This window comes from Stegostoma tigrinum, chromosome 30, assembly GCF_030684315.1.
Source record: "Stegostoma tigrinum isolate sSteTig4 chromosome 30, sSteTig4.hap1, whole genome shotgun sequence".
Classification (NCBI taxonomy): domain Eukaryota; kingdom Metazoa; phylum Chordata; class Chondrichthyes; order Orectolobiformes; family Stegostomatidae; genus Stegostoma; species Stegostoma tigrinum.
The window spans coordinates 39,006,740-39,076,496 of NC_081383.1; the positions used below are offsets into that span (position 1 = coordinate 39,006,740).

The 69,757-nt window shown below is 43.4% G+C and overlaps 1 protein-coding gene across 1 annotated transcript; it reads left to right on the plus strand.

The window, feature by feature from the left end:
- The first annotated feature begins 31,319 nt into the window (after positions 1–31,319).
- Positions 31,320–55,814, plus strand: LOC125450328 (procathepsin L-like). The gene is made up of 9 exons (XM_059638561.1): positions 31,320–31,388; positions 31,654–31,745; positions 35,666–35,807; positions 37,325–37,447; positions 40,083–40,274; positions 40,991–41,209; positions 47,002–47,164; positions 53,267–53,369; positions 55,433–55,814. The coding sequence occupies exons 1-9, from the start codon at positions 31,335–31,337 to the stop codon at positions 55,530–55,532; spliced, it is 1,188 nt and encodes a 395-aa protein (XP_059494544.1). The 5' UTR covers positions 31,320–31,334; the 3' UTR covers positions 55,533–55,814.
- The last annotated feature ends 13,943 nt before the right edge of the window (positions 55,815–69,757 follow it).

Genomic DNA, 69,757 nt, shown 5'->3' on the forward strand with positions numbered 1-69,757 from the left:
GTATGTCTACTTCAAGGCAAGAAGTGTCAGGATTAAAGGTGGCCAAACTTAGAGCATGGGTCAGTACTTTGAACTACAATGTCATGGCCATTATGGCGACTTTGATAACATGGGGGCAGGAATGGATGTTGAATATTCCGGGGTATAGGTGTTTCAAAAGAAATAAGGAGGGAGTTGAAAGAGGTGGAGGAGTGGCATTGCTAATCAGGGATGGTATCGCAGTTGCAGAAAGAGAGGTCATTGAGGAGGGTTTGCTCTCTGAGTCGGTTTGGGTGGAAGTTAGAAACAGGCAAGGAGCAGTCACTTTATTGGGAGCTTTCTATAGACCCCCTAATAGCAAGACAGACTCTGAGGAACAGAGTGGGAGACAGATTTTGGAAAGGTGTAGAAGCAATAGGGTTGTTGCCATTCGTGACTTCAACTTCCCTAATATAGACTGGAACCTTCGAAGTACAAATAGTTTGGATGAAGCAGATTTTGTCAGGTACGCCCAGGAAGGACGTCTGACTCAACATGTAGATAGGCCGACAAGAGGGGGGACCCTACTGGATTTGATGCTTGGCAACGAACCACGTTAAGTGTTAGATCTCTCGGTGGGAGAGCATTTTGGTGATAGTGATCACAACTCCATGACCTCTACGATAGGCTTGGAGAGGGATAGAAGCAGACAGTATGGGAAAGGATTTAACTGGGGGAGGGGGAATTACAAGCCATTGGGCAAGAACTACAGAGCACCAACTGGGATCAGATGTTCTCTGTGAAATGCACGCTAGAGATGTGGAGATCGTTGAGAGTGCAGTTGCTTCTGGTACTGGATAGGTTTGTCCCACTGAGGCAAGGAAAGGATGGGAAGGTGAAGGAACCTTGGATGACAAGACATGTTGAACACCTAGTCAAGAGGAAGAAGGAAGCTTACTTAAGGTTGCGGAAGCAAGGATCGGAGACGGCTCTAGAGATCTACAAGGTAGTCAGGAAGGAGCTGAAGAATGGATTTAGGAGACCTATAAGTGGGTATGAGAAAACCTTGGCAGGTCGGATCAAGGGAGACCTCAAGGCTTTCTATAGTTACGTGAAGAACCAGAGGATGGCCAGAGTGAAGGTAGAACCAATCATGGATAGTGGAGGGAACTTGTGTGCGGAGTCAGAAGAGGTAGGGGAGGTCCTTAATGAATACTTTGCTTCATCTATGAGAGGGACCTTTACATTTGTGTGGACAGGATGAAACAGGCAGATATGCTCGAACAGGTTGATGTTAGGAAGGAGGATGTGCCAGAAATTTTGAAAAACATGAGGATAGATAAGTCCCATGGGCCAGACGGGATATGCCCAATGTTCCTATGGGAAGCGAGGGAAGAGATTGCTGCCCCATTGGTAATGATTTTTGCATCCTCACAGTCCACTGGAGTAGCGTCAAAAGATTGGAGGGTGGCAAATGTCATTCCCGTGTTCAAGAAAGGGAGAAGAGATAATCCTAGAAATTACAGACCAGTCAGTCTCACTTCTATGGTGGGCAAATTATTGGAGAGGATTTTGAGAGATAGTATTTATGATTATTTGGAAAAGTTTGATTATAAAAGGTCAGCATAACTTTGTGAGGGCCAGCTCATGCCTAACAAGCCTTGTTGAATTCTTTGAGGATGTGACAACGCACATTGACGAAGGTAGAACAGTGGATGTGGTCTCTATGGATTTTAGCAAGGCATTCGATAAGGTTCCACATGGTAGCCTCATTCAGAAAGTAAGTATTTCAGGAAATTTGGCTGTCTGGATACAGAACTGGCTGTCCAATAGAAGACATGGGGTGGGAGTAGATGGATAGTATTCTGCTAATGTCTGCTGGATTTTGCGACATAATATGTGATGGATTTTGTTGGCAGATCTCTGTAAAAAATGTAGGCACCTGGAATTTTTAGTTCTTTTTAATCAGTGGAAAACTTTGAAGTTTAACTTTCCATTTGAAAAAATCCAGTGTTCAAGGGGTTAGGAAACCTTGGGTGAGATAGATTTTCACTGGTTACTAATTCAGCTCAACCAAAAAAAAGAAGAAACGAATTTGGGCAAGTACATTGCTCAAGCTCTGTTACGAACAATTGACTTCCAGTTAAGTTATGAAAATCTAACCTTGTGCCTAACCATGTGATTTTGGCACCAACGGATTTCCACACATCAAGTGTTGAGCTCTTGTTATAATTCATCACTTAACATGGGCTTCTTAAAATCCTGTTAAATCCCAATGTCATCCTGCCTTCATAATCTGATTGGAGAGCCCAGATAGTTCTCTGGACAGACAGACACCAAGTTAAATGAGTGCCACCTGGACCATATTGGTGTAAATATTCCAAGTCCAATTTTGCTCAATGTCAATAGCCTCTGAGGAAAGGTCACTGGGCCTGAAACATGAACTCTGATTTCACTCCACAGATGCTGCCAGACCTGCTGAGCTTTTCCAGCAATTTCTGTTTGGGTTCACGAGCTCCAGTGCTTGTCTTCACTGATTTCTGACTTATCGATGCGAGCCTGCTGATAGTTGCAGAGAGAGAATGACATCAAGTGAATTGGTTCATGAACTGCTCATTGCAGAATGCTGTAGTTTGATCCAGCGTGCAATGATTTTTATTCCTTAGTGGGTGGATTCTCGAGCTTCTCTAAACTGTGCAATAATAAAGGTTATAATAAGGGTTGAAACTCCTGAGGGGGATATGAATCTTAAGGCACAAGCTTGGCTTTCAGAGAGTTATGGGGATTTGTTTTGAATAACATGGCCTTCTGATGTGGATACCAGTAGCATGGCCATCATTTATTGCTCCTCCATAAATTTAAAAGGTGGTAATGGGCCTATTTCTTGAACCAATAATGGCAGCAGTCTGATACAGTGGGGTGACTTTCTACACTAAGCAGAAGGCACTTAGGAGACAATGACATTGGTGTCAGACTGGTTCACCAATGAGAACAGCCTTCCTTGCCCCAAATTCAGAAACAAACTAACTTAACTTTGACAACAATTCGATGGTTACCTGACCAATTTTAACAAGCCCAGTATTTCTTTTCTTGACTATTCATGACGGGTGAGAAAGTGGGCTCGGTGGCGTCAGTTTTAGAAGCTAGTTGTGTTATCAAACCTCCAAAATGGCTTCTGCTCAATGAGCTTAGGTTTCTGATACAGAGCGGGCCAGGAGACATTTTCATACTATCTCAGTGTGTGGCTCAGTGTGCGCAACACTGCTGTGAGTGCCTCGAGTAATTTTACTCACTCAAGGACACTGTACAGGAACATGGAAATATAGGAGCAGGAGTACGCATTCAATTGGGCAAGTCTACACCACCATTTAATACTTCAGTGCCTTCACGTGTTAAATTAATTCACTGTAGCTTGCAACCACAATTTCCAAATGTGCTCCAACTCTACTGCCAGTTCTCTATTCTCTATTCTTCTGACCTACTTGTAATTGTTATAATTTAGTTTGTTCCCTTTAGGAGATAAAAATCCTTTGGGTTTTTTTGCTGTGAAATCACCAATGTTAAGATGGAGCAGAGGGAGAGGCTCTGAAAAATATCCTATTTGTGTTTAAGGATGAAACATTTTAGTTCTGAGGAAATAACTAGATCCTACATGAGAGCTAACTGGGTTAAGCAAATTGTGATGAGCTGTTGATATGGTAAAGGAATTTGTGAGGACGGAAGAGCCAAACAGTGAGAAAAATCTGCATGTTCTACAATTGACAGATTGTGAAAAGTGGTTCCTCCAAATGGACTTTGGCTTTTCAATACTTTCTTGAAAGATTTAAATTATTTTGTGTGTCAATACCTAAGTGAGGAAGCGGGCTAAGTGATGTACCTGGGAGTGCATTGCTTCTGGGGTATTGATGGATGAAGCAAATTGTGTTAAATGATTTCTCCTGGCTGGGAGCTGGAAGGTGTAAATTCTCAGTGGTTACCAAAAGAATGATGGGAGATTTCTTTTATTGACTCCAAGGAACATGTGATTGAAGCTGTTTGCAAAATTACTGATAGCTTTTAAAAAGAAAAGGGACAAATACTTTGAAAATCTGAAGCTTTGCTCCCGTTAGATGTCCAGATGAGGAAAGAAATTTGGTGCCTCCCAGTGAATGCAGCAATGTGATTCTGCCGTGCCGACATTGTTGGTAAAGTAATTGCAGTGCATTTGTCTCCTTTCTAATCAGGAGATCTTTCCCAGTTTCATTCATTCCTTTTCCAAGAATCTAGGAACTAGAGGACAGCATTTAACACTTTGGATCCAATGAGACCCAATGTGATCTCATCCAAAATCCTGGCTCATGCATGTTAATGAATGAACAAATAACCATCAATCTCACTTCAAACATTGGCAACTTTTAAAAATATCTTTCCTATTTTACCTCCTGAAGTAATATAATTCCAAATTTAAATAATGTTCTGCAACCCAAACTCCTCAGCCAGCAGGAATAGGTTTCCTCAATCTGTTGGTGCAGAACAATGCTCTCGGTGTGGACTGTGCAGGGAACTTCATAACTGATGTGCAACTTTGACAGCCTTGTAATCTCGGTCAGAAGTGGGGATGTTTGCTGATGATTGCACAATGTTCAGCACCATTTGCAACTGCTCAGATACTGTTCAAATGCTGAAGGAGGATTCCTGAAGAAGGGTATTACCAGAAACATTGACTGCTCCTTTCCTCCAGATGCTGCTGGGCTTGCTGTGTTTTTCTAGCTTCCTGTTTGTTTACCCTGGATTCCAGCATCTGCAGTCTTTTTGTCTCTGACCAAGATCTGGACAATATCCAGGCTTGGGCTGGCAAATAGCAAGTAACATTCACGCCACAGAGATGCAAGGCCATGACCATCTCCAATAAGAGAGAATCTAACCATCACCTCTTGACATTCAAGGGTGTTACCATCACTGCACCTCGTACTATCAACATTCTTAGGGTTACCATTGACCAGAAACTGAAATGGACCTGCCACATAAACATAGTGGCTACAAGAGCAGGTCAGAGGCTAGGAATACAGTAGCAAGTAACTCACTTCCTGAGTCCCCAGAGCCTGTCCACCATGAACAAAGCACAGGAAGAACTGTGATGGAATACTCGCTACTTGCCTAGCTGAGTGCAGCCCCAACAACATTCAAGCACCTTGACACAACCCAAGACAAAGCAGCCCACTTGATTGACACCAGATCCAAAAACATCCAATCCCTCCACCACTGATGTGAAGCAGCAGCAGTATGTACTATCTACAAGATACACTGCAGAAATCCACCTTAGTTCCTGAGACGGCACCTTCAAAATCCATAACCACTTGCACCTCGAAGGACAATGACAGCAGGTACATGGGAACATCACCACCTGCAATTTCCCATCTGAGCGACTCACCGTCCTGACGCGGAAATATTTCGCCATTCCTTCAGTGTTGCTGGGTCAAACTTCTGGAAATCCCTCCCTACTGGCATGGTGGATCAACCCACAGCATATGGACTGCAGCAGCTCAAGAAGGCAGCCCAGCACCACCACCCCTTCTCAAGGGTAACTAGGGACAGGCAATAAACGCTGGCCCGGCCAGCGATGCCCACACCCCATGAATGAATAAAAATAAGTCAAAACCCCTCGATGGAAAGGTCACTGTTCGAGAAGGCTTTTAGATTATCTCCATCGCTTGTTTGTTACAGTTTAATGATCTATCGACCTGGATCACCAAACCTCCTTAGTTCTAGTTTTCCATCATTGAAACACACTTAGTTCAACCCTTTACAGGTGCAAAGTTGGTGATGTCGCTATTTGCTTACATTGTGTTCAATTGCCACAATTTTATATATCCTCTAGAAATGTCACAAACTACTTCTAATTACTTCCACCATTAAAGTAAGATGATTTGAAGTGATTTGCGGTTAGAATCCAGTGTTTTTTTTTGTAGTGTGGTTTGATGCCAACGTCCACACATTTGGGTTCATGACAGATTGGTTGAAGAGAAGCCTGGTCAAGGACAGTCTTCAGGCTTCAGTTTCTTCACAAAGCTGCACGTTACAGACTAAAGATTTGACAAACTTCTAGTAAGGGTTCAGAGCAATATGAGCTCAATGCTCATATCCTCTTGTCCCTCTTGTACAGATCACTTCTGCCTCAGAAGAGATCCTGATGATCCAAAAAATCTGGATCCCTGCTTCCTGCACCAGCTCCTCAGCCAGGCATTAATCTGTGCTTTCCTCCTTTTCCGACTCTCACCAGCACTTGGCAGCGGCAGAAATCCAGAGGTTATTACCCTTGAGTTCCTGCTTGTTAACCTCCTGCCAAATACCCTATTTTCAATCTGCAGGACCTCATGCCTTTTTTCTACTTATCTTGTTGGCACCAACAATGACCTCTGGACACTCTAGCTTTCCTTTGAGAATTTCCTGCAATTGCTGTGAGATGTCCTTGACCCTGGCACCAGGGAGGCAACACGCCATCCTAGAATCTTACTCACGGCTGCAGAAATGTCTGTCTACGTCCCTGACTACAGAGTCCCTTATCACAATTGCTTGCTTGGAATTTAGTGCAGAGCCTGATGTAGTGCCAAATTCCTGGCTTCTGCTGCTATTTTCACCTGAGAGGCTGGCCGTCCCCAGTGGTATCCAAAATGGTAGACTTATTTGTGAGGGGGATGGCCAAAGGAGACTCCTGCACTGCCTGCCTATCTCTCCTAGCTGTTGCCTATCTACCTGACTGCATCTGCAAGGTGATCACTGAAGCTGCAATCTATCACACTCTCTGTCTCCTGTATACTCCTCAGTATGTCCACTTGCTGATCCAACTAATCTATGTCATCTGTGAGGAGCTGCAACTGGAAACACTTCCTGCCGACATAGCTCCCAGGGATAGTCGACTACTCGCTGATCTCTCACACCTGACAGGAGGAGCCTGCCACTCCATTGACTGCCATATCTGCTCCTTTAACAACTAGCAGACTTAGAGGAAAGAAAGTACTAAGCTCACCCTTAACTTGTTACTGTTCGCCCTCCTCAACAAAACCTGGTACTCAATCAGGCCTGCTGTAGATCCAACCAGCAGCAATAATTTATTCCTATGTTCTTATTCATCATCATCTTTGAGTTATTCTCCCACAGTCTATATTTTTGCTCTAAGGTCGTCCTACTATTTGAAGCATATAACATTTGGAGAGATCTTGACAGGGTGGACTTGCAAAGGACATTTCCTCTGAGAGAGAATCTCGAACTAGGAGACATTGTTTAAAAATAAGAGGTCACCTATTTGAGACCAAGATGAGGATTTTTCTTTCTCCCCAGAAGATTGTGAGTCTTTGGATTTCCCTTCCTCAAAAGACAGTGGGATAATCTTTAAATATTTTTAATGCAGAGGTAGATGGGCTATTTAAAGATTTTTGGGGGTAGCAGGAACGTAGAGCTGAGGTTAAAGTCAATGTTGCTATTCCCGAAATGCGCTGTCCCAGAGGGCCTTTGCCAAGGTGCTTCACAGGAGGCTGGTAAATAATACAAGAGCCCATCATGTTCGAAGTAAGGTACTGATATGGATAGAGGATTGGTTTACTGGCAGAAGGTGGAGAATAGGGATAAAGTGTTGTTTCTCAGGGTGGCAGCTGTGAAAAGTAGAGTTCCACAGGGGTCAGTATTGGGATCACGACTATCCATATTATACATGAATGATCTGGACAAAGGAGCAGAGGGCATTGTTGCTAAGTTTGCAGATGACTGGAAGTCTGGTGGAGGGACAGGTATTTTTGAGGAGGCAGGGAGCCTGCAGGAGGACTTGGACAGGCTGGGAGAGTGGGCAAAGGAGTTGCAGATGGAATACAATGCTGGGAAGTGTGATAGGAAGAATAAGGGCATAGACTATTTTCTAAATGTGGAAAATCTTCAGAAATCTTAAGCAAAGAAGGTGTTGTGAGTCAGATTTCAGGATTCTCTTAAAGTTTAACATGCAAGTTCATTTGGTGTTTGGGAAGGCAAATACAATGTCAGCATTCATTTCGAGAGGGTTAGAACACGAGAGCAGGAAAGTACTGCTGACACTGTATATTGCTGTAGTCCAACGGTGTTTGGAATATTGCGTACAGTTTTGGACCCTGTACCTAAGGAAGGAAGTTCTGGCATTGGAGAGGGCCAAAAGAGGTTTTCAAGAATGATCCCGGGAATGAAGGACTTGTTGTTTAAGGAGCAGTTGAGAACTCTCGGCTTCTACTCGATGGAGTTCAGAAAATTGAGGGGGGATCTGATTGAAACTCACAGGATAGTAAGAGCCCTGGATACATTCAATGTGGTTAAAGCATTGTTCCATGAGTAGGATAGACTAGGACCCACGGGCATGGCCTCACACTGGAGGGGTAACTCTTTAGAAATGAGCTGAGGAGAAACTTCTTCAGCCTGAGGGTCGTGTATCTGTGGAGCTCATTGTTGGTAGAAGACTGTGGAGGCAAAGTCACTCAGTGTCTTTAAGACAGAGATAAGATAGGGTCTTCATTAGTCAGGGGGTCAAAGGTTATGGGGAGAAGGCAGGAGAATGGGGCTGAGAAATATGTCAGCCACAACTGAATGATGAAGCAGGCTCAATGGGCCAGCTGGCTGAATTCTGCTGCTGTATCTCATGGTCTAATGGAGCATCTTTCTTGGTCATTTCAGTGGTAGTTACGAGTCATCCCCATTGGTGTGACCCTGGAGTCACATGTTGACATAATCTGGTAGGGATGGCAGTTATCTTTCCCTAAAGGACATTAAGGAACCAGGTGGGTTTTACAACAATCGATGACAGCTTCATCGTCACTGTAATGGAAACTTGTTTTCAATTCCCCATTTCATTCAAATCAACCAAATTTAAATTTCAGAAAATGAGATTTGAGTCTTTGTTTCCTGAGCATTTGCCTCGGTCTCTGGATCACTCCTTCAGGGACATCACCATATGCACCATTATCCCCTTATGGTGCTGGCAGAAAACTTGGAAATATGACTCTCCATTCCTTCATCTAAGTAATCTTTGGCAAAAATTAAGAACTGGTGCCAAGAAACGGATAGCTGAGAGGGTGATAACAAAGTGTGAAGCTGGATGAACACAGCAGGCCAAGTAGCATCTCAGGAGCACAAAAGCTGACGTTTCGGGCTAGACCCTTTATCAGTTGAAGGGCCTAGGCCCGAAATGTCAGCTTTTGTGCTCCTGAGATGCTGCTTGGCCTGCTGTGTTCATCCAGCTTCACACTTTGTTATCTTGGATTCTCCAGCATCTGCAGTTCCCAATATAACTGAGACGGAGTATGAGTCACATTCAGTGTATATATTGATTATTCCCCTCGTCTGGTTCCTGCTCTCACAGATTTCTGGTGCAGGTCAATGGGCTGAGTCTAAATCTCTTAACCCTGTTGGTTGTAACGACTGGTCTAAAGCTTTTCTCACAACTCAAGCCTCTCATTCTTTAATACAAGTGGTCTTAATTTCCATCAAATCTCTCCCACTGCCTCACCATAATGTTGTTGGTTCTACTGTGAAAAACCCCAAAGGGTTTTACACTCAATAGAGAACTGACAGGAAGTTTAACAATCCCATCAGAGGACTGGCAATAGAAATGGGGCATGTTTGTAAATTGTGGTTGGTGGTTCTAACAAACTAACCTAACAAACGTTTAGAATATTGGGAAGTTGCCTGAATTGTAACACTTCATTTAGCAGCAATTCTATTGCACAATCAGAAATCCCTCAGACTCTGCCACCTGGATGCTCTGATCTCGGGAGGTAGGGAGCAAATAAGTCATTACATCTCCATCGCAATGTTCACCTGGAAATAGTGCCCTCCGTTATAGTCAATTGAATAGCTGTGACTAAATCAGCAAATAACTCTTAACATGACATTTAAATATTTATAACAAGCCTGTAAATGGCTACCACTGCATCCAAAATATGACCTCAAATTTGGAAGATTTTCAAACAAGTGAGTTATTATTTGGGCCTTGAAGTTAAAATATAATTAGGTCTGATCTGGAAAAGTTGCTCTGTTTGGTATTTATTGTGAAAGCCACAAAGACCCACACTACAATAATCAACAAGGTCATCACAACAAGTTGCCCTGTCCTTAAGTGTGTTTCTCACATATTTTTCCCTCCTTGTTCACTCTCTTTTTCCCTATCACTGAATTTCTCAATGAGAACTGCAAGGTTATATTAATACCTTGTCTCAGTCATTCCAAACACAGGCAAATGAATCTTGCCGTGTCCCTTCCCATGACCAGCATAGATGGACAGATACCACTCCGTCCAGTTGCTCTCCAGTGCCTGGAAAACTATCCTGCACAAAATGTAACTCTAACCCTGACCGTAACCCTGCTCACTCAAAAAAAAACAAGTAAATTTGGAAAAGCCGACTGTGAGTAAATTTAGCGCCAGCTCAAAGTGGAGATTTTACATTTCTGGTTAACTTGCTGAATCAATGTTTTGATTGCTGGAAATTGAGCCAATGTGTAATAATGAATGGGGCAAGAAGGATAGCCTTCCTTATGAGGAGTGATTCGGCAGTGTAGGAAGATTATCACTAGAGATTTGAAGAATGAGAGGAGATCTAATTGAGTTGTACAAGATGCCAAAGGGATTGACAAAATAGATGTAGAGAGGATGTTTCCTCTCATGGAGCAATCCAGAAAGAGGGGTAACAGATTTAGGCTGAGGGGTATGCAAATGAGAAGAAATTATTTCTTTCAAAGGTTTGTGAATCTATGGAATTAACTATCCCAGAGTGGATTGGATGTCGGGGCACTGAGTAAATTTAAGGAGAAGTTCGATAGATTTTGAGGCTTGAGGGGTTGAATTGCTTACTTCTGCTCATAGGTCTTACATTGTTCCATTTGGTCAGGATTCAGCAGAGGAATGCTTCAGGATTAAGCAACAAGAAGTAAGAGAGTAGCTGATCACATAGGAGTTAATTATCTTCAGTCACTATTTTGATTCTAATTTCACCAATTATTTCTCTTTGCTTATGGTAAATAATTGGGACAGAAACTGCTGATTGGACATTAGATCTTATTCCTGAAATGAAAACCAGTTTTCGCTGGGCATTTAAGAGAACAATGTTAATGCTGTAGCTGGTTTCATTTGAGTATCTCAGCCAAGGTCTGGAGAATTCCCGTAACTTCATAAAACAGTGAGTGGATTGCAATGGCGTAGGGTTGTCATAAACTTGAAAGGAAGAACCTGCACATGTCTGACAATCCTAAACATTGGACAGCCAATGGTTATTTGTGAAGTGAAGTTGATGCTGTTTTGTGAGAGAATGAAGCAATGAGCTTATTTAATTTCTGTGCTGTTGGTTGAAAGATAAATGTTGACCAGACACCTGGAGAAATCCACAGCTCTCCATCAGATCATACTGTGGAATCTTTCTCATCCGTATGAGAGAACAGAGAGAAACGGAAATGCAAAGATTCATTCTATAGACTGTTCCCTGACAATGCAGCATTTTCTCAACACACTGAAATGTCAGCCTTTACAATGTATTTAAAGCCTGGAGTATGGTTTGAATTCACAAGTGTCCTGACAATGATAGAAGAATATTAAGAAAAAACCAAAACTAGACACACCAAATTAGAGATAATGGGAACTGCAGATGCTGGAGATTCCAAGATGATGAAATGTGAGGCTGGATGAACACAGCAGGCCAAGCAGCATCTCAGGAGCACAAAAGCTGACGTTTCGGGCCTAGACCCTTCATCAGAGAGGGGGATGGGGGGAGGGAACTGGAATAAATAGGGAGAGAGGGGGAGGCGGACCGAAGATGGAGAGTAAAGAAGATAGGTGGAGAGGGTGTAGGTGGGGAGGTAGGGAGGGGATAGGTCAGTCCAGGGAAGACGGAGAGGTCAAGGAGGTGGGATGAGGTTAGTAGGTAGCTGGGGGTGCGGCTTGGGGTGGGAGGAAGGGATGGGTGAGAGGAAGAACCGGTTAGGGAGGCAGAGACAGGTTGGACTGGTTTTGGGATGCAGTGGGTGGGGGGGAAGAGCTGGGCTGGTTGTGTGGTGCAGTGGGGGGAGGGGATGAACTGGGCTGGTTTAGGGATGCAGCGGGGGAAGGGGAGATTTTGAAACTGGTGAAAGGTTGCAGGAACAGCAACTCATATTCCGCCTGGGAACCCTGCAGCCATATGGTATCAATATGGACTTCACCAGTTTCAAAATCTCCCCTTCCCCCACTGCATCCCTAAACCAGCCCAGTTCATCCCCTCCCCCCACTGCACCACACAACCAGCCCAGCTCTTCCCCCCCACCCGCATCCCAAAACCAGTCCAACCTGTCTCTGCCTCCCTAACCGGTTCTTCCTCTCACCCATCCCTTCCTCCCACCCCAAGCCGCACCCCCAGCTACCTACTAACCTCATCCCACCTCCTTGACCTGTCCGTCTTCCCTGGACTGACCTACCCCCTCCCTACCTCCCCACCTACACCCTCTCCACCTATCTTCTTTACTCTCCATCTTCGGTCCGCCTCCCCCTCTCTCCCTATTTATTCCAGTTCCCTCCCCCCATCCCCCTCTCTGATGAAGGGTCTAGGCCCGAAACGTCAGCTTTTGTGCTCCTGAGATGCTGCTTGGCCTGCTGTGTTCATCCAGCCTCACATTTTATTAAACATTCCTCATGTTGCCTGAGTTTACTGGTATTTAACTGAACCATCCCAATTAGGAGGTTCTCAGATTCCATTAGCAGCCTGACCTGATTCACTGGTGTAGAGCTGGATGAACAAAGCAGGCCAAGCAGCATCAGAGGAGCAGGAAGGCTGACATTTCTGAAGAAGGGTCTAGGCCCAAAACATCAACTTTCCTGCTCCTCTGATGCTGCTTGGCCTGCTGTGTTCATCTATCTCTACATGTCATTATCTCAGATTCTTCAGCATTGGCAGTTCCTACTATCTCTGATTCACCGGTTTCAGCTGAGGTTGCAAATGGGCCTAGAATTGGAACTTCCTAACAAATTGTTGCCTCTTTTTAGGAGAGGGAAAGGAGGCTGTAATTTTGAACTGGAATCCCACATCTCACAATTAGCCTTTATGTCACTTTCCTGATCCAATTGATCTTTCATCATTTTTCCAATGATTTTAATCAAGATAAGACATTGGAGTCAGGAATGCCATTGATCTGAATGATGGGTTTTAATCAGCCCCCACAGGGGGCTAAGGACCATTTCTTTTCCCCAGGACCCCACAACACACCTGCCCTGTTAACAGATTTAACACCTGGAAATTGTCAAGAAATACAAAAATCAATAAGAAGGTGCTTCCACAGGTAAACAGAAGTAATGCGAGCTAAAGTGAGCATACGATCCTTGGAGAATTGTTAATGGGGTACACAGAAACATCAGATCTTTTGAACAAATATATTGCATCAGCATTCATGAAGGGGGACAGTAATCATTCTAAAGATACCATATCAGTTAGGTGCTGGTGGGAGGAATGGTCTTCTAACATTCTCTATTTTGAGTGCGAGCAGCAGCGGAGGTAAGATGGACCCGGAAGAGTGCAGCTAAGGTAATGCAGTTTATTTTTAAAATTACTTACCGGTAGCGGGCAGCGGTGTTTTTCTCTTTCACAGAAGGAGCGGGAGCAGCAGAGGAAGTGACGAGGACCAGAGGGGCAGCCGGGAAGGAAAGCAGTGACCATATATATCAGCAAGGCGGTGTAGGAGGGAGGGCTTCAGATATGTAGATAATTGGGATGCCTTCTGGGGAAGGTGGGACCTGTACAAGAAGGACGGGTTGCATCTGAACTGGAAGGGGACCAATGTCCTGGGTGGAAGGTTTGCTCGAGTAGTTCGAGAGGGTTTAAACTAGTATGGCAGGGGGGTGGGAACCTGAGCTGTGTACCGGAGGTGAGAGTTGATGCAGGTGAGGCAGTAGCAAGAGGTAGACCAGCTAGTGGGAAGGATTTTCCTGGGAAGGAACCAAGGGATCAGTTAAAGTGTGTTAGCTTTAACGCAAGGAGTATCAGGAATAGAAGTGATGAACTTAGAGCATGGATCAGTACCTGGTGCTATGATGTTGTGGCCATAACAGAGACATGGGTTTCTCGTGGGCAGGATTGGTTGCTGGGTATTCCAGGGTTTAGAACATTTAAAAAGAATAGGGAGGGGGGGAAAAGAGGAGGGGGTGTAGCACTACTAATCAGAGAGGGTTACAGTTACGGGGAGGAAAGGGGACAGGCAGACAGTGCAGAGATCCCCTTACCATCCCCTTACCCTTACCATCACAGCTACAGAAACTTCCATTGTTGAGGAAGATCTGCCTACTGAGTCAGTGTGGGTGGAAATTAGGAACAGCAAGGGAGTAGTCACCTCGTTAGGGGTTTACTACAGGCCCCCCAATAGCAGCAGGGAGATTGAAGAAAGCATAGGTCGACAGATTTTGGAAAAGTGTGGACGTAGTCAGGTTGTTGTAATGGGTGACTTTAACTTTCCTAATATTGATTGGAACCTCCTTCGAGCAGAAGATTTGAATGGAGCTTTTTTTGTAAGGTGTGTTCAGGAGGGTTTCCTAACGCAGTACGTTGACAGGCCGACGAGGGGAGAGGCCATTCCAGACTTGGTGCTCGGAAACGAGCCGGGGCAGGTATCAGATCTTGTGGTGGGAGAGCATTTTGGTGATAGTGACCATAACTGCCTCACATTCTACATAGCTATGGAGAAGGAGAGGATTAGGCAAAATGGGAGGTTATTTAATTGGGGAAGAGGAAACTAAGACGTGATTAGACATGAGTTAGGAAGCTTGGACTGGGAGCAATTGTTCCATGGTAAGGGCACTATAGACATGTGGAGACTGTTTAAGGAACAGTTGTTGCGAGTGATGAGTAAATACGTCCCTCTGAGACAGGCAAGAAGGCGTAAGATAAAGGAACCTTGGATGACGAGAGCGGTGGAGCTTCTTGTGAAAAGGAAGAAGGTAGCTTACATAAGGTGGAGGAAGCTAGGGTCAAGTTCAGCTAGAGAGGATTACACGCAGGCAAGGAAGGAGCTCAAAAATGGTCTGAGGAGAGCCAGGAGGGGGCACGAGAAAGGCTTGGCAGAACGAATTAGGGAAAACACAAAGGCATTTTACACTTATGTGAGGAATAAGAGAATGATCAAAGAAAGAGTAGGGCCGATCAGGGACAGCATAGGGAACTTGTGTGTGGAGTCTGAGGAGGTAGGGGAATCCCTTAATGAGTTTTTTGCTTCTGTCTTTACGAAAGAAACAAACTTTGTAGTGAATGAAACCTTTGAAGAGCAGGTGTGCATGCTGGAATGGATAGAGATAGAGGAAGCTGATGTGCTGAAAATTTTGTCAAACATTAAAATTGACAAGTCGCCAGGCCCGGACCAGATTTGTCCTCGGCTGCTTTGGGAAGCGAGAAATGAAATTGCTTCGCCTCTTGCGAAGATCTTTGCATCATCGCTCTCCACTGGAGTCGTACCTGAGGACTGGAGAGAGGCAAATGTAATTCCTCTCTTCAAGAAAGGAAATAGGGAAATCCCCGGCAATTACAGACCAGTAAGTCTCACGTCTGTCGTCTGCAAGGTGTTAGAAAGGATTCTGAGGGATAGGATTTATGGCCATATGGAAGAGCATGGCTTGATCGAATACAGTCAACACGGCTTTGTGAGGGGTAGGTCATGCCTCACAAACCTTATCGAGTTTTTTGAGGTTGTGGCTAGAAAAGTTGATGAGGGTCGAGCTGTGGATGTGGTGTATATGGACTTTAGTAAGGCATTTGACAAGGTTCCCCATGGTAGGCTCATTCAGAAGGTCAGGAGGAATGGGATACAGGGGAACTTAGCTGCATGGATACAGAATTGGCTGGCCAACAGAAGACAGCGAGTGGTAGTAGAAGGAAAATATTCTGCCTGGAAGTCAGTGGTGAGTGGGGTTCCACAGGGCTCTGTCCTTGGGCCTCTATTGTTTGTAATTTTTATTAATGACTTGGATGAGGGGATTGAAGGATGGGTCAGCAAGTTTGCAGACGACACAAAGGTCGGAGGTGTTGTTGACAGTATAGAGGGCTGTTGTAGGCTGCAGCGGGACATTGACAGGATGCAGAGATGGGCTGAGAGGTGGCAGATGGAGTTCAACCTGGATAAATGCGAGGTGATGCATTTTGGAAAGTCGAATTTGAAAGTTGAGTACAGGATTAAGGATAGGATTCTTGGCAGTGTGGAGGAACAGAGGGATCTTGGTGTGCAGATACATAGATCCCTTAAAATGGCTACCCAAGTGGACAGGGTTGTTAAGAGAGCATATGGTGTTTTGGCTTTCATTAACAGGGGGATTGAGTTTAAGAGTCGTGAGATCTTGTTGCAGCTCTATAAAACTTTGGTTAGACCGCACTTGGAATACTACGTCCAGTTCTGGTCGCCGTATTATAGGAAAGATGTGGGTGCTTTGGAGAGGGTTCAGAAGAGGTTTACCAGGATGCTGCCTGGACTGGAGGGCTTATCTTATGAAGAGAGGTTGACTGAGCTCGGTCTCTTTTCATTGGAGTAAAGGAGGAGGAGAGGGGACCTAATTGAGGTATACAAGATAATGAGAGGCATAGATAGAGTTGATAGCCAGAGACTATTTCCCAGGGCAGAAATGGCTAGCACGAGGGGTCATAGTTTTAAGCTGTTTGGTGGAAAGTATAGAGGGGATGTCAGAGGCCGGTTCTTTACACAGAGAGTTGTGAGAGCATGGAATGCGTTGCCAGCAGCAGTTGTGGAAGCAAGGTCATTGGGGTCATTTAAGAGGCTGCTGGACATGCATATGGTCACAGAAATTTGAGGGTGCATACATGAGGATCAATGGTCGGCACAACATTGTGGCCTGAAGGGCCTGTTCTGTGCTGTACTGTTCTATGTTCTATGTTCTATTAGCTTGGGCTTGACAGGCTGAATGCTTACATCCACCAGTTTATAGTGTTTCCCATTGACCACAAGTTGGACTGGAGCTGCCAGACTAACACTATTGTGAGAGACACAGGGCAGAAGCTGCATATTCTGAGACAAGTGCCTCATCTCCTGACCCTTCACAGCCTCCCTAAAACTGACAAGCTCCAGGTCAGGAGTGCAATGGAATAATCACTGCTCACCTGGAAGGAGCAGCTACAACACTGTCCAGCACAGAGCAATTCACTCGATTGAGGTTCCTGCTACTAGACTCCATTTCTCCTGCAGCACCTACTGCCCTGCAGCTGCAGAATGTACTGTCTACAGAATGAACTGTAACAAATCACTAAGGTTACTCCTTCCCTTACAACCTCTACCACTGAGGGGACCAGGGCAGCCGTGTCTTATGTAAAAACCATACCTTCACACTCCCCTCCCAGTCCCACAGCATCCTGGCCTGGGCACATATTGCTGCGGTCTTGTCAGTGTCATTGCCTTGGGACCCCTAAGACCATTGTGGGAGCACCTCCACTACCAGTAATGCAACAATTTCAATAGAAGGTCCTGCACCACCTTCTCAAGGCAGTTCGGGATGGGAGATAAGTGCTGACATTATCAGCATCGTCCATATCCTGAGAGCAAATATTAAATCAGAACTGGAAATAGGAGAAGCTCATTGAGAAGATGATTTGAAACAAGTTAAACCACTTTCCCAAATCGCTCTGACCCATTTGGACATGCACATGAGCACATGAGAATGAGCACTGAACCCATTGCACTCCACCGAAACAATCATGCATAAGTGAGTAGTCTTGTATTAACAAGCTCATCGTGAAGTGAACCTGTGCTCTGACAGCCGCTATGCGAAATAGCAGGTTTTTCCACATTATATGGATACATCGCATTGCAAGACCACTCCTCTGATCTTTTGCAATATCTTTCATTGTGAAGTTTGATGATTAACAAATTAAGTGTGATGTCTTCCAGAATGCAGAATCAAATTCCACTTTTATAAGTTTACACAAAGATATCCATTACCACCTTTGTCAAATGTTTGATTAACTTTCCAATTTATATAGATCATTGAACAAAATTAATGTGATAAAATGTATGTGACTGACACTGTGCTCCATTCCAGCCAGCTCACTACAACCACAGAAATATGCAGTGCCCAGTTCAACAGCAGCACAGGTCTAAAGTGTCATTGTTACATTAGATCCTGTCTTTTTTAACTTTAAGTTTCACTGAGCATAATAATTTTATAAACTTCAGGTAAGTGTCAACTACCTTTCCTGGAATGAGCTGTCACATGCAGGCCAGTGCAGTTGAGGACAGCTAATTTCCTTCCCACATACCTGGCTGCAACAGAGGTGCACTCAAAACAACCTGATATCTGTACTGAAGTTTCCATTCCAGATGAAGCTTCTTATCTAAATTCAATTTCATGAACTGCCATTGTGCGATTTGAACTGGTGTCTCTGGATTATGCATTCGGCTCAGTAAGGGTGCACAGACATATGAAATGAGGCAGGAGGTTAGCACAAAATAATAGAGCTGATGCAGGTACAATGGGCGGAATGGCCATATTCAACACCTTAGTAATTCTGTGATCCTGGTTCTGTGATCCACTAATATAACCACATTAGCAATGTTCCCATATAAACAGTAAACGTTACAGTGACCATGGAAATCTCTAATTTGGTGTGTCTAGTTTTGGTTTTTTCTTAATATTCTTCTATCATTGTCAGGACACTTGTGAATTCAAACCATACTCCAGGCTTTAAATACATTGTAAAGGCTGACATTTCAGTGTGTTGAGAAAATGCTGCATTGTCAGGGAACAGTCTATAGAATTAATCTTTGCATTTCCGTTTCTCTCTGTTCTCTCATACGGATGAGAAAGATTCCACAGTATGATCTGATGGAGAGCTGTGGATTTCTCCAGATGTCTGGTCAACATTTATCTTTCAACCAACAGCACAGAAATTAAATAAGCTCATTGCTTCATTCTCTACAAAACAGCATCAACTTCACTTCACAAATAACCATTGGCTGTCCAATGTTTAGGATTGTCAGACATGTGCAGGTTCTTCCTTTCAAATTTATGACAACCCTACACCATTGCAATCCACTCACTGTTTTATGAAATTATGGGAATTCTCCAGACCTTGGCTGAGGTACTCAAATGAAGCCAGCTGCAGCATCAACATTGTTCTCTTAAATGCCCAGCGAAAACTGTTTTTCATTTCAGGAATAAGATCTAATGTCCAATCAGCAGTTTCTGTCCCAATTATTTACCATAAGCAAAGAGAAATAATTGGTGAAAATAGAATAAAAATAGTGACTGAAGATAATTAACCCCTATATGGTCAGCTACTCTCTTACTTCTTGTTGCTTAATCGTGAAGCATTCCTCTGCTGAATCCTGACCAAATAGAACTATGTAAGACCTATGAGCAGAAGTAAGCAATTCAACCCCACAAGCCTCGAAATCTATCGATCTCCTCCTTAAATTAATTCAGTGCCCCGACATCCAATCCACTCTGGGATAGTTAATTCCATAGATTCACAAACCTTTGAAAGAAATAATTTCTTCTCATTTGCATACCCCTCAGCCGAAATCTGTTACCCCTCTTTCTGGATTGCTCCATGAGAGGAAACATCCTCTCTACATCTATTTTATCAATCCCTTTGGCATCTTGTACAACTCAAAGAGGTCTCCTCTCATTCTTCATAACTTTAGTGATTATAGGCCTACACTGCCGAATCACTCCTCGTAAGGAATGCTATCCTTCTTGCCCCATTCATTATTACACATTGGCTCAATTTCCAGCAATCAAAACATTGATTCAGCAAGTCAACCAGAACTGTAAAATCTGCACTTTGAGCTGGCGCTAAATTTACTCACAGTCGGCTTTTCCAAATTTACTTGTTTTTTTTGTCAGTGAGCAGGGTTACGGTCAGGGTTAGAGTTACATTTTGTGCAGGATAGTTTTCCAGGCACTGGAGAGCAACTGGACGGAGTGGTATCTGTCCATCCATGGTGGTCATGGGAAGGGACACGGCAAGATTAATTTGCCTGTGTTTGGAATGACTGAGACAAGGTATTAATATAACCTTGCAGTTCTCATTGAGAAATTCAGTGATAGGGAAAAAGAGAGTGAACAAGGAGGGAAAAATATGTGAGAAACACACTTAAGGACAGGGCAACTTGTTGTGATGACCTTGTTGATTATTGTAGTGTTGATCTTTGTGGCTTTCAAAATAAATACCAAACAGAGCAACATTTCCAGATCAGACCTAATTATATTTTAACTTCAAGGTCCAAATAATAACTCACTCGTTTGAAAATCTTCCAAATTTGAGATCATATTTTGGATGCAGTGGTAGCCATTTACAGGCTTGTTATAAATATTTAAATGTCATGTTACATTTTCAAGCAAAAATGTGTAGAAAAGAGTTATTTGCTGATTTAGTCACAACTATTCAATTGACTGTAACGGAGGTCACTATTTCCAGGTGAACATTGCGACGGAGATGTAATGACTTATTTGCTCCCTACCTCCCGAGATCAGAGCATCCAGGTGGCAGAGTCTGAGGGATTTCTGATTGTGCAATAGAATTGCTGCTAAATGAAGTGGTGAAATGAAGTGTTACAATTCAGGCAACTTCCCAATATTCTAAACGTTTGTTAGGTTAGTTTGTTAGAACCTCCAACCACAATTTACAAACATGCCCCATTTCTATTGCCAGTCCTCTGATGGGATTGTTAAACCTTCTGTCAGTTCTCTATTGAGCTTAAAACCCTTTGGGGTTTTTCACAGTAGAACCAACAACATTATGGTGAGGCAGTGGGAGAGATTTGATGGAAATTAAGACCACTTGTATTAAAGAATGAGAGGCTTGAGTTGTGAGAAAAGCTTTAGGCCTGTCGTTACAACCAGCAGGGTTAAGAGATTTAGAGTCAGCCCACTGACCTGCACCAGAAATCTGTGAGAGCAGGAACCAGACGAGGGGAATAATCAATATACACACTGATTGTTAGAATGTGACTCATACTCCCTCTCAATTATCTGTTTTGTGGCACCACTTCTTAATTATAGTCAGTGATTACTTAGATGAAGGAATGAAGAGTCATATTTCCAAGTTTTCTGCCAGCACCGTAAGGGGGTAATGGTGCATATGGTGATGTCCCTGAAGGAGTGATCCAGAGACCGAGGCAAATGCTCAGGAAACATAGACTCAAATCTCATTTTCTGAAATTTAAATTTGGTTGATTTGAATGAAATGGGGAATTGAAAACAAGTTTCCATTACAGTGACAATGAAGCTGTCATAGATTGCTGTTAAACCCACCTGGTTCCCTAATGTCCTTTAGGGAAAGATAACTGCCATCCCTACCAGATTATGTCAACATGTGACTCCAGGGTCACACCAATGGGGATGACTCGTAACTACCACTGAAATGACCAAGAAAGATGCTCCATTAGACCATGAGATACAGCAGCAGAATTCAGCCAGCAGGCCCATTGAACCTGCTTCATCATTCAGTTGTGGCTGACATATTTCTCAGTCCCATTCTCCTGCCTTCTCCCCATAACCTTTGACCCCCTTCCTAATGAAGACCCTATCTTATCTCTGTCTTAAAGACACCGAGTGACTTTGCCTCCACAGTTTTCTACCAAAAATGAGCTCCACAGATACACCACCCTCAGGCTGAAGAAGTTTCTCCTCAGCTCATTTCTAAAGAGTTACCCCTCCAGTGTGAGGCCGTGCCCGTGGGTCCGAGTCTATCCTACTCATGGAATAATGTTTTAACCACATTGAATGTATCCAGGGCTCTTACTATCCTGTAAGTTTCAATCAGATCCCCCCCTCAATTTTCTGAACTCCATCGAGTACAAACTGAGAGTTCTCAACTGCTCCTTAAACAACAATTCCCGGGATCGTTCTTGAAAACCTCTTTTGGACCTCTCCAATGCCAGCATTTCCTTCCTTAGACACGGGGTCCAAAACTGTACGCAATATTCCAAACACCGTTGGACTACAGCAATATACCGTGTCAGCAGAACTTTCCTGCTCTCGTGTTCTAACCCTCTCGAAATGAATGCTGACATTGTATTTGCCTTCCCAAACACCAAATGAACTTGCATGTTAAACTTTAAGAGAATCCTGAAATCTGACTCACAACACCTTTTTTGCTTAAGATTTCTGAAGATTTTCCACATTTAGAAAATAGTCTATGCCCTTATTCTTCCTATCACACTTTCCGGCATTGTATTCCATCTGCAACTCCTTTGCCCACTCTCCCAGCCTGTCCAAGTCCTCCTGCAGGCTCCCTGCCTCCTCAAAAATACCTGTCCCTCCACCAGACTTCCAGTCATCTGCAAACTTAGCAACAATGTCCTCTGCTCCTTTGTCCAGATCATTCATGTATAATATGGATAGTCATAATCCCAATACTGACCCCTGTGGAACTCTACTTTTCACAGCTGCCACCCTGAGAAACAATACTTTATCCCTATTCTCCACCTTCTGCCAGTAAACCAATCCTCTATCCATATCAGTACCTTACTTCGAACATGATGGGCTCTTGTATTATTTACCAGCCTCCTGTGAAGCACCTTGGCAAAGGCCCTCTGGGACAGCGCATTTCGGGAATAGCAACATTGACTTTAACCTCAGCTCTACGTTCCTGCTACCCCCAAAAATCTTTAAATAGTCCATCTACCTCTGCATTAAAAATATTTAAAGATTATCCCACTGTCTTTTGAGGAAGGGAAATCCAAAGACTCACAATCTTCTGGGGAGAAAGAAAAATCCTCATCTTGGTCTCAAATAGGTGACCTCTTATTTTTAAACAATGTCTCCTAGTTCGAGATTCTCTCTCAGAGGAAATGTCCTTTGCAAGTCCACCCTGTCAAGATCTCTCCAAATGTTATATGCTTCAAATAGTAGGACGACCTTAGAGCAAAAATATAGACTGTGGGAGAATAACTCAAAGATGATGATGAATAAGAACATAGGAATAAATTATTGCTGCTGGTTAGATCTACAGCAGGCCTGATTGAGTACCAGGTTTTGTTGAGGAGGGCGAACAGTAACAAGTTAAGGGTGAGCTTAGTACTTTCTTTCCTCTAAGTCTGCTAGTTGTTAAAGGAGCAGATATGGCAGTCAATGGAGTGGCAGGCTCCTCCTGTCAGGTGTGAGAGATCAGCGAGTAGTCGACTATACCTGGGAGCTATGTCGGCAGGAAGTGTTTCCAGTTGCAGCTCCTCACAGATGACATAGATTAGTTGGATCAGCAGGTGGACATACTGAGGAGTATACAGGAGACAGAGGGTGTGATCGATTGCAGCTTCAGTGATCACCTTGCAAATGCAGTCAGGTAGATAGGCAACAGCTAGGAGAGATAGGTAGGCAGTGCAGGAGTCTCCTTTGGCCATCCCCCTCACAAATAAGTCTACCATTTTGGATACCACTGGGGACGGCCAGCCTCTCAGGTGAAAATAGCAGCAGAAGCCAGGAATTTGGCACTACATCAGGCTCTGCACTAAATTCCAAGCAAGCAATTGTGATAAGGGACTCTGTAGTCAGGGACGTAGACAGACATTTCTGCAGCCGTGAGTAAGATTCTAGGAAGGCGTGTTGCTTCCCTGGTGCCAGGGTCAAGGACATCTCACAGCAATTGCAGGAAATTCTCAAAGGAAAGCTAGAGTGTCCAGAGGTCATTGTTGGTGCCAACAAGATAAGTAGAAAAAAGGCATGAGGTCCTGCAGATTGAAAATAGGGTATTTGGCAGGAGGTTAACAAGCAGGAACTCAAGGGTAATAACCTCTGGATTTCTGCCGCTGCCAAGTGCTGGTGAGAGTCGGAAAAGGAGGAAAGCACAGATTAATGCCTGGCTGAGGAGCTGGTGCAGGAAGCAGGGATCCAGATTTTTTGGATCATCAGGATCTCTTCTGAGGCAGAAGTGATCTGTACAAGAGGGACAAGAGGATATGAGCATTGAGCTCATATTGCTCTGAACCCTTACTAGAAGTTTGTCAAATCTTTAGTCTGTAACGTGCAGCTTTGTGAAGAAACTGAAGCCTGAAGACTGTCCTTGACCCGGCTTCTCTTCAACCAATCTGTCATGAACCCAAATGTGTGAACGTTGGCATCAAACCACACTACAAAAAAAAAACACTGGATTCTAACCGCAAATCACTTCAAATCATCTTACTTTAATGGTGGAAGTAATTAGAAGTAGTTTGTGACATTTCTAGAGGATATATAAAATTGTGGCAATTGAACACAATGTAAGCAAATAGCGACATCACCAACTTTGCACCTGTAAAGGGTTGAACTAAGTGTGTTTCAATGATGGAAAACTAGAACTAAGGAGGTTTGGTGATCCAGGTCGATAGATCATTAAACTGTAACAAACAAGCGATGGAGATAATGTAAAAGCCTTCTCGAACAGTGACCTTTCCATCGAGGGGTTTTGACTTATTTTTATTCATTCATGGGGTGTGGGCATCGCTGGCCGGGCCAGCGTTTATTGCCTGTCCCTAGTTACCCTTGAGAAGGGGTGGTGGTGTTGGGCTGCCTTCTTGAGCTGCTGCAGTCCATCTGCTGTGGGTTGACCCACAATGCCAGTAGGGAGGGATTTCCAGAAGTTTGACCCAGCAACACTGAAGGAATGGCGAAATATTTCCGCGTCAGGACGGTGAGTCGCTCAGATGGGAAATTGCAGGTGGTGATGTTCCCATGTATCTGCTGTCATTGTCCTTCAAGGTGCAAGTGGTTATGGATTTTGAAGGTGCCGTCTCAGGACCACAGGTGAATTTCTGCAGTGTATCTTGTAGATAGTACATACTGCTGCTGCTTCACATCAGTTGTGGAGGGATTGGATGTTTTTGGATCTGGTGTCAATCAAGTGGGCTGCTTTATCTTGGGTTGTGTCAAGGTGCTTGAGTGTTGTTGGGGCAGCACTCAGCTAGGCAATTAGGGTAGGGAGTATTCCATGATAATAAAATGTGAGGCTGGATGAACACAGCAGGCCAAGCATCATCTCAGGAGCACAATAGCTGACGTTTTGGGCCCATCACAGTTCTTCCTGTGCTTTGTTCATGGTGGACAAGCTTAGGGGAGTCAGGAAGTGAGTTACTTGCTACAGTATTCCCAGCCTCTGACCTGCTCTTGTAGCCACTATGTTTATGTGGCAGGTCCATTTCAGTTTCTGGTCAATGGTAACCCTAAGAATGTTGATAGTACGAGGTGCAGTGATGGTAACACCCTTGAATGTCAAGAGGTGATGGTTAGATTCTCTCTTATTGGAGATGGTCATGGCCTTGCATCTCTGTGGCGTGAATGTTACTTGCTATTTGCCAGCCCAAGCCTGGATATTGTCCAGATCTTGGTCAGAGACAAAAAGACTGCAGATGCTGGAATCCAGGGTAAACAAACAGGAAGCTAGAAAAACACAGCAAGCCCAGCAGCATCTGGAGGAAAGGAGCAGTCAATGTTTCTGGTAACACCCTTCTTCAGGAATCCTCCTTCAGCATTTGAACAGTATCTGAGAAGTTGCAAATGGTGCTGAACATTGTGCAATCATCAGCAAACATCCCCACTTCTGACCGAGATTACAAGGCTGTCAAAGTTGCACATCAGTTATGAAGTTCCCTGCACAGTCCACACCGAGAGCATTGTTCTGCACCAACAGATTGAGGAAACCTATTCCTGCTGGCTGAGGAGTTTGGGTTGCAGAACATTATTTAAATTTGGAATTATATTACTTCAGGAGGTAAAATATGAAAGATATTTTTAAAAGTTGCCAATGTTTGAAGTGAGATTGATGGTTATTTGTTCATTCATTAACATGCATGAGCCAGGATTTTGGATGAGATCACATTGGGTCTCATTGGATCCAAAGTGTTAAATGCTGTCCTCCAGTTCCTAGATTCTTGGAAAAGGAATGAATGAAACTGAGAAAGATCTCCTGATTAGAAAGGAGACAAATGCACTGCAATTACTTTCCCAACATAGTTGGCACGGCAGAATCACATTGCTGCATTCACTGGGAGGCACCAAATTTCTTTCCTCATCTGGACATCTAACGGGAGCAAAGCTTCAGATTTTCAAAGTATTTGTCCCTTTTCTTTTTAAAAGCTATCAGTAATTTTGCAAACAGCTTCAATCACATGTTCCTTGGAGTCAATAAAAGAAATCTCCCATCATTCTTTTGGTAACCACTGAGAATTTACACCTTCCAGCTCCCAGCCAGGAGAAATCATTTAACACAATTTGCTTCATCCATCAATACCTCAGAAGCAATGCACTCCCAGGTACATCACTTAGCCTGCTTCCTCACTTAGGTATTGACACACAAAATAATTTAAATCTTTCAAGAAAGTATTGAAAAGCCAAAGTCCATTTGGAGGAACCACTTTTCACAATCTGTCAATTGAAGAACATGCAGATTTTTCTCACTGTTTGGCTCTTCCGTCCTCACAAATTCCTTTACCATATCAACAGCTCATCACAATTTGCTTAACCCAGTTAGTTCTCATGTAGGATCTAGTTATTTCCTCAGAACTGAAATGTTTCATCCTTAAACACAAATAGGATATTTTTTAGAGCCTCTCCCTCTGCTCCATCATAACATTGGTGATTTCACAGGGAAAAAACCCAAAGGATTTTTATCTCCTGAAGGGAACAAACTAAATTATAACAATTACAAGTAGGTCAGAAGAATAGAGAATAGAGAACTGGCAGTAGAGTTGGAGCACATTTGGAAATTGTGGTTGCAAGCTACAGTGAATTAAATTAACACGTGAAGGCACTGAAGTGTTTAATCAGTTTTTATAGTATTAAATGGTGGTGTAGACTTGACCAATTGAATGCGTACTCCTGCTCCTATATTTCCATGTTCCTGTACAGTGTCCTTGAGTGAGTAAAATTACTCGAGGCACTCACAGCAGTGTTGCGCACACTGAGCCACACACTGAGATAGTATGAAAATGTCTCCTGGCCCGCTCAGTATCAGAAAGCTAAGCTCATTGAGCAGAAGCCATTTTGGAGGTTTGATAACACAACTAGCTTCTAAAACTGACGCCACCGAGCCCACTTTCTCACCCATCATGAATAGTCAAGAAAAGAAATACTGAGCTGGTTAAAATTGGTAAGGTAACCATCGAATTGTTGTTCAAGTTAAGTTAGTTTGTTTCTGAATTTGGGGCAGGGAAGGCTGATGTCATTGGTGAACCAGTCTGACACCAATGTCATTGTCTCCTAAGTGCCTTCTGCCTCGTGTAGAAAGTCACCCCACTGTATCAGACTGCTGCCATTATTGGTTCAAGAAATAGGCCCATCACCACCTTTTAAATTTATGGAGGAGCAATAAATGATGGCCATGCTACTGGTATCCACATCAGAACGCCACGTTATTCAAAACAAATCCCCATAACTCTCTGAAAGCCAAGCTTGTGTCTTAAGATTCATATCCCCCTCAGTAGTTTCAACCCTTATTATAACCTTTATTATTGCACAGTTTAGTGAAGCTCGAGAATCCACCCACTAAGGAATAAAAATCATTGCACGCTGGTTCAAACTACAGCATTCTGCAATGAGCAGTTCATGAACCAATTCACTTGATGTCATTCTCTATCTGCAACTATCAGCAGGCTCGCATCGAGAAGTCAGAAATCAGTGAAGACAAGCACTGGAGCTCGTGAACCAAAACAGAAATTGTTGGAAAAGCTCAGCAGGTCTGGCAGCATCTGTGGAGTGAAATCAGAGTTCATGTTTCAGGCCCAGTGACCTTTCCTCAGAGGCTATTGACATTGAGCAAAATTGGACTTGGAATATTTACACCAATATGGTCCAGGTGGCACTCATTTAACTTGGTGTCTGTCTGTCCAGAGAACTATCTGGGCTCTCCAATCAGATTATGAAGGCAGGATGACATTGGGATTTAACAGGATTTTAAGAAGCCCATGTTAAGTGATGAATTATAACAAGAGCTCAACACTTGATGTGTGGAAATCCGTTGGTGCCAAAATCACATGGTTAGGCACAAGGTTAGATTTTCATAACTTAACTGGAAGTCAATTGTTCGTAACAGAGCTTGGGCAATGTACTTGCCCAAATTCGTTTCTTCTTTTTTTTGGTTGGGCTGAATTAGTAACCAGTGAACATCTATCTCAACCAAGGTTTCCGAACCCCTTGAACACTGGATATTTTCAAATGGAAAGTTAAACTTCAAAGTTTTCCACTGATTAAAAAGAACTAAAAATTCCAGGTGCCTACATTTTTTACAGAGATCTGCCAACAAAATCCATCACATATTATGTCGCAAAACCCAGCAGATATTAGCAGAATACTATCCATCTACTCCCACCCCATGTCTTCTATTGGACAGCCAGTTCTGTATCCAGACAGCCAAATTTCCTGAAATACTTACTTTCTGAATGAGGCTACCATGTGGAACCTTAACGAATGCCTTGCTAAAATCCATAGAGACCACATCCACTGTTCTACCTTCATCAATGTGCGTTGTCACATCCTCAAAGAATTCAACAAGGCTTGTTAGGCATGAGCTGGCCCTCACAAAGTTATGCTGACCATTTATAATCAAACTTTTCCAAATAATCATAAATACTATCTCTCAAAATCCTCTCCAATAATTTGCCCACCATAGAAGTGAGACTGACTGGTCTGTAATTTCTAGGATTATCCCTTCTCCCTTTCTTGAACACGAGAATGACATTTGCCACCCTCCAATCTTCTGACATAACTCCAGTGGACTGTGAGGATGCAAAAATCATTACCAATGGGGCAGCAATCTCTTCCCTCGCTTCCCATAGGAACATTGGGCATATCCCGTCTGGCCCACGGGACTTATCTATCCTCATGTTTTTCAAAATTTCTGGCACATCCTCCTTCCTAACATCAACCTGTTCGAGCATATCTGCCTGTTTCATCCTGTCCACACAAATGTAAAGGTCCCTCTCATAGATGAAGCAAAGTATTCATTAAGGACCTCCCCTACCTCTTCTGACTCCGCACACAAGTTCCCTCCACTATCCATGATTGGTTCTACCTTCACTCTGGCCATCCTCTTGTTCTTCACGTAACTATAGAAAGCCTTGAGGTCTCCCTTGATCCTACCTGCCAAGGTTTTCTCATACCCACTTACAGGTCTCCTAAATCCATTCTTCAGCTCCTTCCTGACTACCTTGTAGATCTCTAGAGCCGTGTCCGATCCATGCTTCCTCAAACTTAAGTAAGCTTCCTTCTTCCTCTTGACTAGGTGTTCAACATGTCTTGTTATCCAAGGTTCCTTCACCTTCCCATCCTTTCCTTGCCTCAGTGGGACAAACCTATCCAGTACCAGAAGCAACTGCACTCTCAACGATCTCCACATCTCTATCGTGCATTTCACAGAGAACATCTGATCCCAGTTGGTGCTCTGTAGTTCTTGCCCAATGGCTTGTAATTCCCCGTCCCCCAGTTAAATCCTTTCCCATACTGTCTGCTTCTATCCCTCTCCAAGCCTATCGTAGAGGTCATGGAGTTGTGATCACTGTCACCAAAATGCTCTCCCACCGAGAGATCTAACACTTAACGTGGTTCGTTGCCAAGCATCAAATCCAGTAGGGTCCCCCCTCTTATCGGCCTATCTACAGATTGAGTCAGACGTCCTTCCTGGGCGTACCTGACAAAATCTGCTTCATCCAAACTATTTGTACTTCGAAGGTTCCAGTCTATATTAGGGAAGTTGAAGTCACGAATGGCAACAACCCTATTGCTTCTACACCTTTCCAAAATCTGTCTCCCACTCTGTTCCTCAGAGTCTGTCTTGCTATTAGGGGGTCTATAGAAAACTCCCAATAAAGTGACTGCTCCTTGCCTGTTTCTAACTTCCACCCAAACCGACTCAGAGAGCAAACCCTCCTCAATGACCTCTCTTTCTGCAACTGCGATACCATCCCTGATTAGCAATGCCACTCCTCCACCTCTTTCAACTCCCTCCTTATTTCTTTTGAAACACCTATACCCCGGAATATACAACACCCATTCCTGCCCCCATGTTATCCAAGTCGCCATAATGGCCATGACATTGTAGTTCAAAGTACTGACCCATGCTCTAGGTTTGGTCACCTTTAATCCTGACACTTCTTGCCTTGAAGTAGACATACCTCGACCCATCGCACTGACTGCCACTTTATCCTATCAACTGCTTATCCTTCCTTGTAGATTCTCTGCTTGCTCTAACTAACTGTAGACTGGCTACCCCACACTCTGATCTGTAACTCTCGTTTCCATCCCCCTGTCAAACTAGAATACAGAGTCACATGCAGGGGTGAGACCATGGAAAAACCAAACAAGTTAGTTTCTGCAACAGAGAATGGGAGACCAAAGCTTTGAGGTCGAAAGAAGTTGGGTGCAGCACTTTTGAGAAAAGTGTGAAGGTATTCCCTCATTAGAGTCACGTACCTAATGTGAAAACCCATGGAACAGATAGTAATCATAGAATCATCGAATCGCTACAGTGTGGAAACAGGCGCTTCAGCCCAACAGGTCTATGCTGAACCTAGACCATCCCAACCAGACCCAAAAGTTTCAGAAATAATTGGTTTGGAAATTGTCGGAGTGACAAGAGACAAGTAATAAGGGTACTGAGAAGATACGCTCATTAAAAAGATGTCGTATCCTACAACGATCTATATTGGACTCTTCACTGTTTACCTTATTAATTAGCAAGTTAAGATTGGAGAGAAAATTACAATAACAACATTTCCTGATGACACATAGATACATATGGATGAAAACATAAAGTAACAAAGAGGCAGTGATGGATAAAATTAAAAGCCAAAAATGTGCCAAAAATAAATAGCACAAAGATCCTTTTGGATCAATTGTTCAATGTGAGTTTGAGAAAGGTAGATTTTTGTTATACCACAGTATTAAGTACCAAAATACTGTAAGAGTATTGTTACACAGCCGAAGTGGTAGAGGAAATCAGTTCACAGGGCAGGCAGCATTTCATTGACATGAGCTCGAGGAGCTGATTGAACTCATCCTGCTTCTGCATTGTCAGTGCAGAGCTTGTAAATGTTGGAACAGGGCAGATGAAGATTATTCAAATCCTGGGCCATTATAATCCTATTGATGCTGGCACTTGTTCACAAGAAATTCCCAGGGTTTACACTATTTCTACTGAAAATAAATTTTCATCAAAAATAGTGAACAGAGAGGTGAATTAATAAAGCAATTATTCGGTAAAACCTATGTGCCCCTAAAACTGGGCAGAACACATTCCTGGAATGAACTGGCCAGAGCTGGAATACAGAGATAACACAGTGTGAAGCTGGTTGAACGCAGCGCGCCAAGCAGCATCAGATGAGCAGGAAAGCTGGACGTTTTGGGTTGGGACCTTTCTTCAGAGCTGGAATACAGTCAGGTTATTTCTAGTTAACTTGTTAATAACATCACAATGCACAACGTAATGGGAACACAGCACGTTCAATGGCCATGTTATGGTCTATCGGTAAGGCTTAAATCTCTGTGCAACTTTTTGGAGTTGAAATGCAATTTTATGAACACCTAGTGGTCAGTATAAATGGGAAAACACTCAAATATTTAAAAGAAGGTGATAATGCTCTCAAGGGGATTACATTTCAAGGACATAGTCTCTTTGTCATTTTCTAAAAGAGGAAATTTATTCTTAAGCAATATTCTGAAAGACACACAAGGCTATCTCACTTCATTCAGTGATCACCTCGTCCATTTCTCAATTACTAATGTTGCCACAGATCCAGAGGGATGGCCTTCCTGGAAGATTGTGTCTATATATTGTGGAAGTGCACTTGGCGTTTGGTGGAGCCATATTGAGGATCTCTCCCAGGTAAGACTGCTGAAATTAGGCCTTGTAAATGTAACTTTTCCTTCCAGTTGAGCAGTTGATTGTTCTATGGCACTCCTGACTTGAAACGTGTCAGTTTTGGGGAGGCTCTAAAAGATCAGAAGGTGAGGCACTTGTCTCAGAATATCCAGCTTCTGCCCTGTGTCTATAACCATAGTGTTCGTCTGACAGCTTCAGCCTAGCTTTGGTCAATGGGGAGCATGATAAACTGGTGGGTGTGAGAATTAGGAGAATTAGATCAGTGGAGCATGTTTATTTTTCAGTAGAGAAGCCAAGGTGAAAAATCATTGTCCATTAATTGGAACAGCAAGTTTGTAAAAAAAAAGAGGCAGGGGAAACTAAATGAATGAACATGTGGTCATGTGAAAATTGTGAATTATTACAATGGATTTGCAGCATCAAAACAGACCTAGGGTCAAAGCTAGTGTTTATGCTCCACATGAACAGCTTCCCACCCTTCATTTTCTCACTTCATCAGCTTATTCTTCCTTTCCATTTTCCCTCAACTGCTTATCTCGTTTACCCTTAATTCCATCTCTGCTTGTCACCTCAACTGTTTCCTGTGGCTGTCAGTTCCACATTTTAAACATTTTCTGGTCAAAGTAGTTTCTCCTGTGTTCAGTCTTCAAATTGAGAAGTTATTCACTTTGGTTGTAAAAATAGAAAAGCAGAATACTTTTGAAGATATGAAAATTGTAAGCATTGACATACAATGCTCATGAAGAGAATGCAGAAAATGACCACGCAGTGACAGCAGGCAGGAAGCGTATGGAGTAAGAGTCTGGTCCTACAAGGAAAGACTGAGCAAAATGGATCTGTGTACTCTGGGGCTGAGAAGAATGAAAGATGATCTGAGTGAACTGTTCAGTCTTCTGAAGGGAATTGATAAGATTGATGCTGAGAGACTATTTCCACTGAGAAGGGAATATAAAGCATGAGGGCACTGCCTCAGAGTGAGCAGTTGATTATTTTGGACTGAGATGAGGGGAAATTGCTGCAATCAAAGGGCTGTGATTCTTTGGTATTATGTACCACAAAGGATTGATTATTGAATGAATTGGGACAGGTTCAGTGCACAATATATGTGTGTACATCCAGACAGACTGAGTATTTAGGGAAAGTGATTTAACCTGCTTCAAAGAAACAAGTTATTAAGCTTCTCCTCTAACGTGTGTTGCTCTAATATTTCTTCTCAGGCTGTAGTCAGTACTGCCACGGCTGGATTTGATCACTCACCCTGCGGTAAGAGGGTGGTCCAGGGTCTTTCATTTAAATGGCATCCCTTGTTTCAAATGGTTGAGGTTTGGATGGACAGATTTTTTAATGATTTCTCAGGGAATCAGGGAGACTGCAGACGATGATAACGTACAATTTAAGCCTAAGGTCATCCACAATAGCTTTAAATGACAGGACAATCTCAACGGGCCAAAAACAGAAGTTGCTGGAAAAGATCGCATGTCTGGCAAAATCTGTGAAGAAAAAGCTCAGTCAATGTGTCGGATTTTTAACTTATTTTTTAAAAATTTGTTCACAGGTTGAAGGCATCACTGATCAGGGGTGGCATTTACTGGCCATCACCAGTTGCCCAGTTTCAACCACACTGCTGTGAGCCTAGAGTCATATGTGGGCCAGACCAGTTAAGGATAGCAGCTTCCTTCCCTAAAGGGCATTAGTGAACCTGATGTGTTTTTCTTACAAACATCAACGTGTTCATGGCCAACACTAGATTCTTAATTCCAGCGATATTTTATTGAATTCACATTCTACCACCTGCCGTGGCACGATTCAAAGCCGGTTCCTCAGAATGTTATCTGGGTCTCTGGATTAACAGTTCTGTAGCAATTCCTCTCGGCCATTGCCTCCAATTCTGAGTTCTGAGGAAGGGTCACCGGATCTGAAACATTAACCCTGATTTTTTTCTTCACTGATGTTATCAGACCTTCTGTGCTTTTCCAGCAACTTCTGTTTTTGTTCCTGATTTGCAGCATTTGTAGTTCTTTCAGTGTTCAATCTCAATGGGCCTTTTTACTCTACAATCTACTCTACAATTACTCCCCACTTCTATTTTTTTTGCTTTCTCCAAACTGTCTATGTTTAAAGTACAAAGACTGGTAAGGGAAAGCTCAACAAGAAATACAGCCTTAATGAAAACAGATCAGGAGAAAGGGGTCAGGAAAGATGAACGTCCAAGAGGACATTGATGGCAAGGAAGTACCGAGAATTATGCAGCTGGAGTCTGAAGAGATAGTTCAATGTAGAGTGGGAGAAAACCTTACTTAAATGAACCAACAAATGTTTGCAGTAAAACAGGGGGAGCCGAATACTGTGTTGAACAGCAAGGAATCAAACATCAGAGCAGTTATTAGGAAGTGCTGCAGAATAATTAGGACTCACAATTAAAAATTGCAATGTAATATATTCAGAAATGATGGTGAGGGTAAAAGGCAAGTTGAATGAGCTGTATTTATTTGGGAAAAGTAGGCACAGCTACCAGCAGGGCAAAAATAACATCCATATGGAAGGAGCAAAAGAATATTAAAGGATCAGCAAGAGGTGATGTCTGCACAATACCTACTAGGTTTTGGAAAGGAGGTCAGGTAAAAAAAACATGCAGACTGATTCAAATCCGTGATCTCTATCAGCCGAAGGAGTATGAGACATACGGGGATATCCCACCCATTACCGCCAGCCATTTTAATTTGGAGAGAGATCACTGCTTCTTTTATTGCCAGTGGATCAAAATTCTGTAACTATCCCTCACAGCACTTCCAATGTCACTGTACTACATGGACTGAGCAGTTCAAGGAGGAAGCTCGACCGCACTTTCTTTGGAGCAGTTATGGATGGGAATAGACATTGCCCTCGACAGTGATGAACAAGGCCCATGAAGGAATCACAAAACAAATAGGGCATTCAGTAAAAATCAAACATAGATTGGTAACTATGGGGCATTTTAATGACACTGATATTAATTGACAGAATTGTCAATTATCAAAACAATAACTGTTTTCTCTCCACAGATGCCCTCAGACCCACTGAGTTTCTCCAGCATTCTGTGTTTGTTTCAGATTTTCAAAATTAATAGTATTTTGCTTTTACATCATTTATTACTGGTTTTCCATCTCAGATATTAGACTAACAATCTTATAGTTTCCTGTTTTCTACATCCCTCCTCTCTTGAATAGGGGTCTTAAATCTGTCTTCCCAAACGGCCTGGATCTTTTCTGAACCAATAGGAATGTGTTTACTATCTCCACGGACACTTCTTTTCAGACCATAGGATGTTTCCCATCAGGTCCAAAGGGCTTCGGCATTTCATTCAAATAGCTCTCCCTATACCTGTCACAAGCTTATTGTTCTTTCTTGCCTTTCATCTCTTGATTTTCAAATATGCATAAGATGTTTTTCCAGTTTTTGCAGTGTTAGACACGAAATACCCGTTCAATGTTCTAACCATATCCTTGTTTCTAATTGTTAATTCTCCATCCATATTGTCTCATGGAACATTGTTCACTTGAAATATCAACCCAGTTCCACTGTCATCACGCTGCTCCCTGAGCTATTGATGGACTGATGCAGACAATTGGCTGTTAGCTGAGGAATGCCTATTACAAGGGGACAATTTATATTCTGTCCACACTTGCTCTTTCCAATACTTAACAAAACATTTTGAACAAAATTAATTCGATAGATTTAATGGCATGAAGATTTTATTTCAGAGACTATGGTAATGAGGTATTTTATCTACATAAGCAAGATAAAAATGCAAAAGATGATCGCATTTGATTGAGGAGGATAATATGTGCATCGTCCTTTTAACCAAATAATTTAGCAAAATTAACTCGGAAGAAATTGCAGCATTGTCCATTCCCTGTCTAATCCCATTGGTTTTGCTCCATTAGGTTGCCCATCATGAAGCTCTCTCTGTGTCTGGGCTGTGTGGTGATGTCTATTCTGGCTGGAGCCTCAGGCCACACCTTTAATTCGACACTGGATGAAGACTGGAGGAATTGGAAATTAGAGTATGAGAAGCAGTACACTGAGGTAAAAGGAGAATTTGCTCTGGTACAAAATCTATTCCAAAAGTTCAGTTCGCTCATAAGGGGAAGTGATTCTGTCGTCTAAGTTATTGAAATTTCTTAGTTGGAGATAAAGTGGGAGAGGACCATTCTCTTTTGGCTGGAACAGATAAGTGAAATGAAATTAGAAACACATTGATCCTGAAATTCCTATGGGCATCCTCCCAGTCTCTAACTTCAGTAAAGGACTGATGAAACTCACAATCAAAGAGCATGGACTTGTGGTGTCTCAGTTTACTCGGGTCCACTTGAGTTACCATGGAAACCACAAATACACCTCAAGAACATTCAAACTTATCCTAATGAATATGTCGACAATGTCAATGTTTGCACCAATCAGAACACGTCCAAAAATTATGATTAAAATAGTGGAGTAAAGTATCTAAAATGTAAAACTTATGAGTGACATTTTTCCTCTATTATCCAACTCTCACTCCAGAATATTTGTCCAAGAACAGAGATGTTGGACTGATTGATAAGGGCCACTGTATTTCCCACCTGGCCACATCCCTTGCTCAAAAGCTGTAGATAGTGATGTTACCCAGGATAACAATAGCTTTCAGCTTCATGTTCTGAAAAAAATCAAAATGATTTTTTTTCTGGAGATCTCGCGTGTACAAGTTGATTCATCTGGGATCTATTAGATGCTAGTTATTGTGAAAGTGGCCATCATAGACCGGAAGTGAGCTTTCTGCCCCACTAGAACTGGAAGTTCGAACTAAGAGACCAATCAGACAAACAGAGATTGGTGTCTCTTATTGCACTGGGGGTACCAGAGGGAGTGATGGTCGCTGCTGGTACTGCATTCGGGAGTTGAGGCCTGAGATGTGATGCAATGGAACTTGGTAAATGCTCAGGGTGAGGAAGATGGGGTTAACGTTTAGGAGGCTGTGCCAGGAGGACAACTTGGAGGGTGACCCATTGAGAGAGACCTCCAATCAGTCTAAGGGGGCCTGTTAATCAGAGATAACTTTCTGCCCACCATCAGTCTTCTGGATTGGCAGGTTGGAGTGGGCCTCTCCTGCACCAAGGTGATGAGATTCCAAATTGGATATTAATTGGAATTGGCTCCAGTCACCCTCCTGCTGCAGGAGCCATGCAATGTCAGCCTCACAGCTGGAGTAACTGTGCCTGGGTTGAGGTATAAGGACAAGCCACTGGCTGGATTATTTGCCACCCAACTTCAAACCCATCACTGAGGGGTCATGAAACCGGACCCTCAGATCCATCTGTTTATTCCTCCAATTGCAGTGTCACTAAGACAGTGATACAAGATCAAATGGGTTTTGCTCTCTGAATGAGTGGGGAGAGGAGAGGAGAGGAAGGGACTGACTGCTACTTTTCAGATCTTATTAGGAGGATTGAAACACAATTGCAAAATGTTATTTCGGGTTTCTCACAGGGGCTATTGAAGCTACTGTATAAATTTATGAATGAAAGATGCTGGATCCGGAGCCTGATTGGCTTAATGTCTTTATTCAGGATGAAGAGACCTACAGGAGAATGGTCTGGGAGGACAATGTGAGATACATCGAACAACACAACCTGGAGCATTCGATGGGGAAACACACATTTACTGTGGGAATGAACCAGTTTGGAGATCTGGTGCGTACAAGACATTTCATCTGAGATCTGTTCAATGCCAGTCATTGTGAAATTGTGAAACTGGTGTAAGGTTATAACAAGAAGCAGGAGCAGGAGTTGGCCACTTAGTCCCTCAAGCTGACTCTACCATTCATTATATTCAACGACTGACTGGATTGTGATCTTACTCCATTTTCCTGATTCCTTCTTCCCCACTCCACGCTTCCATTACCCGGAACTTCACTGTAAATCAAAAATCCATCTTTCTCCAACTCGAATATATTCAGTGACTCAAGCCTCCATGTCTCTCTCTCTCTCTTTCTCACGCACACTTTCTTTCTCAATGGAGTAGTTCTGTATGTAGAGTTAAGCCTTGTCTATTGACACCACACACATACACTCTGCACATTTCTTCAAAGTTCACACCTACATGTTTACCAGAACCACACATGTGGCCAGAACAAAGGTTTGTTGTCAATTTGTGAATTAGCTGCAATCAAATCAACATGATAAATAAATAACATATGGGAGCGAAGCCTGAGGCTTGGCAGGGCTGTCTGCAAGAGACAAATGGTAATCAGAGAGCAGGGAGCTGTGTTGGGAGAGAGACAGACAGAGAGAGAGAGAGAGAGAGAGAAAGGGGCTGTGCTGGGGCAAAAAGAGCAATGATCAGGAAGAGAGAGGGAGTTGTGAAGGGAAGAGAGAAATGACACTACAAGGGGTAAGGGGAGGTTGTCTGTGAAGGGATAGAAAGGGGGAATGCTATGAGGGGAAAGAGAGAGAGGGGTCTGTGAGGGGAAGGGGAGGGGGCAGCGAGGGGGAAGAGAAAGAGGGGTCTGTGAGGGAGTGGAGGAGAGGGGACTGTGATAGCGAAGGGGAAGGGGAGAGGGTCCTGTGATGGGAAAGGGGAGAGGGAGGTCGTGGTCTACTCCATCCATATCATTGTCCATTCTCTGCCTTCTCTCCGCAAATCTCCCAACATTGTGCTCGCTCTTCCATGTCATCCCTCATCCTCTCCCCACTCCATTAATTCAATGCCCCATCACTCCACCACTTGATCCCTCATTCATTCACACAATCCCACTCTCCGCTATTACTTCCATCATTTCCTTATCCCTACCCTCACTGATATGATACGCCCCTATCACACCCCCAATCCTTCCTTCCCTCCCCCACACTTTCCCTGTTCAATCCCTCCCCCACACCATTCCCACTCACTTTCTCCCCCATGTGCAGCCCGCACTCCCTCACTCCCTCTCTCTTCTCATTCTCTCACCCTCACTCCTTCCTTGCTGCTTCCCCTACACTCTCACCGTTCGCTCCTTCCCACACTCCTTCCCCAACTCCCACCCTAGTCCCTCTACCACACTTGCTTACTTCCTCCTTCACTCCACACTGCCCACTTTCCTGAACTCCCCCACACAGTCCCTCCCTCCTGCACTCTCTGCCCCACTCCTTTCCTCCCCTCAACCTCTTCCCACTTGCTCTACCCCACCCTACACTCCCTCCCTTCACTTTTTGCCACACTCCTTCTCCTAATAACACCCCAATCCCTCCCCACTCCTGCTCAATTCCCCCCTCCCTGCCTGTCTGTTTCACAATCTTCCCCTGTCCCTTGTTCCACATTCTCCCTCATTCTTTCACTCCTTGCTTGCCCTCTCTGCCCACTTTGCCCCATTCTTCATTCTCCACACATTCCCTTTTGCATACTCCCTTCCACTCCAGCCACCCCCTCTTTCTCACTATTCCCGCTCTCCTGTTTCCTCTTTCCCTCCTTAATTTTGATTCCAATTGCACACTTCTGAATGAGTCCTGTTGTTTCTCAGGTGATGCCACTGAAATTCTACATGTTGCATGGGTCCTGACCTCACATGTACAAATTTGGCATGGGCAAAAGTACTGGCCAAGTACATTTCTGCATTCCTGAGCATCGCAGTTGCAAACAGTGTCAGCAGAGACTGCTTTAGACTTATAGAATCTTGCATTGCTTCTCTATGCCTTACATTTCAAACCAATTTTGAAATAACCTTCACCAACTCTGATTTCATACCCTTGTATGTGACGTTACTTTATCCCACATTTCTGACCCTCAAACAGAATGTGAAATTACTTCACTGAATGAGGTATGATATGGTTTGTGATTTTTAACAAAGAATCTCACCTTCTTTGCAAATGTATGTTTCACAAAAGTGACTCTGCCTTCCAATTTACATCCATTTTCATCCTGTTTGCGCTTGTCAAACAGCCAATTCCATGGCCTGGGCCATTGCCCATATATCTGCAGTAATTTCCAAATATTAAGCATGGGACAGGTTCACCTACACCTAACCAAGAGACAATTTTCAAATGATGGGATATTGCTGACAGTAGTCAATACACCAGCCTCATTAGTCTCACCCTGACCCTCACCTCACACAATGGAGACAAAAAGCCACCATTTGGATTAATGGTAGTTCAGAGTTCTGAGAAAACTCAGTGAAAAATTAATGAAAAACAAATTGCACTGTGGGAGTGAAATAAATTGAAAAGCGAAATGTCAGATCTGAGTACAAAATGGTGCCTTTCAGCTCCGTGAGTTTATCAACCCTCCTCCTGCACATTGTCAATTCATAGGTCCTGTTTTCATTCGCGAGACTTCTTGTATTTGATTTTCTAGACCAATGAAGAGTTTAATGAACTCATGAATGGATTCCTCCAAGTTGAAGTTGATAACTCGACTGAAGAGGAAGTTGATGAAGAAGATGATACTGAAGATGACGATGAAGACTTTGAAGAGAATGATGAGGAATTGCGGGGTGCAACGGTTGACTGGCGTAGAAAGGGTCTGGTTACTCCCGTGAAAAACCAGGTAACAATCAGCAGGAATCCTCCTTGTGATTGTGAATTGTCAAAATTAAGCTGTGAACAATGTCGACCTGTGGTGTGCCTGTCGGTGCCGAGAAAGAGGGCTGCGCTTCCGCTTTAGATCCTATTTACCCAGAATGCACCATTGCTGGGTGCCATTGACTGCACACAACTGGCTGTGTAATGGCCCCCTTTATTCCTCACCAACAATGTGGTTTAACTTCCCTCTCAGACGAATATTGACCCCTGCAACAGTCCATCATTTCCATCTTCCACAGCAGCATTCTCATTCCTTGGAGTCACATTGCTTGTTTGATGTCAATGTTTGTCCATTTCTTTCCCCTTGGTTTAAGGCTTATTAAGGAGGAGGTTGAGATTGTCAAATTTCACAAATTATTCCTGCGGCCCACAGAGACACAAAATCGGAATTGTATTTCACCCTGGATCACAGGCAGTGGTTTATCACCGTGTGCCTGACTCCATCCTTCATCTCTCTTGAAAAAAATTCTGCAGTCAATATTCTCCAACACCAAGGTTTCAGGCAGTGCCCTCCGAATCCTGTTACACAGACACTCACTGACCCCGTGTGATTCTGTGAAACTTCATCAAACAGACTCATAATATCAGTGTGAGGCTGTACTCCACCTGAAAGGAGATGGAAAAAGGATTTTATTTTTACATCAGGATAGTTTAATGTGATTGTATTTCTGTCATTGCCAGGGACGATGTGGTTCATGCTGGGCTTTCAGTGCAACTGGGGCCATTGAAGGACAATGGGCAAAGAAACATAAAAAATTGATCTCTCTAAGTGAACAAAACCTGGTTGATTGTGATTGGCGAAGCCATGGATGTCGTGGTGGATGGATGACAAGTGCCTTTCGATGTGTGATGCGAAATAAAGGCATCAACTCAGCTGCAACCTACCCATACACAGCACGGGTAATTCACTTTTCAGTGTGTTTCAAATTCACCAGCTACAAAGTGTTTACAGCATTCATGGTGTTACACAGTGGAGCCTTGTAATGATCTCCGAAATCCCCATTCAACACCTCTTGCTCTCAGGCAATGTGAATGAAGAGTTATGGGTATTTGCATTCCTGTGTATTGCTGCTCACCATTTTGTGAGCCAGGATGTTGATGTGACAGTCAGCTAAATCATCAGATCATTCAGCATGTTCTGTACTTGATCTGGGGAATGCACACCACTCAGTACAACAGTTACTGCAGAAACACCATGATGGACAGGACTGAAGTGTTCGAATTATAGGAAATTACTTTAGTCTGTCTGCATCTCTCACGTGCCCCGACAAGCTGTTTATTCATTCAAATATAAGTTGCAACTTTACACAAAAAAAGAAATAATTTAAGTTTAGGATATTTATTCAGAATTGACTTGCAAACTATTTTCTAGGCCACTCTAAGTGCAAATCTAGTTGCTTCGTAAGAGCGGTGTAAGTACTTTTGGAATGGCATTTAAGCTGCAACTTGCTGCTTTGACATTTTGAATTTGGGGTGTAATTAAGACATAACTTACTTTGAATCTGTTCTGAAGTGAATATTTGTGTGAACTTCCTTTTGTGCTGATGCTGTTTCTCCAGCAGCCACTGTTTTTTCTATAATTGGTCCCTCCACGTCACAGATGTCCCTCCGTACTGGATGTCATTGTGATCAGCCTCTTGCAAGTAACACCCAGCTGCGTGTCTCAATGTCACACAGATTCAGCTCGCTCTCCAGTGCATCTTTCAAATCTTCCACCAGCGACTCCAGACTCTCATGTTGAAGCTCTTTGTAAATGACACCAATGTGTGTGTTTCATCCAGCAGAGTTGTGGTTTCTGAGTTCTGAGGAAGGGTCACCAGACCTCAAACGTTAACTCTGAATTCTCTTCACAGATGCTGCCTGACCTGCTGAGCATTTCCAGCAACTTCTGTTTTTGTTTCTGATTTACAGCATCCGTAGTTCTTTTGGCTTTTATTGGGATTGTTTCAACACTGTTCGATTTTCCTTTGAGGTAGCATGAGGAGCCAGGGCTGTGTAAGTTGGCAGGTTAAGGAAAAAAGTGAAATGTCACATTGCGTAGGTAGATGGGTTGCCCAGAGGAAATGTAGGAGAGGGAGGCGGGTAATGCAGGAGTCTCCTGTGGCTATCTCCATCTCAAACAAGTTGTGCAGGGGAGATGGACTTTCAGGTGAAATCAGCATTGACAGACAGGTTTCTGGTGCCACTCTAATGTAACAATAGGTGCATCAGGTTTCAAGCAATTGATTACGACAGAGAACTCTCTCCTCAGAGGCGCACACAGACATTTCTGCGGCCAACAACGAGGCATCAGAATGTTGTGTTGCATCCCTGGTGCCAGGGCAAGGATGTCTCCGAAAGAGTACAGAATATTGACAAAGGGGAGAGGGGCCAGCAGGAGGTCATTGTACACATTGGAGCCAATGACATAGGAACAGAAAAGGTTGAGGTCTTGAAGAAAGAATATAGGAAATTAGACAGGAATTTAAAAAGCAGATTTTCAAGAATATTAATATTGAGATAAGTCCTGGTGCCAATTGCTAGTGAGAGTAGGAATAGGGTGATAGAGCAGATGAATGCATGGCTAAGAAAGTGGTGCAGGGGAGAAGGATTTATATTGTTGGATTATTGAAATTACTTCTGGGTTCGAAGTGGCCTGTTTAAGAAGGATGGTTTGCACGTGACTTGGAAGGGAACTAATATACTGGCAGGGAGATTTGCTGGACCTATATGCGAGGATTTAAACTAGTAAGGCGGGGTGGAGCATGGGTGGTAACCCAGTGAGATCGTGAGGAAACAGATTAAGATCAGTCTGAGGCTACTGCAGTTGTGAAAAGGACCAAGTCAAACAATCAAGGCAGGCAGGAGCAAAGCAGAAAATGAGGTAGGGCTGATAAATTAATCTGCATTTATGTCAATGCAAGAGGCCTGACAGGTAAGGCAGCTGAAGTCAGGGCATGGTTGAGAACATGGGACGGGGATACCATAGCTACGAGAGAGGTGTAGCTCAGGGATGAACAGGGCTGGCAGCTGAATGTTCCAGGTACAAAAGGAAGAACGGAAACAGAGCCAAGGAAGGAGGGAAAATGGCATTGTTGATTAGGGAATAACATTCCTGCTGTACTTAGGGAGGATATTCTGGGGAGTGCATCCAGTAGAGTTATTTGGGAGGAACTGGGAAATATGAAGGGATGATCACATTATTGGAATTGTACTATTGAACCCCCACAACCCTTCCCATAGTTAGTGGAAATTAAGAAGTAAATTTGCAAGGAGATTTTAGTTATCCAGGAGAATAATAGGGTGGTAATGGAAGGGGATTTTAACTTTCCAAGCATTGACTGGGACTGCCCTGGTGTTAAGCCCTTAGATGGAGAGGATTTTGTTCAGTGTGTATCAGAAAACTGTCTTATTCAGTATGTGCATGTACCTACTGGAGAAGGAGCAAAACTTGACCTTCTCTTGGGAAATAAGGCAGGGCAAGTTACTGAGTGATCAGTGGAGGAGCACTTTGGGGCCAGTGATCAAAATTCTACTCATTTTGAAATGGTGATGGAAAAGGATAGACCTGGTCTAAAAGTTAAAATTCGAAATTAGTGGAAGTCCGATTTTGATGGTATTCAACAAGAACTATGAGAAATTGATTGGATATTCACAGGTAAAGAGAGAGTTGAAAAATGGGAAGTATTCAAAAATGAGATAACAAGAGCTCAGAGACAGCATGTAATAGTAAGAACTGCTGATGCTGGCGTCAGAGATAACACAGTGCGAAGCTGGAGCACCACAGCTGGTCAGGCAGCATCAGAGGAGCAGGAAAGCTAATGTTTCATTTCCGGACCCTTCTTCAGAAAGAAGAAGGGTCCCAACCCGAAACATCAGCTTTCCTGCTCCCCTGATGCTATCTGGCCTACTGTGTTCCTCCAGCTCCACACTGTGTTAGCCCAGAGGCAATATGTTCCTGTTAGGGTGAACGGTACCAGTATGCGTAAGGAATGCTGGATGACTAAAGAAATTGAGGTTCTGGTCAAGAAAAAGAAGGAAGCATACATCAGGTATGGACAGCAGAGGTCGAGAGAATCCCAAGAAGAGGAGAACGGCGATAGGAGTCTCCTCAAGAGGGAAATCAGGAGGGCAAAAAGGGACAAGTGATGTCTTTGGCAAATAGGGTTGAGGAGAATCCAAAGGGATTCTACAAATACATTAAGGACAAAAGAGTAACTAGGGAGAGAATAGGGCTCCTTAAAGCTCAGCAAGGAGGCCAATGTGTGGAATTGCAGGAAATGGGGGAGATACTAAACAAGTGTTTTTGCATCAGTTTTTACTGCGGAGCAGGTTATGGAAACTGGAGAACTTGGGAGTGTAAGTGGTGATATCTTGAAAATTGTCCATATTTGAAAGGAGGATGTACTGGCTGTCTTAGGTTGCATAAAGGTGGATAAATGCCTTGGACCTGATCTGGTGTACCCGAGATGTCATTGAATCCCTACCGTATGGAAACAAGCCATTCAGCCCAGCATGTCCATACCAACTCTCCAAAGAGCATCCCACCCGGGTTCAGCCCCCTAACCTGTAACCCAGCATTTCCCATGGTTAATCCCCAAGCCTACATATCCCTGGACAATATGGACAATTTAGCATGGCCAATCCTCCTAAATGGCACATCTTTGGACTGTGGGAGGAAACCAGACCATCCAGAGGAAACCCATGCAGACATGGGGAAAATGTGCAAACTCCACACGGAGTCTCTCAAAACTGGAAGTGAACCCAGGTCCCTTGTGCTGTTGTGCAGCAGTGCTGAGCCACCATGCCATAGAAGTTGGTGGGACACTGGACAAGTGGTTGTTGGGCACCTTGCTGAGATATTTGCATCATCATTGCCATGGATGATGTGTCAGAAGACTGGAGGTGGGCTAATGTGGTTTCATTATTGAAGAAAGGTGGCAAGGAAAGATCAGGGAACTCTGGACTGGCGAGCCTATCATCAGTGATGGACAACTGGTTGGAGGGGATTCTGAGGGTCAGGATTTATGTGTATTTGTAAAGGCAAGGACTGTTTGGGGATAGCCAACATGGCTTTGTGCATGGGAAATCATGTCTGACTGGCTTGATTGAGGATTTTGACAAAGTGATGAAGAATCTAGATGAAGGCAGAGAGGTGGACGTGGTCGACATAGACTTCAGTGAGGAGTTTGACAAGTTTCTGCCTGGTAATTAGTTGACATGATTCGATCACATGGAATACAGGGAGAACTAACCATTTGGATGCATAATTAGTTCTGAGGTAGAAACAGAGAGTGGTGGGGAAATGTTGCTTTTTGGACTGGAGGCCTGTGACCAGCAGTGTGCCACAAAGACTGGTGCTGGGTCCGTTGCTTCTCATCATTTATACAAATTAGTTGGATGTGGACATAGGACATTTGTAAATGACACCAAAATTGGAGCGTAGTGGTCAACCAAAACTGTTATCTCGAGGAAAACAGGACCTTGATCAGATAGGCTGATGGGCCAAGACAGATGGAATTTAATTTAGATAAATGTGAGGTGCTGTATATTGTCAAGACAAATCAGAACAGAATGTATGAACGTAATGTTGAGGCGTGTTGCCAAACAAAGAGACCTTGGAGTGCAGTTTCATAGCTCCTTGAACGTGGAGTTGCAGATAGGATATTGAAGAAGAGACATTTGGTACTCTTGCCTTGATTGGTCAATGCATTCAATACCGTTGTTGGGAGGACATGTTGCAGCTGTACAAGACATTGTTTAGGCCACTTTCAAAATACTGCGGCCCCCCAGCTATAGAAAATATGTCATGAAACTTGAAAGGGCTTTGAAAGGCTTTCCAAGGGTGATGCCAGGGTTGGAGGCTTTAAGAGATTGGGTGAAGCTGAATAGGCTGGAGTTATTTTCCCTGGAGCATCGGAAGCTGAGGGGTGACCTTATAGAGGTTTATAAAATCACAAGGGGCATGGATAGAGTGATTAGTCAAGGTTTTTTTATTACCCAAGGGTAGGCAGCCTAAAACTAGCAGGCTTGGGTTTAAGGTGAGAGGGGAAAGATTTAAAAGAGACCTAAGGGGCAACTTTTTCACACAGAGAGTGGTGCGTGTATGGAATGAGCTGCCAAAGGAAGTGCTGGAGGCTGGTACAATTACAACATTTAAAAGGCATGTGGATGGGAATATGAACAGGAAGTATTCAGAAGGACATGGACCAAATGCTGGCAAATAGGACGAGATTAATTTAGGATATCTGTTTGGCATGAATGAGTTGGGCCGAAGGGTCTGTTTCCATGCTGTACATTAATCTGACTCTATAAAACACAAGCAAGTCTGCACAATATTTCTTCTGATGATGGTTTCCCATCTGCATGAGCAGTAAACTCACTGTAGGAGGGGGAATTAAATCCCACCTGCCCCAGCCGATGTTTCTGAAACTGCACCCATTGCAGCATTGATGAAAAGGTAACTGAGGGGCTCATTGTCCAAAATCTTCACACTAACAGACAAAAGGCATATTCTGCAAAATTCACCACATTTGTAAGGTCCCATTTTCATTTAAACATGAAAATGATGGTCGTGCCTTTGATGATCAAAATGCTCCATAGTTTCCAAGATCCAAGAGGCTGTTAAAGATCCTGAAAAGATAACACTGGTGCTTTAATGCATATCACATGATCAGAATGAGTTTCATTTGAACATTTTCTTGAACACTTAGAGAGGAAGATGCAGATTTCAGAGAAACAACGTTGCTGCCAGAATCAAAGGATACAGACGCGTTCGAAGAAGAGAAAGAGCTTTAGCAAGAGCAGCGAAAAGTGTGGGACCAATAGCTGTCGCAATTCACGCAGGGCAAAGGTCCTTCCATCTTTATAGACGAGGTAAGAAACAGAAGCTGTGGTTCAATTGGATTATCCACTATTCTTTATAAATATTGAAAATCACACATCCATGCACACTTCGACACAATTATTTTATGAATGCTTTTCAATGTTTACCATGGAAGTGACCAGACACCTTCCCCTTGTTCATGTTTTCCTCTACCCCGTGCTACATGTTGTCTGGTGCCGTCAGACTCCATGGAGTTAAAATGGGAACAGAATGGGAGAACCAATGGATTGTCTTTCTTATAGAATGTCATGCTTCAACTGATCTGAGATAAATTGGAGAATGAGGCCTTCAGGCCCGCAGGTGATGTGCTTTGATGTGGTAATGAGACCAAGAGCTTCTCTTTTAAAAGTATCCTGATATTGAAGCCAGAAGACAGCACTCTGTGCTCATGTCCTTTCCTGGTACAATTATCGTTACCTCACCTCCCTGATTCTGTCGGCTTCTGGCTTGTGATCGGAAATTTGCAGATTTTCTGACACTGGGATTATTTTGGGAATGTGAAATGAAGAAGGCAGTAGACGGGTATTTCAGGGCAAAAGAATCTCTGCATTTGTTAAATTCAAAAAGATAAGTACAAAACAAGAAAAAGGCAAATGTAATAAAAACAGTGCAACTAAAACAATTGTACAGAAGACAATAGCTAAATACACGATCAAATTAAACACAGGTTAAACACTATTCGAAGCTAAAAAAACAATTTTACTTACAGACACTTTAATCAGGTCTCCCACAGTTGAGGTTCCCTGCACAGTGACATCTCCCCCTCCCTGCTAGATAGGTTGGAAACTTTGGGCTCTCAGGAGTTTCAACTCATCACTGGGGAGAAACATGATTTGGAAGTACTGCTGGCCGTTCCCACTTGCCATACCCAGTGCCTCAATGAAGACTTTAGATGGTGTAGGCCTTCAGTCTGGCTTGAGTCCACTGATGCAGTACAATGTGTTTTAGGATTTATCAGGTAAGTACTTGGCTTTTCTTACTTTGTGGTAGTTTTTGCAATCCGGTTTTCACCCCAGATGTGCCTGTGGCCTTGCGGTGTCAGTCCAGTCAGTGGTTTTTGGAGGTTGTCAGTTGCTGTTGGTTTGCCTGGTACAGAACAGACCTGTGTCAGTAGGTTTTGGAATTCCTGCCAGGATTCCTTTTCTGGAGATAGCGGTGCAGATAGCTTTCAGGGTGGTCGCTATTTTCAGGTGAGATTGGGGCTTGCAATTATACTAATTACATGCCTCTTATCTTCGTGTTAAATCTGTGCTTGCTTGGTGTTACTGGTGTTCCCTTTCAGGTAGCTGGCTTCCTGATAGTTAAGAGTTTGTGCAAGTGTATTTTGATTAAAGTTGAAGCCCACTATCTCTGTGAATGGATATTGATTTCAGTTGACAGTCTGGTATCTGCAGTGGCCCCATTCAGTCTGTGCTGGGTGGTGTTAGGTCTGCCTGATTGTTCTTTTCGAGTCAAGGTGTGAATTGGATTTTTGGGCTGAACAATGGCTCCATGCAGCTGCCTCTGTAGAACATAGAACTGGGCTGTCCACGATGTTGAGCCAAACATGACGCCAAATGAAACTAATCCTTTCTGCCTGCCTTTGGTCCATGTCCCTCCATTCCTTGCATATTCATGTGCTTATCTAAAAATCCCGCAAATGCCCCTATCGTATCTGCCTCCAACGCCACCCTGGCAGTGCGTTCCAGACTCCTACCTCTCTGTGTAAGAAGACTTGCCCGTCATGTATCCTTTGCACTTTCCTGTCGAACCGGAAATGCATCGTGCCGCGTATTAGATGCTCCAGCTCCGCTAAGAGGATTCTGACTGTCAACCCTCTCCATGCATCTCGTCATTTTATAGACTTCTATCAGATCTCCCCTCAGCCCCTGCCGCCCCAGAGAAAACAACAGGAGATTTTCTAGTCTCTCCTTATAACTCATACCCTCTAATCCAGGCAGCATCCTGGTAAACCTCTTCTGTACCCTTTCCAAAGTCTCCACATCCTTCCTGTAATGTGGCGACCAGAACTGAATACAGTGCTCGAAATGAGACCTAACCAAAGTCTCATAAACCTGCGACACGTCACCATGATTCCTGCACTCAATTCTCCAACCAATGAAGCTCAGCATGCCTTATGCCTTCTTTACTACCCTATCTACTTGTGTACTTCAGGGAGCAATGGAGTGAAACTCCAAGATCCTTCTCCACATCAGTGCTTTTCAGAGTCCTGCCACTAACTGTACACCTTTTCTTAACAGTTGGTCTCCCAAAATGTAGCACCTCACTCTTACCCGGATTGAGCTCCATCTGCCATTTCTCCACCAGTATCAGAAACTGATCTATATCTCGCTGAATCCATTGACAACTTTCTACACTATTCACAACTCCACTGATCTTTGTAATGCCTGAAAACGTACTAACCCACCCATCAGCATTGTCATTCAAGTCATTTCTCTACATCATAAACAGCAGAGGTCTAGTACACATCCCTGTAGAACACCATAGTCACGGACTTCCAGCATGAAAAACACGCTTCCATCTCTTCTATGGAAACGTCAATTCCAAATCCAAATCACTGTGAATCCCATGCACTTTAATCTTCTGGAAGAACCTACCATGAGGATCTTTATCAAAAGCCTTACTAAAACCCATGTACATCTACCATCATTGATCACCTTCGATACCTCCTTGAAAAATTCAATCAAGTTCCTAAGACATGACCTGCCCCACAGAAAACTATATTGACTGTCCCTAATTAGGTTATGCTTTAGCAAATGGTCATAAATCCTATCCCTGAGGATTCACTCCAATAGCTTCCCAACCACCAATGTGAGACTCACCAGCCTGGAATTTCCTGAATTATTTCTATTTTTCTTCTTGAACAGAGGAGCATGAGCTACTTCTGGGACCTCTCCCAGGGATTAGCGAGCGAGACAAAGATCTTGGTCAAGACCCCTGCGATCTCCTGTCTTGTCTCTCTCAATAACCTGGGGTAGAAATCATTGGTCTCTGGGAATTAATCCACTTTGGTGCTCTCCGAGAGACGCAATATAACTTCTTTCTTGAACTCAAAATGAGCCAGCATTTTCGCATGCTCCACAGAATCCTTATTATCCTCGATATCCTTCTCCTGGGTGAATGCCAATCCAAAGTACACATTTAGGATTTCATCCACATTCTCTGCCTCCAAACACAAGTCTTCTCCTTTATCATTGAGTGCTTCTACCTCCTCCCTCGTTATCCTCTTGTTTTTAATGTATCTATACAATGCCTTGGGATTCTCTTTAATTCTACTTGCCAAAGTCGTTTCATGGCCCATTCTTGTTCACCAGTTCCTTGCTTGAGTACTTTCCTGCTTTCCCTGTGTTCCTCATGGGCCCAAGTAAATTTACAACCTCACTTGTTATAAAAGGGCCCCTTATCTTGCCATCCTTGAACTCCCTTCCTTACTGGAACATGCTGGTCCTGAACTGTCCCCAACAGGTCTTTAAATAGTTTCCACATGTCAAATGTGGACTTGCTGGATAACAGCTCCACCCAATTAACACTTCCTAGCACCTGCCCAATGGTGACATAATGTGCCCTCTTCCCAATTAAGTACCTTCCCGCAAAGTCCTTACTTATCCTTGCTCATGGCTTTCATAAAACTGAAGGAATTGTAATCACTGTTTCCAAAAAGTTCTCCCACTGAAAGGCCAGTCGGTTGACCAGGCTCATTAACCAAAACAAGGTCTAGTTTGGCCCCTTCTCTAGTTGGACTATCCACATAACATCTCAAGGAACCCTCTCGGATGTACTTAACAACTTCCGCTCCAACCAAGTCCCTTGCTCTCAGGGAGACCCAGTCAATACTGGGACATTACTCACCCAGTGGGACAGCCCTGTTGCTATGGCATCTTTCCATAATCTGCTTACACCCTTATTCCTCAATGTCCCAGTGGCTGTTGGAGGGCCCTATAGCATAATCTTATCAGAGTGAGTGCATTCATCTTATTTTTGAGATCTACTCATATTGCCTCAGTGGATAGGTCCTCCAGCGTGTCCTTTCTGAGCGCTGATGAAACATTCTCCCTGATTCGTAATGCGACTCTTCTCCCTCCTTTACCTTCCTATCTCATCCAAAACAACAAAACTGCAGACACTGAGCAGCCAATCCTGTCCCTCTTTCAATCAAGTTTCTGTGATGGCCACAACGTCATAGTCCAATGTACTGAATCAGGCTCTAAGCTCATCTGCCTTCCCTATTATACTCTTTGAACTGAAATAAACACGGTTCAGCCCGTTGATACCATCGTGTTCATTTACGCACCTCTACCTGTCTTTTCTTTCTGATATACTGATCTTAACATCTACCTTTCCCTCAATCCCCCCACTTGCTGACCTGCTGCTCTTCTCCCTGGCCCGTTGGCACTCGAGTTTAAACTGTCCTGAGTAGCACTAGCAAACTGCCCTGTGAGGATATAGGAGCAACCCCTCCCTCTTGCACCGGTCTCCCCTGCCCCAGAAGAGGTCCCAATGATCCAAGAACCTGAAATCCTGTCCCCTGCTCTAGCTCCTTAGCCATACATTCATCTGCCCTGTCTTTCCAATTCTTGCCTCACTAGCACATGGCACTGGTAGTGACCCAGAGATTACTTCCCTTGAGGTCCTACTCTTCAGCCCCTTTCCTAACTCCCTGTACTTATTCTGCAGAACCTCATCCCCTTTTTCTACCGATGTTCCTGGTACCAATGTGCACCACAAACACTGGCTGCTCGTCCTTCCCCTTAATAATTTCATGCAACTGCTCAGCGACGTCCTGGGCCATCCTGGAATCTTGGAAGTGGCCATAGAAACGCCTGTCTGTGCCCTTAACTGACAAGCCTCCTACCACTTTGGTCACTTCAATCTTGCCTGACCCGGTGCCTGTGTATCTTTCCCAGAGCATAGCCCAGCTGCCTTTTAACTTGCAAAAGATTTTGAAAAGTCCAGGATTTTGGTCCAGTATTTCAGTTGGTAGGGATTTTTGCTCAATCCTGCAATTTGGCAGTGGATATGAAGGCTGCTCCAATCTGGAAAGATCAACCCCACAATCAGCTTCACAGTCACTGACTGCCATCCCTGGCCTCCTCTGAGGATGCAGTGCTGCGTCCGACAGATGGCAAAGTTCTGTGAGCAGTGTCTTTAGGAAGAGAAGATGATACACTCACTGTTCCTGGGTTAGGTGGAAAGAGGAGAAATTCTCCTGGAATTCCCTCGCCCTCTTGCTGAGAGCCCCCACCGATCCACCCGACCCCACCTCACCACCAGCAGTTTCTCTTCCTTTCTCAATCTCCTCTCATATGGTAGCTCAAGAGCAATTGCAAAATTGTGGCCGACAGGAGGGTAGTTACCTGCTCAGATCTTCTCCATGTGCAGGACCATTGTCTCTCGACTTCACCAACTTTAACCAACACGGCAAATCTATTAAGCACTCCCACAACATAACACAGAGGAAAGATTGATCAGCAACAAACTGCAAAATGGGTAGTGATCCCTCAAAATAGTACATTGTGGAGTTCCTTTCGAAACACATCTATGTGTGCACATGTGTGCATGTCTGTGCGTGTGTGTGCGTGTGCGTGTGCGTGTGTGTGTGTGTATGTGTGTGCTTTTGTCTGGTTAAGAGAATGTGTTCACTCACATGGCATCCAATTGACATTCCACACTGACAGAAAACATGATTGGTGCCTGCCCCTGACTCCCAGACCCTCCCTGAGATGTGACATGTTTTTGTCAAGTGGAAGGAGGGAGGGTGTGTATAGAAGAAAAGGAAAGTTCTGTGAGGAGGCGGAAGAAAGAAGATGAAGTGACAAAAGGGTTGACAGAGCAGGGGCAGTGAGATTGGACATGGGTTATTTGAAGGAGTAAAAGATGTGTTTTGAGGAGCTGTGAATAGCAGAGGGAGGGAGAAAAGTTGATAATGTGACAAAATGTGACAAAAAGAAAAGGAAACAAGGTTCTGACAGAAAGAATGTTTACCAGAAGATGTTGCAGAGGAAAACATGACATAGAGTGAATATCTGTGGGAAAGGGATAATAATTAAACACGTTACAGATTAAATGGGCTAAAGATAAATGTTTCCTTACAGGAGTTTACTATGATCGCAGATGCAGTAAGCGTCTCAACCATGCAGTGCTGCTGGTGGGATTTGGAAGAGAAAGGGGAATGAATTATTGGCTTGTTAAAAACAGGTATGGACTTCATTTTTTGACTGTATTCATTCACAGGATGAGGGTATTATGGTGGTTAGCATTTATTGTCCATCCCTAATTGCCCAGAGGGCAGCTAAGAGTCAACCACATTGCTGTGGGTCTGGAGTCACATGTAAGCCAGACCACGTAAGGATGGCAACTTCCTTTCCTAAAGGGCATTCGTGAACCAGATGGGTTTTTACGAGAATCGAACATGGATTCACAGTCATCATTAGATTCTTAATAACAGATATTTATTGAATTCAAACTCCACCATCTTCCGTGGTGGGATTTGAACCCACGTCCCCAGAATGTTATCCGGGTCTCTGGATGAACAGTCTCGTGATACACTTTTTGATTGGAAGAATAGATTCATAGACTATTTTCTAAATGAACAAAGGTTTCAGAATTCTGCAGCACAAAGGGACTCGGGATTGAGTCCTAGTTCAAGATTCCCTGAAGGTTAACCTCTGTCTTCAGTTGGTGTCTCGAAGGCAATGCAATATTGGCATTCGGTTAAAGAGGGTTAGAACACAAGAGGAGTGATATAGTGCTGAAGCTGTACAAAGCTCTGGTCAGACCACATTCAGAATAGTGTGAGCAGTTTTGGGCCCCATATCTAACGAAAGATATGCCAGTGTTGGAGGGGTTTCAAATGAAGTTTGCATGAATGATCCCAGGGGTGAAGGCCTTGTCATATAAGAAACGATTGAAGAGTTGAGACCTCACTGAAGCTTACAGGATACGGTGAGGTCTGGATAGAATGTAAATGGAAAAGATGTTTCCCCTAGGAGGAGAGACGAAAAGCCAGGAACAGAGCCTCAGAGTGAAGGGACAACACTTTAGAAATGAAATGAGGATGAATTTCTTCAGGAAGAGAGTGGTGAATCTGTGGAATTCCTTGCTGCGGAAGCTGTGAAGGCCAGGCCACTGAGTATATTTATGACAGAGGTAGGTAAGTTCTTGATTCATCAGGTGATCAAGGGTTATAGGGATAAGGAGGGAGAATGGGTTGAGAACCATTTCAGCCATGATCAAACAGTGGACCAGAATTGATGGGGTGAATATTCTGCAGCACTCAAGATGTTAAAAATTAGGGATCCTTTCAGATAGTCATTAATAAATCCAATCAAAACCTCAGGAGGAATCTCCTTACTTCGAGGAGGGTGGTATTGGAGAAAGTGTTACAGCAAGGAGTGGGTGAGCTGAATAATACAGATACATTGAAGTGGAAGGTGGATACACACACGAGGGTGAAGGAACAGAAGAGATATTGACAGGGTTACAGGAACGGAGCTGGGATGAGACTCCTACAGACAATTGCCAATGACACAGAGTGAATTCCCTGTCTCTGTGCTGCAACCTGTGTATCTGTTTAACCAACATGAAACACTGATTATCTCGATGCGAGGGATTAACAGCAGAGCTATCTCCGATGATATCAGGGTTGGAGGGGATGGTAACAGGATTGGGTGAGGTGGGCTTCCTCAGCGTTGGATTGGTTGGTAGATTGTTTGAATAAGGAAGTGCTGCTCACTGAGTAACACCCACTCCCAGCTCACTACCTCTGAGTCAGAATCTCACCATTCAAGTCCTGCCCCATTACCTGTTGACATTAAAAGGAATGTTCATGACACAATCAAACAGGGTGATAATCCTCTTGACAATCTTTCCACAAGCCCCCACTATTCCTCAAATTATAAATGTGGGTCAACAAGGATTGGGAAACCTACATCCACCATCACCATTCACTTATAGGGTCTCCCCTAAGCCCCACACTGAAGTTTGGATTGAATCCACACTCACCGCGCAGACCAGCACTTTCAGTCTGATGTCACAAGGAAGTGCTTCCAAGCACTGATTCTCACTTCATATTTCATAACCTTTACTGCAGTACCCTCGTTATATTCAGCTATCTGGTTCAAATAACTCACGTGTTGAACAGAATCTAACCCCTCTCAATCATTTCAGCAAATCCCAGAGTAAAACAAACTCAGTTCTCCAAACCTGTCTCCATAACAGAAGTTTGATTTCAACACATCATTTTCTTTTCTTATTTTCAGCTGGGGAAGGTCATGGGGTGACCGCGGTTACATCAAAATGGCGAAGGATCGACGGAATAACTGTGGAATTGCCAATTATGCAGTTTATCCAACTGTGTGAGGAGGGAGGTGTTAAACCAGAGCTTCATTGAACTCCACTTGAAAGAACGATGGGAACATTTCTGCTGATGCTGACTCCTTCAACAGTATCGCTTTAACTCTCTGCTGCAGTTCAGCAAGTTAAATAATGACAGCTTCTGCGTATTTCTATAGTTTTACATAGCAGTCACTGTCAGCGTGTGTTTGATACATGTAACCATAGTAATATCTCCAGCTTGTGTACAGACAACGACCTGAATGTACTGTTGATGTCGATCAATATAATAAACATTGCCAGCAATCACTTTGAGAGTCGGTTTATTCAAAGGAACAATTTCATAATGCTTTTCCACGGATGGGAAACAGGTACAATGGGCCACCCGGCTTCCTTCTGCACTGCAATTATTGTGTGATTGTGTGAATTGTTTAATATAATTCGGAATGATGTTCTTAAAATGATGTGTACAAACAGAAAAAATGTTACAGAATTGGCCGTTTTATGACACAAGTATAATTAATAGCTATCACTGAGGTATTTAAAGTTTAATTTAATAGTACTCACCCCAAAACTCTCCTTAAGAAATTAGAGAATGAAAGGCACTGTGACTGTGTGTTGGTAGTATTCACAAAAATTAATTACTTAAATGCACAATTGAGGTAAATAGCACCGATTTCATTGCCATTACAGAGGCATGACTACAAGGTGACCAAGATTAGCCACTGAAGATCCATTCCATTTACAAATATACAGAAAATGCCTTAATCTTACCCAGGTCACAACCCAGTGAAATTAAAGACGGTCCCATTCATGATTCAAGTGTATTCTCCCAGCGATTTTATGACTCTTATAATGGGAGTGTACTTCACATCGAAGTAAGCCATTCATGAAAAGAGGGTGCTGTTCATAAACATCCCAGATTCAAAATTGTGTTGTGTAATGAATAAAAGTTTTGGAAAAATTTGAGAATAATCAGAAGTGCTCCAGAGCTTTGTGCCATGCAAATGTTACAGCTTGTTTTCCAAAATATAAAGACAAGCCTGGAGTCTTGACAGCAATCTGCGCTGAAGTTCAACCCTTCTGTTGCGAGAGCCCTGCACATATGAAAAACTTTAAGGATAAACATCTTTCAATAATTACCATTTTGAAATTTTTGGACTATTTAGGTAAAGTTGATGGAAAGATATATCAGAGCAATGATTTAAGTAGTTCAGATTGATGGGAAACCTCTCTGGCTATGTTTGCAGGTTTCTTTGATGGGGTCTCTGGTAAGTAATATATCATTGTAGATAGATGGGGTCTCATAGACTCCTAAATGGCCACACTTTACAACAGGGCAATATAGGTACATACGGTACAATCTCTCAATGTAAGTTGAAGTTCGCAATTCATACTGGGAAGGTCAACATTTCTGGAAGGTAAAGCAGGAGATATTTAAATATGCTGCATAGTTTCATAATAAGTTGCTCGCTTTCAGTCTCAGTGCAATCAGGTGATAAATCAGGCATTGACTTTCCAATTAGTGAGGACAAACACTGCCTGGAACATTACTTCAGTACCCTGCCCCTGGTTTATTCATAGTTCCCCACTCACCACAAGCAAATCTCAGAAAGGTGAGCTGGTTCAGGGCCTCTGATAGATTTCCATCCCTCCATCCACTTTAACCACTATAAGAACCCTGCGCTAAATGGAGAGATGCTAGAGCAGTATTGTTCATCTGGTATCTCTGGCGTAGGTGAAAAACACAAAAAGAGCAAGACAAGGTGATGCAAGACAGGGATGTGAGTATCTGGGTAGTCTCAAAGTGAATCAGCACTGACAGCGAGTGAAAGACCAGCGATGCAGCCCAGTCCAGCCCATGAACTATTTGTCCTTTCTGTAGCATAACAATGATAGTTACCTATGCAGCCAAAGGCACGACATTGAAGCATAAAAGCATCCTGGAAGTAGATGGAAAATATGCCACAAATACTCTTAATGGCTGAATCCCATTGGACAACAATGACTATGGAAGTCAGGTGCACCTGGCTGATGCCCATGGAGAACTCTGAAATTTAGTGTCTGGTGTTCAGTATAGAGCTCTTTCCGAGCAAGTGGTGAGTTCATGTTGACATGTACCCACTCTATCTTCCAGTTTGAGAACTGTTGATGCGGGGTTTATTGTGGTAGTACATAAGTCAGAAAAATTTGTCGTCTTCATTTTTAAACAACAAACTGCTCGGGACTGAGTATGGGTTTTTACAATTATTTATTCAAGAGATGCAAGGAGAGATCTCCCTCTGTTCTTGGAATGGTGAAGATTAACCTGACTTGAAACATTAATTCTGTTTTTTTTTCCCACAGATCCAGCCAAACCTGTTGAGTTTCATCTGTAATTTCTGTTTTGTTTCAGATGTCCAGCATCCACTGATCTTTATGTTTCCCTATGGGTGTTTGTACCTTAGAGAATGTATGACAGCTGCAAGTCATGGCCATTTCCTTTTGGAAAAGGATAGCCATTTCTCATGTGCCATCAAGTTTTTAGTGTATTTTTACAGCCACATCAGCCAAATTGCTGCAGATAATTTTGGAAATCCCTTTCTTCAGATCTAAAATCCTCACTTTAGAACAAACTATGATGACCTCAAACTTAATGTGAAATGTTACCATATTACTGTCGCCATTTCCCAAAGACTCCTTTACAGCAATTTTAAAAATTAGCCCTTTCTCATTACACAACCTCAAATCCAAAATATCCCAGTCTCCAGTCGTTGCTTCAAAATTCTGCTCCAAGAGGCCATCTCATTCACACTCTAGGCTTTCATCCTCCACAACATTAGTACCCTAATTTGATTAATTCAATTATTTGCAAATTGAAGCCACCCAATACCACAGTATTTCCAATTTATCTGTAACTTCAATCTCTTGATTTATGTTGTGCTCAGTAGTGCAGGACATTCAAACTAACTCATACCAGAGTGTTCTCCCATCTCTAGGGTCTACCTCCTGCAGATGTACTTCAGAATTCAAGAAGGCAACTCACTGCCACCTTCTCAAAGCCATCAGGAGATGACCATTAAATGCTGACCCAGCCAGCAAAACCCACATCCCATAAACGAATGAGGCAAAAAGTCTGCATTTGTGCACTTTATTTTAGGGCATTTGTCATTGTCAACATTGTAAGTGAAGGGGTGAACTTCCAAAGATTTATAAAATCATGAGGGGCCTGGATACAGTGATCCACTGGATAGGGAGTCCAAAGCTGGAGGGCAAATGTTTAAGGTGAGAAAGGAAAAAGCAAAAAGATCTAAGGGGCAACTTTTTTACATAGAGGGTGGCGTATGTATGGAATGAGCTGCCACAGGAGGTGTTGGAGCCTGGTACAATCACAACATTTGAAAGGCCTCTGGATTTACATATGAATAGGAAGGATTTAGAGGGATATGGGGCAAAAAAGAAGCTGGCAAATGGGACTGGATTAATTTCGGATATCTGGTCAGCATGGATGAGTTTCACCAAAGGGTCTGTTTCCATGGTGAACAACTTTATGACACAAAGACAACTCATGTGATAAAAAAAAACTGTTGTTTGTGTGGAATAATCAGACTCTCAAAGTGATTGCTGGCAGCGTTTATTGCATTGCTCGACATTAGTGGCATATGCAGGTCATTGTATCTCCACAAGCTGGGGAATGTAGTTTTTTTCATTTATTCATTTTTGTTTTGTGGGATGTAGGCATCACTGGCTGGCCAGCATTTATTGCCTGTCCCTCGTTGCCTCTGAGAAGATGGTGGTGAACTGCCTTCTTAAACCACTGTAGTCCATCTTATGAGGGTTGACCCCCAATGCCATTAGGGAGGGAATTCCAGTATTTCTACCCAGTGTCCATGAAGGAACGGAGATATGTTTTTCCAGATGAGGATAGTGAGTGGCTTGTTGGGGAGTTTGAGGGTGGTGGTGTTCCCATATTTCTGTTGCCCTTGTCCTTCTAGATAGAAATGGTTGTGGATTTAGAAGGTGCTGTCTGAGGATCTTTGGTGAATTTCTGCAGTGCAGCTTGTAGAAAGAACATGCTGCTGCTACTGAGCATCGGTGGTGGAGGGAGTGGATGCTTGTGGATGTGGTGCCAGTCAAGCGGGCTGCTTTGTCCTGGATGGTGTCAAGCTTCTTGAGTGTCGTTGGAACTACACTCTTTCAGGCAAGTGGGGAACATTCCATCACACTCCTGCCAGGTGTCTTGTAGAGAATGGTCTGGCTTTCGGGAGTTAGGAGGTGAATTACTTGCCGCAGTATTCCCACCTTCTTAGATGGTCTCCAATTGGTGATGGTCATAACCTGGCATTTGTATGGCACTGTGTAGTTGCTCAGATATTACTGTGGTTATGTTTATCAAACACACAACAGTGACCTTTATATGAATCTATAGAAACATGCAGAAACTTGTTATTATTCAACTTTCTGAAATGCAGCAGACAGTTAAAACAATACGGTTGAACGGGTCAGCATCAACAGAAATATTTCTGTCATTCTTTCAAGTGGAGTTCAATAAAGCTCTGGTTTAACACCAGCCTCCTTAAACAATTACCTAAACTACGTGATCAGAGATAATGGGAACTGCAGATGCTGGAGAATCCGAGATAACAAAGTGTGGCCTTGATGGACACAGTAGGCCAAGCAGCATCTTAGGAGCACAAAAGCTGATGTTTCGGACCTAGACCCTTCATCAGAAAAGGGTTTGATGAAGGGTCTAGGCCTGAAACGTCAGCTTTTGTGCTCCTAAGATGCTGCTTGGCCTGCTGTGTTCATCCAGCCCCACACCCTGTTATCTAAATTATGTAACTGGCCATTCCACAGTTATTCCACTGATCCTTAAATATTTTGACATAACCTTGTTCACCCCATGTTCTTCCCCAACTGAAAAAAGGAAATTATGTTGAAATCAATCTGCCATCAAGACAAGTTTGGAGAACTGGCTTTTTTTTTCACTCTGGGATTTGTTGAGATGATATGAGGGATTAAATTTGGTCCAACACCTGGGTTATTTGAGCCAGATAAATGAATCAAACTGAACAAAACCAAAAGTAGTTGTGAAATGTGAATCGCAGTTCAGTGTCTAGAAGCACTTCATGATGACATTGGACTGAATTTGCCGGTCTGTACAGCGAGAGTGGATTCACTCTTAGTTTTTAATACACTCAGAAGTGGAAACATGTCATCGAACCATTTTGTGACAAGGTCTTTCAGGACCTTGCTACCTCTATCAAGTTGTCCCTGCACATTTATTTCCCTTAAGAAAAGATCTCCAGTCTGTGCAGCTTTTTGTCATCAACATTTCCTCTCCATTCTAATGTCATCCTTATGAATCTACTATACACCTCCTCAAGTACCTGCAGACAGTATCTCCATCCCATCCTGACAACAGCCTCGGGATCAGAAGCTCCAAGTTCATATCCCATCTAGTAATATTCATATCAGAGATAATGGGAACTGCAGATGCTGGAGAATCCAAGATAAGAAAGTGTGGGGCTGGATGAACACAGCAGGCCAAGCAGCATCTCGCCTGCTGTGTTCATTCAGCTATACACTTTGTTATCTTAGAAATATTCATAGCATGGTTTGAACGAGAGAGGAATCGGCCTGATAATTCTCTGCATACTTCTAAACTATTCTCCAAATGGCAAAAATGTATGTGCAGTACAATAAAATCTCTGATGGGAGGCTTAGTGAGTGATGGGTGCTAGAACATCTCAGTGAGGTGGACGGTATAAGTGTCAGAATGAGATGACAACATTTGGGACCGTTTTGTCAGGAGAATCAATATCATGGGAGGGTAACTTGTGTGTGGGATGTTTCTTTCCTTAACCCAGAATCCCTGTGAGTAAATACAATGCTCCTGTCAGTGTCCCAGGGCTCTTCAGCTGTTATTATTGTAAAGTACATACCTATCTTTAACAAACCAATATTTCATTCCCCTTCTCTTCCAAATCCCACCAGCTCCACTACATGGTTTAGGTGCTGACTGCATGTTCATTCACAGTAAACTCCTGTAAGGAAAGACTTATCTTCAGCCTGTTCTGTCTGTAACATGTTTAATTATTATGCCCTTCCTAGAGATATTTGCTGTATCAGAGACAGTAGGAACTGCAGATGCTGGAGAATCTGAGGTAACAAACTGTAGAGCTGGATGAACACAGCAGGCCAAGCAGCATCAGAGGAGCAGAAAAGCTGACGTTTCGGGCCTAGACCCTTTCTCTGGTTTGCCCTCGCCTCCTTGACCTGTCCATCTTTTCTCCCACCTATCTGCTCCTCCCACCTCACTGAACAATGCCCACCCCAATTCCTTCCTACTAGCCTCATCCCAACCTCATTGAACTGTCCATCTTCCCTCCCACTCACCCACCCCTCCCTCCTCAGTGACCAACCCCCATCCCAACTCCCCACCGACACTCACCTGTTCCTGCTTCATGCCCGCCTCCTTGACCTGTCCGTCCTTTCTTCACCTATCTGCTCCTCTGCCCACGTTCTACCATCGCCTCCCTCTCTCTATCTATTTCAGAGCCCCTATCACCCTCTCCCATTTCTGAAGTAGGGTCCAGACTCAAAACGGTTTCAGAGATAGTAGGAACTGCAGATGCTGGAGAATCTGAGATAACAAGGTGGAGAACTGGATGATCACAGCAAGCCAAGCAGCATCTGAGGAGCAGGAAGGCTGGCATTTTGGGCTTAGACCCTTCCTCAGGGCCTGCTGTGTTCATCCAGCTGCACACCTTGTTATCTCATCTCCTGGTTCGTCTGTTTGACAACGGCACTGTATCAATTTACAAGTTATGTTTCACAGTGTTGTTATGATTCTCACTGCTTTTATGAGTAGATAAGTTAAATACCGGGGACAAATCTGGCTTAATAGATCACAGTTTTTTTTAAAATTTAACATTGTTACCTTTTTATGAAACTTAAGCACATCTGTTTATGACAATAAAGCACAATTTTATTACATCTCCTGTCCAAACCTAGCACTTTTCAGTTACTCAATGTCCTGACAAACTTTTCAAACTGTATAGAATCATAGAATCCCTACAGTGTGGGAGCCTGCCCTTTGGGTCAAAGAGTCCACACTGACCCACAGAGCACCCTCTCCAGATCCATTCCCCTGTAACCCATCTAATCTCCATGCCTCCGAACATGACAGGCAATTTAGCATGACCAATTCACATAGCTTGTACATCTTTGGACTGTGGGAGGAAACTGGAGTACCCAGAGGAAACCCACGCAGACACGGGGAGAACGTGCAAGCTCCACGCAAACAGGCACCTGAGGGTGGAATCGACCCCAGACCCCTGGTCCTGTGAGGTAGCAGTGCTAACCACTGAGCCACCATGCTGCCCCCCAAAAATCTAAATTGACCCTTGCAGGTTCAACTTAATTGCTTCTTTTCACTGATTTTCCTGTGAGATGTGAAGTATTTTCCTTGAGTATTCACACGATTGAGAGATTACACTTTCTCATTTTTAAAATAAGCAGCAGCATCCAAAACCAAATACATCTGGTCTGGAAGTTTTCACAGACTGAAATCTTTACAGTCAGGCAATGTATTCTCTTAACTGCTCTGCTAAACCTTCTTTTCCGGGGAAGATTATATTTGTGTCTGACATCAGTTAAGTCTCCCTTGATCTGAAACCAAAAATGTTTGAACTGAGTTCCAAAACACTTGTTCATCCTTAATTTATTTTGCTCACTCACAGGTCAAAAGCCTTGCAATGTAAACAAACATCCAATCGCACTCCAGATCGCCTCACAGTTCTCCGACACTGTGTTCAAATCATGGTTCCTGAAAGATGGACCTAATTGTTTTTTGAACCTCTTCACAAACGTAAATGTTTACACAGGTGCTGGCATCAGAAATAACACAGTGGGGAGCTGGAGGAACACAACAGGCCAGGCAGCATCAGAGAAGCAGGAAGGCTGACATTTTGGGTCAGGACCCTTCTTCAGAAACGACAACGCAAATACTCCAGAAAGGTCCTGAACCGAAATGTGAGCTTTCCTGCTCCTCTGATGCTGCCTGGCCTGCTGTGTCCTTCCAGCTCCACACTGTGTTATCAACACCCATATGTTACTCATTTAAAGTCTAAGTTCTAAGACATGTGATGTTTGTCTTTTTAACTTTGCTTCTTGCTTTTCTGATCTATGGTTGCACTGTGTACAAGTGTAAAGCAACTTTGTTTTCTTCATTTCTCTATTCTGTAACTAAGAATTGCATCTGGGTAATGTATACCAAGGATTGTTTCATATGTTGGTAACATTGTTACATTGCAACTAATCTTGTAACTGAGGAAGCTATACCTAGGTACTTTTGTACCAAAAGTGGTGCTGTTCGTGGAGAGTTATAAACTTTTCATTCTACTCATTTGACTACAAGTGACAATAAAGCTGATTCATTCATTCAGATGGTATCTACATATAAATCACACATCTTTGATCATGTGGTGAACAGACTAGCATGTGATCTTCTATATGCCATGGAATGGCATACACAAGTGAACAGGGGCACAGCCCAAGGCCTCTGTGATGCCAATAGAAGTGACTCTAGTTCAGTTAGGCATGTACCCATCCCTTTGCATCCTTACCAGCATGTTGTGCCCTCTTGTGGACACTGCAGAAATTAGCATTCTCTGGATAGAGATAATGACTGATAGACTCAAGATTCAACAGAACAAAAATTAGTTTATAGGTTTACAAGCTGTGATGTAGGCTATACAGTAGATTGTTCTTGGACTGAGACTGGACATGGTATCCCAGTCATGAGCCATTTCAACTCCCCCTCCCATTCCTCAGACAACATGTCCATCCTGGGCCTTCTGCAGTGCCACAATGATGCCACCCGTAGGTTGCAGGAACAGCAACTCGTATTCCGCTTGGGAACCCTGCAGCCCAATGGCATCAATGTGGATTTCACCAGCTTCAAAATCTCCCCTCCCCGCCACTGCATCCCAAAACCAGCCCAGCTCGTCCCCGTCTGCCTAACCTGTTCTTCCTCTCACTTATCCCCTCCTCCCATCTCAAGCCACACCTCCATTTCCTACCTACTAACCTCATCCTGCCCGCTTGACCTGTCCGTCGTCCCCGGACTGACGTATCCCCTCCCTACCTCCCCACCCATACTCGCCTCTACACCTATCTTCTCCTCTGTCCATCTTCAGTCTCTCCCTATTTATTTCAAAATCCTCTCCCCATCCCCCTCTCTGATGAAGGGTCTAGGCCGGAAACGTCAGCTTTTGTGCTCCTGAGATGCTGCTTGGCCTGTTGTGTCCATCCAGCTAAACACTTTGTTATCCTGGTATCACCAGGAAGTTTGAGTATGCATCTTGAAACATTGTCAGTGTTGAGTTTTACCAAGTTGGATATAAACATTTTATTTCAACTGTACAAAGTATACTCTTCATGAATATTAAATCCATTACAAAGAATTCAAAACAGCTTGTATACTTTGGGAAAAAAATCAGATTCTAGCCACTGTATATAGAAGAATGTTATTTAAATAGACCACTCACACCAGGTTCCCATGCCTGACCATTACCAATGCAGAAAAACAATTTCAATGAGGAAGCAAGAGATTCATTTCCAGGTAAAGAAGCTCTAAAACTGTAGGTGAACCCTCCTTAACAGTTCCTAAACATCATCATGACATCAACATAATTCACAACCTAACTTTCACATTTAACAATCATGAGAAGGATTCCTTCTCACTGTAACCTGGTTCTTCACTGCAGTCACCAAATTTCTTGCTTGGAAGTCAACCTTTGCATGTTTCAGATCATCATCACTTTCTTCATCTTTATTAGATTCATCTTCTTCAATCAAACTATCAGCTTCAAGTGGGAGGAATCCATCCATGAGTTCATTAACCTCTTCAGTGATCTAGAAAGTCAAAGACATGGAGACTCATTAATGAAATGATTGGCTTTGAATGGAGATCATGCAGGAGGAGTGTTGATAACCTCACAGAGCTACATTCCACACATTCTGTAAGTTTAGCAAAACAGGACACCAAAGCAGCACTGACAGTCCATCCTCATGTGTAATGTTTGACTGAAATAAAGGGATGGAGAAAAATAACATGAATTCCTTATTCCACAGTTCAGTGTAAAGGTGAATGAAGAGCCTGAAGGTGATAAAGCATTCATCGCATCTATTGTACAACAAACAAAATAACAGCACATTTATACATGCCCTGCATTTCATGAGAAATGATTGGATAATCTTCTCTGACCATTAAAATCTTTCAGAACACTTTCAGCATGAAGGGAGTGGGTTAAACATTCCTCATAGATAATGGGAACTGCAGATGCTGGAGATTCCAAGATAATAAAATGTGAGGCTGGATGAACACAGCAGGCCAAGCAGCATCTCAGGAGCACAAAAGCTGACGTTTCGGGCCTAGACCCTTCATCAGAGAGGGGGATGGGGGGAGGGAACTGGAATAAATAGGGAGAGAGGGGGAGGCGGACCGAAGATGGAGAGTAAAGAAGATAGGTGGAGAGGGTGTAGGTGGGGAGGTAGGGAGGGGATAGGTCAGTCCAGGGAGGACGGAGAGGTCAAGGAGGTGGGATGAGGTTAGTAGGTAGCTGGGGGTGCGGCTTGGGGTGGGAGGAAGGGATGGGTGAGAGGAAGAACCGGTTAGGGAGGCAGAGACAGGTTGGACTGGTTTTGGGATGCAGTGGGTGGGGGGGAAGAGCTGGGCTGGTTGTGTGGTGCAGTGGGGGGAGGGGATGAACTGGGCTGGTTTAGGGATGCAGTGGGGGAAGGGGAGATTTTGAAACTGGTGAAAGGTTGCAGGAACAGCAACTCATATTCCGCCTGGGAACCCTGCAGCCATATGGTATCAATATGGACTTCACCAGTTTCAAAATCTCCCCTTCCCCCACTGCATCCCTAAACCAGCCCAGTTCATCCCCTCCCCCCACTGCACCACACAACCAGCCCAGCTCTTCCCCCCCACCCGCATCCCAAAACCAGTCCAACCTGTCTCTGCCTCCCTAACCGGTTCTTCCTCTCACCCATCCCTTCCTCCCACCCCAAGCCGCACCCCCAGCTACCTACTAACCTCATCCCACCTCCTTGACCTGTCCGTCTTCCCTGGACTGACCTATCCCCTCCCTACCTCCCCACCTACACCCTCTCCACCTATCTTCTTTACTCTCCATCTTCGGTCCGCCTCCCCCTCTCTCCCTATTTATTCCAGTTCCCTCCCCCCATCCCCCTCTCTGATGAAGGGTCTAGGCCCGAAACGTCAGCTTTTGTGCTCCTGAGATGCTGCTTGGCCTGCTGTGTTCATCCAGCCTCACATTTCATCATCTCACACCAAATTAGAGATTTCCATGGTCACTGTAACGTTTACTGTTTATATGGGAACGTTGCTAATGTGGTTATATTAGTGGATCACAGAACCAGGATCACAGAATTACTAAGGTGTTGAATGTGGCCATTCCGCCCATTGTACCTGCATCAGCTCCTGCCTCATTTCATACGTCTGTGCACCCTTACTGAACCGAATGCATAATCCAGAGACACCAGTTCAAATCGCACAATGGCAGTTCATGAAATTGAATTTAGATAAGAAGCTTCATCTGAAATGGAAACTTCAGTACAGATATCAGGTTGTTTTGAGTGCACCTCTGTTCCAGCCAGGTATGTGGGAAGGAAATTAGCTGTCCTCAACTCCACTGGCCTGCATGTGACAGCTCATTCCAGGAAAGGAAGTTGACACTTACCTGAAGTTTATAAAATTATTATGCTCAGTGAAACTTAAAGTTAAAAAGACAGGATCTAATGTAACAATGACACTTTAGACCTGTGCTGCTGTTGAACTGGGCACTGCATATTTCTGTGGTTGTAGTGAGCTGGCTGGAATGGAGCACAGTGTCAGTCACATACATCTTATCACATTAATTTTGTTCAATGATCTATATAAATTGGAAAGTTAATCAAACATTTGACAAAGGTGGTAATGGATATCTTTGTGTAAACTTATAAAAGTGGAATTTGATTCTGCATTCTGGAAGACATCACACTTAATTTGTTAATCATCAAACTTCACAATGAAAGATATTGCAAAAGATCAGAGGAATGGCCTTGCAATGCAATGTATCCATATAATGTGGAATAACCTGCTATTTCACATAGCGGCTGTCAGAGCACAGGTTCACTTCACGATGAGCTTGTTAATACAAGACTTCTCACTTATGCATGATTGTTTCGGTGGAGTGCAATGGGTTCAGTGCTCATTCTATGTGCATGTCCAAATGGGTCAGAGCGATTTGGGAAAGTGGTTTAACTTGTCTCAAATCACCTTCTCAATGAGCTTCTCCTCTTTCCAGTTCTGTTTTAATATTTTCTCTCAGGATATGGACGATGCTGATAATGTCAGCACTTATCTCCCATCCCGAACTGCCTTGAGAAGGTGGTGCAGGACCTTCTATTGAAATTGCTGCATTACTGGTAGTGGAGGTGCTCCCACAATGGTCTTAGAGAGCCCAAGGCAATGACACTGACAAGACCGCAGCAATATGTGTGCAGGCCAGGATGCTGTGGGACTGGGAGGGGAGTGTGAAGGTGAGGGTTGTACACAAGACACAGCTGCCCCGGTCCCCTCAGTGGTAGAGGTTGTAAGGGAAGGAGTAACCTTAGTGATTTGTTACAGCTCATTCTGTAGACAGTACATTCTGCAGCTGCAGGGCAGTAGGTGCTGCAGGAGAAATGGAGTCTAGTAGCAGGAACCTCAATCGAGTGAATTGCTCTGTGCTGGACAGTGTTGTAGCTGCTCCTTCCAGGTGAGCAGTGATTATTCCATTGCACTCCTGACCTGAAGCTTGTCAGTTTTGGGGAGGCTGTGAAGGGTCAGGAGATGAGGCACTTGTCTCAGAATATGCAGCTTCTGCCCTGTGTCTCTCACAATAGTGTTAGTCTGGCAGCTCCAGTCCAACTTGTGGTCAATGGGAAACACTATAAACTGGTGGATGTAAGCATAAGGAGAGGTTTCTTTTTCAATAGAGAAACCACAGTGGAAGGTCCATCTCTATCAAACAGAACAGCAAGTTTGTAAAAATTACAAGGAAGTGGAAACTAAATGGAGAGGTATGTGGTTCTGTGAAATTTTCAAACTGTTACAATGGATTTACAGCATTGAAACAGGCCATTCAGCCTGTCAGACCCAAGCTAATGTTTATGCTCCATATGAGCCTGCTCCCATGTGTATTGTCACCCTATCAGCTTATCCTTCTCTTCCTCTATCCGTCATCTGCTTATCTAGTTTACCCTTTATTCCATCTCTGCTCGTCACCTCAACTGCTTCCTGTGGCTGCCAGTTCCGCAGTTTAAACACTGTCTGGGTAAAGTCATTTCTCCTGAGGTCACTCTTCACTTGTTTGTGACAAATTTACATTTATATTTGTGTCTAACTGCTCAAAAACACTTTTACAATCTTAAAATCATCTCTCTGGTCACCCTCAGTTCCCTCCTTTCTGAACAAAAAGCTTCAACATATTCAATGATTTTTTTTCATTGTGAAAATCTCTCAATTCCAGTATAATTTAAAAAAACTTTTCTGTGTAATGTTCTCAATCCGTCTATATTTCGATGACTGATATTAGGGGACAGAATGACAAGAAACAAAAGCAGTTTAAATGTGAATGAAACAGGAAAGAAAGCTCTGGGAATAAAAAATAAATTCAAGGAGGCCATTCACACCTATGTAGTAAGTGCTATTACAGAAAAGCAGCCTCAGTGTAAATTGAGAGTTATCCAATTACAATGTGTTAAACAATGTCTGGCATAAGACCAGGGTGCTGGATGTAGAGAAAACGAACATGACAGAGGTTATTGAGATATGACTTCAGAAAGAACAGGGCTGGGTATGAGGCACTGCAGCATCTAATATATTTACAAAAGATACAGAGATGAAATAAAGGGGAGGTAGAGAACCTGTATTTATTAAAGGTAACAGAAGGGCTGTCAAAAAGACAATGCTATTTGGAAGACAAAGATACAGTCCATATAGAGAGAAATAAAGTTAATAAAAGAGTTATCACAGTAAGACATGTTCTCCACGGGCCAGCTTAAAGTAAAAGAGAGATGATCAATGAGATCACTCCAAGAAAACTCCAAGACTGCAATGAAATTGGAAGCTAATGGCTCATGAGCACCTTCTTGAGGGAATCAGTGATGGGCAATACATTTCAGCCCTTTCAGTGATGCTTAAATGCTGTGAATCA

Coding starts and splice junctions, on each gene's coding strand:
- LOC125450328 (XM_059638561.1), top strand. CDS start 31,335: ATGCACAACGTAATGGGAACACAGCACGTTCAATGGCCATGTTATGGT. Junction 31,746..35,665: donor ATATTGAGGATCTCTCCCAG/GTAAGACTGCTG, acceptor TTGCTCCATTAG/GTTGCCCATCATGAAGCTCT. Junction 35,808..37,324: donor ATGAGAAGCAGTACACTGAG/GTAAAAGGAGAA, acceptor GTCTTTATTCAG/GATGAAGAGACCTACAGGAG.